At 46.9% G+C, this 72,089-nt stretch overlaps 1 protein-coding gene across 3 annotated transcripts; it reads left to right on the forward strand.

The window, feature by feature from the left end:
- Positions 1–34,874: 34,874 nt before the first annotated feature.
- On the forward strand, positions 34,875–56,102 carry LOC123190112 (BEACH domain-containing protein C2). Of its 3 annotated transcripts, none has more exons than XM_044602694.1 (31): positions 34,878–37,460; positions 38,731–39,518; positions 39,904–40,614; positions 40,732–40,866; positions 41,645–41,749; positions 41,878–41,991; positions 42,143–42,219; positions 42,300–42,381; positions 43,701–44,033; positions 44,898–45,505; positions 45,940–46,024; positions 46,321–46,515; positions 47,088–47,639; positions 47,878–48,021; positions 48,238–48,729; positions 49,645–49,793; positions 50,000–50,069; positions 50,174–50,257; positions 50,342–50,398; positions 50,478–50,546; positions 50,632–50,718; positions 50,796–50,912; positions 51,373–51,522; positions 51,630–51,714; positions 51,795–51,915; positions 52,658–52,754; positions 52,839–52,952; positions 53,697–54,063; positions 54,475–55,265; positions 55,354–55,476; positions 55,636–56,102. In XM_044602694.1, the coding sequence occupies exons 1-31, from the start codon at positions 35,195–35,197 to the stop codon at positions 55,702–55,704; spliced, it is 9,237 nt and encodes a 3,078-aa protein (XP_044458629.1). In that variant the 5' UTR covers positions 34,878–35,194; the 3' UTR covers positions 55,705–56,102. The 3 variants fall into 3 exon arrangements, 2 of the variants coding, with proteins under 2 accessions (XP_044458629.1, XP_044458630.1); XM_044602695.1 differs by having other exon boundaries at positions 44,901–45,505; XR_006496193.1 differs by lacking the exons at positions 53,697–54,063; positions 54,475–55,265; positions 55,354–55,476; positions 55,636–56,102 and having other exon boundaries at positions 34,875–37,460; positions 51,787–51,915; positions 52,839–52,930.
- Positions 56,103–72,089: the final 15,987 nt, after the last annotated feature.

Consider the following 72,089-nt stretch of genomic DNA (forward strand, 5'->3'; position numbering starts at 1 on the left):
CTCTCAATGAAAGCACCAATGTCGGTGTCAAAACTGGCGGATCTCGGGTAGGGGGTCCCGAACTGTGCGTCTAAGGTCGATGGTAACAGGATACAAGGGACACAGTGTTTACCCAGGTTCGAGCCCTCTCTATGGAGATAATACCCTACGTCCTGATTGATTGATATTGATGAATATGAGTATTACAAGAGTTGATCTACCTCGAGATCGTAATGGCTAAACCCTAGAGGTCTAGCTTGTATGGCTATGATAATGAATCTCTCCTATCTGAACTAAGTCCTCCGGTTTATATAGACACTGGGAGGATCTAGGGTTACACAAGGTTGGTTACAAAGAAAGGAATCTACATATCCGGTCGCTAAGCTTGCCTTCCACGCCAAGGAGAGTCCAATTCGGAGACGGGTATAGTCTTCGTTCTTCATATCTTCATAGCCCATCAGTCCGGCCCATGGCTAACACACCGGACGCTCGAGGACCCCTTAGGCTAGGACTCCCTCAATGGTCCAGATGAAGCTACTGGGCTTAATTTCGATAGGCCATAACAGGTCGGGAGTTAGCGGGTCGTAAATGTGCGATATACGAATAGGCCGTTAACATGCTTTCCCTAGGCCGGCCCGTTACCTTTTGACCAAGTCAAACGGGCCGGCCTTTTCACCAGAATGGGCCTCTATTGCGTCGTGCCACGTGTCGACGTATCATAGGCGCCTCTTGTCCAATGAGTGGATGACATCTGTCCCGACGGTGAGCCAACATGTGTTTCCTCTGGCCAATGAGAATTTTACACGTGGAAAATCCCCATTGGTCCGGGCTGTTAACGGGTTATCGGATCCAAAACCGAACCCGATAGCTTAACGTTGACCTGTTACGGTGGATGCCACGTGTCGGTCACCCTTGACGAAAACACTTCTATGACGCGCGATTTATCATCATGGAAGTGGACACTTTCGTGATGATAATTTTGGTAATGCCATGGAACACTTCTATGACAGCACATGTATGACTATCTTGATCCTGTCATAAAATTGTCTTGGATGTATTGTGACTAACACGTATCATCACGGAAGTGTCTTTTTTTATAGTGCTCTTTCCTGACCGTTTACTACAAAGCCATCTGGCTGTTGCATGTAAATTTCCTCGTCTAGCTCTCCATTAAGGAAAGTCGTCTTAACGTCCATCTGATGAATGATAAGACCATGCGAGGCAGCCAAAGCGAGTAACACTCGAATGGTTGTCAGCCTAGCCACATATGAGTAAGTGTCGAAGAAATCATCTCCTTCCTTTTGGGTATAACCCTTGTCCATAAGCCTAGCCTTGTACTTCTCAATAGTACCATTGGGCCTAAGCTTCCTCTTAAACACCCACTTACATCCCAATGGTTGGCAACCATAAGGACGATCAGTGATCTCCCATGTCCCGTAGCCATGATGGAATCCATCTCGCTACGGACCGCATCCTTCCAGTAGTCAACATCCGGAGATGCATAAGCTTCTGAAATGGAAATGGGAGTGTCATCATCCATGAGGTACACGAGGACATCATCACCAAAAGACTTTGCAGTCCTTTGTCTCTTGCTCCTAACAGGAGCTTTCTCGTCATCCTCTGATGAACTTTCATCACTTTTGTGTTCATAATATTCCATCGGAATGGCAAGTTCAGGAGTCTCATCAGATTCCAGTCTAGAAGTGCTTTGCATATCTCTCATGGGAAAAATATCCTAAAAGAATGTAGGATCCTTAGACTCTATGATTGTACCGACCTTCTGGTCAGGTACCTCAGATTTCACTACTAGAAATCTATAGCCAACGCTATTCTTAGCGTAGCCCAAATTAACACACCCCACATTCTTTGGTCCAATCTTACGCTTTTTGGGATCGGCACATTGACTTTCGCCAAACAGCCCCAAGTGCGCAAGTAAGAGAGTGTAGTTCTTTTCTTTTCCCATTGCTCATAGGGAGTAGTCTCATTATCCTTTGCGGGAACTTTATTCAGGACATGACATGATGTCAACACAACCTCCCCCCACCATGCCTTGGATAAACCCTATGTATCTAACATGGCGTTAGCCAAATCTGTTGGAGTACGTTTTTTCCGTTCGGTAACCCCGTATGACTGGGATGAATAGGGAGGCATCCTCTCATGAATAATACCATGTTCCGCACAGAATAAATCAAACTCACTAGAAAAGTACTCTCCACCATGATCAGACTGGACTCGTTTTATTTTCTTCTCAAGTTGGTTCTCAACTTCAGCCTTATAGATTTTAAAGTAGTGTAGAGCCTCATCCTTTGTATTTAACAAATACACATAACAAAATCTAGCAGAATCATCAATCAAAGTCATGAAGTATTTCTTTCCACCTTTAGTCAACACATCATTCATCTCACAGAGATTTGAATGTATGAGCTCTAGTGGTGCCAGGTGTCTCTCCCTCATAGGCTTGTGAGGCTTACGAGGTTGCTTTGCTTGCACACACACATGGCACTTAGAGCCTTTGGCTAAAGTGAAACTCGGAATTAAATTCATTTAGCCAGCCGCGTCATACAACCGAAATTTATGTGACAAAGACGTGAATGCCAAACCTCACATTCGTTCACATTAAAATGAATTTGGTTCACAACTTTATTACAGAAATCCTTGAGGGAAAGGCGGAACGAACCACCATGATCATATCCTTTCCAACAAATAGTCCACACCGAGATACGACTACTTTGTTAGACTCAAATACTAACTTAAACCCTTTGAGGGAGTCCGGGATTAGGGGGTCTCCGGACAGCCGGACTGTTGGACTATGAAGATACAAGATTGAAGACTTTGTCTCGTGTCCGGATGGGACTCTACTTGGTGTGGAAGGCAAGCTAGGCAGTACGGATATGGATATCTCCTCCTTTGTAACCGATCTTGTATAACCCTAACCCCCTCCGGTGTCTATATAAACCAGAGGGTTTTAGTCCGTAGGACAACATACAATCATACCATAGGCTAGCTTTTAGGGTTTAGCCTCTCTGATCTCGTGGTAGATCAACTCTTGTAATACTCATATCATCAAGAATAAATCAAGCAGGACGTGGGGTTTGACCTCCATCAAGAGGGCCCGAACCTGGGTAAAACATCGCGTCCCCTGCCTCGTGTTACCATCCGCCTTAGACACACAGTTCGGGACCCCCTACCCGAGATCCGCCGGTTTTGACACTGACATTGGTGCTTTCATTGAGAGTTCCTCTGTGTTGTCGCCGTTAGGCTTGATGGCTCCTACGATTATCAATAGCGATGCAGTCCAGGGTGAGACTTTTCTCCCCGGACAGATCTTTGTGTTCGACGGCTTCGCACTGCAGGCCAACTCGCTTGGCCATCTGGAGCAGATTGAAAGTTACGCCCCTAGCCACCAGGTCAGGTTTGGAAGCTTAAACTACACGGCCGATATCCGCGAAGACTTCATCTTCGACGGATTTGAGACTCTACCTTGTGCGTCACACGGTCACGATGAGTACGATTTAGCTCTACCATCGGACAATGTTCAGGAGATCGCACCGGCAGCCGCTCCGACCCTCAATTCGGAGCCAGTTGCGCCGTCCATGGACGGGTGGATGGACCCCACCACGGAGGCCTTATCCTCAGCGGCGATCGAGCCAAACATCGACCTTACCCTGCACGAGAGCTGTGTTGTCAAACTGCCGGACCCTTCTCCGGCCACGGACTCTGAACAGCCTGCTCCCGTTCCTAGCGAATCCGATTGGGCGCCGATCATGGAGTTTACCTCCACAGATATTTTTCAACACTCGCCCTTTGGCGACATACTGAACTCATTAAGGTCTCTCTCCTTGTCAAAAGGATCCTGGCCGAACTATGTCCGACAGGATTGGGGTGCGGATGACAAAGAAATTCGCTGGCACCCACCACCCACTTAGTAGCCACTGTCGACGACTTAACCGACATGCTCGACTTCGACTCTGAAGACATCGATGGTATGGACGACGATGCGGGGGACGAAGAGGAACCACTGCCCACAGGGCACCAGATGCCCACGTCATCACATGACGTATACATGGTGGACACACCAAAAGAAAACAACGATGAGGAATGGAAGGACGCAACAAAGGGTTGTCCCCTCGAGAAGCAGTCAAAGAGGCGGCGTAAGCGCTGCCCCAAATCCCGCCTCGGCAGAAACAACGATCATATAGACCCAGCGCTAGAGCAAGGTGAACAATCGCCGGACCACGGCAACACGGAGAATCAAACGAAACAACCCGACTCTGTCAAAGATAATTATCCGGACGACATCACACCGAACAGACACCCGGAGCAATAGAACGCCCATCAAAGGCTTGTTGCCACTGCGAGGAGTCTAAAAAAGCAGAAGCAAAGGCTCAAGGTTGCGCAAGACACACTCAGAATCAGATGGAGTAAAGCACTCAACATAGCGGCGAAGTACGGCGGTAACCGCCACACCAAGAGCTACCCGAAGCGGAAGTTGCTACCTGAATTCGATGAGGAGGCCTTAGATCCCCTGCAACCAAAAATTAAAATGGCCATCCGGCCGGATAGACGGCCTCATGGCCAACATAGAGCGGCGAACAACGCCGCACAAGAGCCAATACGCGATCCACGCGAGGGCTCACATCAAAAGGACGGCGCAACCAGATCCATTTATGGACCACGCAAGTGTGCTCCGGCATATGATGCAACACAACAAACATCCGAACACCACGGTACACCCAGATACAGGGGTGCCGCACACCCCCTATGTTTCACCGATGAGGTGCTGGACCATGAATTTCCAGAGGGATTCAAACCCGTAAACATAGAGGCATACTATAAAACAACAGACCCTGGGGTCTGGATTGAGGACTATATCCTCCATATCCATATGGCTCGAGGAGATGATCTCCATGCCATCAAGTACTTACCCCTCAAGCTCAAAGGGCCAGCTCGGCACTGGCTTAAAAGCCTCCCCGAAAGCTCCATTGGAAGCTGGGAAGAGCTTGAAGACGCTTTTCGGGCGAATTTTCAAGTGACTTATGTCCGACCTCCGGATGCGGATGATTGAGTCATATAACTCAACAGCCCGGAGAGTCAGCCCGAAAGCTTTGGAATAGGTTTCTTGCTAAAAAGAACCAAATAGTCGACTGTCCGGACGCCGAAGCCTTGGCAGCCTTTAAGCACAGCGTCCGCGACAAATGGCTTGCCAGACACCTTGGCCAAGAAAAGCCGAGAACAATGGCAGCATTAACAAGCCTCATGACCCGCTTTTGCGCGGGCGAGGACAGCTGGCTAGCCCGATGCAGCACCAGCGACCCAAGTACATCCGAAGTTAGGGACGGAAACGGGAAATCACGACGCAACAAAAATAATAAGCGCCGGAATAAATAAGACAGCCCGAAGAGCACGACGGTAAACGCCGGATTCAGAAGCTCTCGGCCAGGTCAGCAAAAGCCACCCTCTAAAGGCGCCAGAGATGAACTGTCCAGCTTAAACAAAATTCTGGACCAAATATGTCAGATCCATAGCACCCCTGATAAACCTGCAAACCATACCCACAGAGAATGTTGGGTCTTCAAGCAGTCCGGCAAGCTCAACGCCGAACATAAGGGGCAGGATACACCAAGCGAAGACGAGGATGAGCCTCGAAAGCAAAACACTGGGGAACAGAAGAAATTTCCACCAGAAGTCAAAACAGTAAACGTGTTACACGTGATAAAGGGGAGAAGCAAAGTGGCACTCCTAGATAAACATGCCCAAGGGCCTATCACCACGGAGTTCTGCCACTGGCCGTCTCAACCGATCACCTTCGATCATCAGGATTACTCAGCAAGTATCCGGAGCGCAGGACGGGCTGCCTTGGTATTAGATCCAATAATTGATGGATACCACTTCACACGAGTCCTGATGGACGGCGGCAGCAGCTTAAACCTGATATATCAGGACACAATCCGCAAAATGGGGATAGACCCAACAAAAATTTGCCACAACAATACTACCTTTAGAGGAGTAACGCCAGTCCCAGGGGCTCATTGCACGGGCTCCCTTCTACTAGAGGTTGTATTCAGCTTCCCCGACAACTTCCGTAGCGAAAATTTAACCTTTCACATTGCTCCATTCCAAAGTGGCTATCAAGCACTACTTGGACGCGAAGCTTTCGCTCGCTTTAACGCAATACCGCATCACACTTCCCTCACGCTTAAGATGCCTATTCCACGTGGCATCATTACAGTAAATGGAAATATTGAGCGATCCCTGCGCGCCAAAGAGAGTGCGGCTGCCTTGGCAGCCGCACACTAAAACGGCCTCACCAACTAAAGCATTCGATAGGTCGTCAAGACCACGGACACGGTTAGACGAGTCTGGCGCAGCTATATGTAATTCATACAGGTTTGATGACCACACCCCTATTACAAATACAAGGGGCTCAACACGTGCATACAAGTGGCAATTTTTACTCATCTTGAACTATACATGGTTTCTTTAAACCTACCTTTTTGCACAACAACTTTTCACCTAAGTTCCTCTCTTTTAAAGATGACCATCGTGCTACACCCGTCCAGGATATGGCACAACGGAGATAGAGGCGCAGACGTGCAGCAGGGACCCGTCCAAAGGATTCTTTTTAGATTAAGACCCTGCGTCAACCTTTTTTACTGTCTCTTGTTGATACACATCCCTCGAATTCTCAGTACAATTGAGAAGGATGCTGACGTCTTGGCATGTGGCCACGTCAGAACAGCGCACGTACCTGGACACCAGGAGCTTCTTACAAAGGGCACTGTTTAGGCCCGATTTACACCATAAAGACCAAACACCTTAGGGAGTGTTCGGCGTCGCGAGTTTGGCCTTATATGCATCAGCTCCGAATCATGTCTTTGGTCAAATGTTGGATTTGCCCGGCTCCTGTGTTTTGCTGCCTTACGTTCTGCCCTATCGGCTAAGGCGGCACAAGGAGAACTACTGCGATTGTGCCCTGGTTCATCCAGACGAGCACCTCAGTAGAGAAAGCCGAAAACTGACTGTCATAATATAGCGCGAGACTAGTCAACCACTCGATGACCTATCGGAATCTTAGAATTCCTCCACCTTAACGAAGGGTCGTTTCCCGGTCGGGCATGTACGCACCCCGAATTCGGGTGAGTGCGGAGCCACCAGGGGCTATATAGTAGCCCCACTGTCAAACTCCTATGGCTAAGTGAAAGTGTTAAAGCATTATAGTTCGGTTGCCTAGTTCGCTGCACTATCACCTCCTTATTAGGACCAAGACGTTGGATTAAGTGTGAATACACGTCTTCTGCGAACACCCCCGCATTATATGCGTGGGGGCTGAAGCCGACGACTGCAATCTTTTGGGTTATATACATGTATACATGAACGGCCGCACAGTAGGCATCACAATACTTTCGGGCACAAGTATAAATACAGCTGTCAGAACCGGTTTTTCGGGATATTAATTTCCCAAAAGCGGCCCTTGTGCTCACCAGCCCCAGGATTACTGTTAGCTAATGAGACACCAACTTGTTACAGAAACTCCAAGCAAAATACAAAATATGTAGTACAAGACCATTCTAGCCTATAAGTACAACAAATGGTTTTCTAGTGGCTGAAGGCGGAAGCGGTTTGTGGGTCACCAGCGTCTATGGGACTCCATTTCCCATAGGAATAGCTGACCAGGATAACTCCTATCTTCGCGAGGCTGCTATCTCCATTGCGTAGGTTCTGGGGCTGTCATCGCAACGTTCCTTTCCACGCAAGAAATCTGGCCAAGACAATAGCCAGGGACAAGCCAGTGAGTACTTTGAATGTACTCGCAAACATTAAGAACACAGGTATAATATAACCACTGATAATCATGCTTTGAAATACTCTATGATCATTTCGTCAGTTATGTAATAAGGTTCATGATGCATGCAAGCAGATCATTCAAATAAAACATGAGCAAACAATCAGGGAGTAGAGATGAAAAGCACCGATCGGGTGTCTGAAGCGACGCCTCGAAAGGATAATAATATGAAGCGTGCCTCAGTCGGGCGTCTGTGCGACACCACATAAAGGGCTTATAAGTAAATGAAATAACAAGCATGCCACAGTCGGGCGTCTGTGCGACACCACATAAAGGGCTTATATAAGAATAATCACGGTGAATATCCAGGAGGTAGAACCGTCCCAGGGATACTCAATAATTCAAATAACATAAATGGTTAGTCCATATGAATAATCATCATAATCATCATACGTGATCGGTCATAATCAATGTTCTGGTTTAGTAGTTTTTCCTCCAAAGACCGACACTTGACCCATCCCAGGCTGTAGTCCTTAACCATGGACACGGCTATTCTGTCGGCGTTCTGGGAACGGGGGTCCCCAGACTTGCCTGCTTGCGGCCTGCGGCGTGGCTCAAAAGGGGGCCCAGCACGGCCCATCTTCATCAACACAAGACTCAAGACCCTCGCGAGGGGCCAAGCCTCGCGGGGCAGATGACACGGAGCTGGCTCACGAGGAGGCGGAGAGATCAAGGCGGGGTACCTCGCGAGGTGCCCGTGATGCAAGCCATGACGATCAAAGGCGTTAGGCGGGTGCCAGCCCACGTAGCATCCTCCTTTCCTCTTTGGTGCAAAGGGACCAAGCGCAGCCGCGGAGTACCGAGGCATCAGGCAAAGGTTGCCATTTCGGTGCAACGAGACCAAGACCAGGAGGACTACGAGACGGAGGTCACCGTGGAGCCCAAGACGGTGTCATCACCAGAGCTTTGCGCAGGCGAAGACTAATTTTGTCAGGATAGCTGATACTTGTTGTCCCCCTTCAAATTAGCCCGCCATTGTTGGCTCCCTTCCCGCTCGATATTTGGGAAGAGGACCAGGGCCTCTATAAATAGGACCAGCCGCTCACATAGCAGGGGAGATGAACAATCGGGGAAAAAGGGAATCAACAATAGAGAAAGGAGGCAGTAGGCAGTGAGTGAGAGAGAGAGAGAGAGAGAAAGGTGGCTGAACTCCTCCCAGCAGTTCATCGCCCCAGCCAAGAACAGACCCTCGCGAAGTTGTTCCTCCTTGTACTGTTCATCATCATCAGCCCCAAGAGGCAATCCACCCACCACACACTGGAGTAGGGTATTACACCACAACGGTGGCCCGAACTAGTATAAACCTTGTGTCTCTTGTGCAGTTCTTTCAGTAGTCTAGATCTTTGCGAGACGGAGCGGTAGAAGGCGTAATCTCTGCGCGCACCCTAGTGTTTGAACCTTAAGGGTCTGCCGGAACCCGAAATCCGACATTTGGCGTGCCAGGTAGGGGTGCGCCGAAATTCGTCTTCCACCACCCCGTTCTCCTCCGACCGTCGCATCCATGTCCGACGCTCGTCAGGCCCGCGTCGAGCGCCAGGCCGCCATCGCCTCCCGCGTCGCCCAGACGGCGCCCGTCGGCGGACGTCCTCGTCGTTCCCCGTCACCCGCCATCAACACCGCCACCGGCCCGGCGGGGGGCGAGCAGCAAGCGTCGTCTCAGCATCCCTCCGTGCGGCAAGACGGCTGCACCGCTACTCCATCACTCGCACCAGCTGGTTCTTCGTCCCGCGCGCCCCGTGCACCCTTGGAGGCTCGAGCTGCACTCATCGTGGCAAACGAGCTCCTGCACTACCGTCCCGTCGACGACGTCTATGAAGAGTGGCTCGACCGCGTCGCCGAGCTCGTCCACGCCGCAGGGGGCTCTCCCGCGTCATCCGTTCCGCTGCGCCACAACCCGCCTCGCGCGAGCGACGAAGCTCCGGGGGCGTACCAGCCGCCTCCTCTCCAAGAAGACGCCATGGCTCCAAGGTGTGGGGCCCCTGGGCGGAACCCGCTCCGTCAGGTGCCAGCGCAGCAAGAACGGAGCTGCCAAGAAGTCCCTCGCCCGCAAGGGGCTGCCCGGGCGCTCCCTGCTCTGGCACGCCGCGACCCTGCTCCAGCCCCAGCACGCCAAGACCTCGCGCTGCTCCTAGCTGCAGCGCGTGGGGACCCTCAAGACCAAGCTCTCCACCAGCCGAAGCCTTTCGTGGCCACCGCAGGCTGCCGTGCCTACACCACCGAGCTGCGTAGCGTCGCGTGGCCTGGCAAGTTCAAGCCAGACCTGCCTCCTCGTTACGACGGCATGACTGACCCTGCCGAGTTCCTCCAGCTCTATGAGCTGGATATCGAAGCTGCCAGCGGGGACAAGAAGGTCATGGCGAACTGGTTTCCCATGGCGCTCAAGGAAGGAGCTCGCACCTGGCTCCTGAATCTGGCTCCAGGCACGATCTCTTCCCGGGACCAGATGCGCACCCGCTTCATCGCCAACTTCCAAGGTACTCGCGACCGGCCACCCCCCGTGAGCGACATGCGCCGCATCAAGCAACAACCCGGAGAGACCCTACAAAAGTACATCCAGCGCTTCAACAGCGCACGCCTCAAGATCCCCAAGGTGTCCGAGGAGGCCATCATCTCAGCCTTCTCCGATGCTGTGCGCGACGTCAAGGTGAAGGAGGAGCTGGCGATGCATGAAGACCTGTGCACCTCCTTGGAGCTGTTCAACTTGGCGACCAAGTGCGCCAGGGCTAAAGAGGGACGCCTCTCCCTCTTCGAGCTGCCTGCCGCAGACCCAGAAGAGAAGAAGCCCAAGGCCAAGGACGTGAAGCGCAAGGGGGCTGCCGTGCTCGCGGTAGAACCAGACACCAAGCGGGGCAAAGATCTGCCTGAGCCCTCCAGGGACAGCCGGTAATGTGTGTACCACGACCTCCACACCCACAACACCAACGAGTGCCAAGAACTCCGCGTCGTGCGAGAAGGAAGGATCGACCATCGTCCTGACTGCGCCGATCGGGGCTACGGCCGAGGAGGAGGAAGAAACACAGGACACTGGGAAGACCGTGGCCCGCGCCCAAGGTGGCGCGATCAACCACGCGAGGATCGCTGGCGAGATCTGCCTCGCGAGGGGGACTGGAGGGATCAGCCTCATGAGGATCGCCCACAAGGCAATGCAGGCCTCCCTCCATTGCCGCCTCAGCCAAGGAGGAACGAGGACCGCCATCAAGACAAAGGGGCTGGGGGCTTCCAGGAGCCGCGCACAATCGCCTGCATCCTGGGCGGAGCTCAAGCCCCAGCCTCCCAACGCATCTTCAAGCAGTTTGCCCGCAAAGTGAATGCAGTCCTCCCCAGGCTTGAAGCAACGCGCCCACTCAGGTGGTCGGCATGTGCCATCACATTCAGCTCAGCAGATCAACTCAAGTGTGCGGCCACAGCCGGAGTCCTCCCGATGCTTTGCTCCCCAGTCATCAGCAATGTACTGGTCACCAGGACCCTCATTGATGGTGGGGCAGGGCTCAACGTCCTATCCGTGGAAACGTTCAACAATCTCCAAGTGCCCTACGACCAGCTTCAGCTAACCAAGCCCTTCTCCGGAGTCACCGACGGCTCCACGATCCCGATTGGGCAGGTCCGCCTCCCTGTCACCTTCGGGGCACACAACAACTACCGCACCGAGCTCATCGACTTCGACGTCGCCCACATCTGCCTGTCGTACAACGCCATCCTCGGGTACCCAGCGCTGGCCAAGTTCATGGCCATGACTCACCATGGCTACAACGTCCTCAAGATGCCAGGAAGTGGCGGAGTCATCACGGTGCCCTGTGAAGAAAAGGATGCAGTGTGTTCCCTGGAGCGAGCCTTTCAGGCTGCGTCACTGGAAGACCCGGATCACGGAAGCAGGAGGCTTCCCGAGACCACCCCCAAGAAGAAGAAGACATCATCCGGACCGGCCCCTCGGGAGGCGGGCCCCTCAGGGCCCGCATCTGCCCAGGGGGAACCTCCTTCCATCGCATAGGAAAGCGCGCCCGGTGCCCTCCTCAGGCAGGGCTCGGGGGCTCTCCCTTGGAGGGCCACCGACCTGGCCAGGGTCACGAGGGAGGCGCTTGGGCACCACATGGAGGTGTGTTTCGAAGCATGTTTCCCTCAAGAAGGAGCAAGGCAAGGAAGGTCAAACCCGCAGGAGTTCGTCGACAAGGCCATTCAAGAACTACAGGAATCAAGAATCATGAGAGGTTGCCGCCGTCTACCGGCTGTGGATCCCCATCCAGGCGAGGATGGTGGGCTGCGCGTCTGCATTGACATACCAGGGCTCAACCAAGTCGCTACGATGGAGCGCCTCTGGCCCTCGCGAGTGGGGCGCTGCGGGGGTCCACCCCACAGCTAAGTTCGCATGCCTTACGGCTTGCCGAGCGCGGTTGCTACGCGCCAGCGCCTCATGAGGGGCATCATGGAGGCTCAAGAAGACAGGCGTTCCGCAGCCTTGGCGGAGATGGAGATGATTCACGAAGAGCTACCAGTGCCTCCGGAGCCTCCCGAGGCCCCTAGGCCTAGGGGCTCGTGAGGATCGGCTTCTGCAACCCACCGAGTCTGCCGCACCAACACCCCTTCACCCTCGACACCCTCAGTTGACATCTTACAAGTTTCATTTCCAGCTGGGAGCGCCCTCCCAGGGCTGCATCGTTCCCAGGCCGCGTGGGTCCGTCCCTGTGGTATGTATCCCTTTTATTTCATGTCGTTAGCTTGCTTTGATGGGGGCGCCCCTCAGGCTGCATCATCCCCAAGTCGCTTGGGCCCGATCCAGCGATGTTTACCTTCCCAGCATCTGTTTGAATGAACCCCCTCCTTCGCGGCTAACGTGTTTGATCTAGTTGCCTGCTCAACTGACGCCAACTGACGGAATTGCTCCCATAATGGCACGACGCTTGCGCATGGGTCCGTCCCTGCAACGCCGACAAACCTGAATGGCTGAGCTCTGGCCGCGGCAGCCCCACATGATGCCACCTCGTCAAGCCTCCAGTGCCTCACCTCCCCTCGGAAGCAACTAACGGCAGACTGATAATTGTCATGGCAACCTCTTCTTCCTTCTATGATGAGTTTACACGATCCCCTAAGGGAGTTGCACCAGGCAAGGCACTCGCGGCGTTCCTTTCACTCTCGTCCGCGCGAACCTCTTGCACGTTAAAGGGGGGTGCCTGAGCATCGCGACTCAGGGCTCCTACTGGCTCTCCAGCCCTCACCCTCTGGCCTTGACCACGGCATCGCGACTTGGCATACCAGCAATGGCTGAGACTAGCTCGAGGGCCGGGACCCGAGGACGTAGAGCAGAAAGGGGAGCAAAGGCGGGGGAGAAGGGGCACGCGAGGACCTCGCCGAGTGATTCCGCTCCTGCCGACGCGTGGACTCGACGACACACCAGGGATAATCCCCGACTCTCGAGATAAGTCACCGCCCGAAAGCACCGGCTATCGTAGCACTACCCCCGCACCTAATGCAGTTCCGTGTCAGCGACGCCACTCTCCTTTCTCACCGAGTGACGGCTGCTTGGGCGCCAAAGGGGACCTCCTGAGCATCGCGACTCAGGGGCTCTTACCGGACCCCGGGTCGCTCACCTCCTGGCCTTGACCACGGCATCGCGACCTGGCATACCAGCAACGGCTGACGCCGCCTTGGGACTGGGACCTGTCAACGCAGAGCACCAAGCCCTCGCGAGGTTCGAAAGGGAGAACCGAGCTAAGACGGAATCAGCAACTCGCACAGCTCTACAGCAAGAGTTATGTATTAACAAACAGGATTACAAGCATCTTACAAGCCCCCATGGGGCGCATCTTGATTCCTTGCAGGGAACGGATCCTAAGGGATACTAACTACACGCGCTCCTGCAAAAGATGCCATCATCAACAGTCGGCCGTCAAGTGCCGGCGCCAACCCCATCCAGATCAGAGGTGGCGACAGCCAGACGAGCCCACCCTGCTCCAGGAGCGGCGCCGGCTTGGGGGCTCGTAGCTGTCGTCACTCGTCTCCGGAGTCACGAAGATCTCGCCGGAGTCGCTGGATCCTCCAGCGCCCCCGTCGCCTGCAGAGCCGCCAAGGGAGCGGTCGACGGGCATAGCCCTCACCATGGCGAGGTCCTGGCCACCTCTCTCGGGGAAACACTCTAGCCGGCGCCCGTTCGCGTCGAAGACCTTGAAGAACATCACCGAAGCGCCATCATACTCGAAATGGACCGCAAAGACGCCCCTTACCCTGCAAACCCAGGCGATCTCTCTCCAGCCACGAGTCATGTAGACCTCGCCCGGGGCAACGACCGCGACCTCTGCCTCGGACGCAAGGGTGCTGCAGCCGGCGTGCTACAGCCAGAGCTCCAGGGGCTCCCCCGGCGGGATGATGGAGGCGAAGAAGGGAGGCAGGCGGATCCAAGACTAGAGAGGAATGGCAACATGGAGCACGAACTCTTGGGAGGAGCCCTCGGCATGGATCCCAGGAGGAACAACCCACACCTTCGGGACCCGTCGGCGCCAACGACGGTGCTGACCACGGGGATCAGCATCGGCCCCTTCGAGGCCCTCGACATGGGCATACAAGGGAAGCGGGAACCCCGGCGGAGGCCGCTCGCATCGAGGCCTCAACACCACCTGACGATCCTCCTCGTCCCGGCCGCGAGGGGCGAGCCGTTTCTTTGGCGGGAGCGGGTCTGGTCCCTCTCGAGGGGCCTTCCCCTTCTCCGATGCAGAGAACCGGCGAATCAGAGCCATCGCGGCAAGACGGAGCAAGGATCGGGAAGAAGGAGAAGCAAGGAGGGATGGACTGGAAGGGCACGCGCAGTTCCGTACTTATAGCCGGCGGAGGCCAACCGCCGGCCTCCATGATCGCAGGTAATATGACACGATTTGCATGCAGGGACTTGTCCAACTCGCGCGATCACCAAGGCGTCATGGGGAAGTGGAGACGCCCACGTCCAATCAACCGCCACGCGGCGCCCAAGGCCGCAGGCTGTTAGGGCCCGCAGCGCTTCGCCCTTGCCCTTTCGCCTCTCGGCACGGCCAAGTCCGGGCGCGCCTTGGGCCCGGGGGCTACTGTCGGCGTTTTGGGAACAGGGGTCCCCAGACTTGCCTGCCTGCGGCCTGCGGCGTGGCTCAAAAGGGGGCCCAGCACGGCCCATCTTCATCAACACAAGACTCAAGACCCTCGCGAGGGTCCAAGCCTCACGGGACGGACGACACGGAGCTTCCTCAGGCGCGGCCTCGTCAGGCTGGCTCACGAGGAGGTGGAGAGATCAAGGTGGGGTACCTTGCGAGGTGCCCGTGATGCAAGCCATGACGATCAAAGGCGCCAGGCGGGTGCCAGCCCGCGCAGCGTCCTCCTTTCCTCTTTGGTGCAAAGGGAGCAAGCGCAGCCGCGGAGTACCGAGGCATTAGGAAAAGGTTGCCATTTCGGTGCAACGAGACCAAGACAAGGAGGACTACGAGATGGAGGTCACGGTGGAGCCCAAGACGGCATCATCACCAGAGCTTTGCGCAGGCGAAGACTAATTTTGTCAGGATAGCTGATACTTGATGTCCCCCTTCAAATTAGCCCGCCATTGTTGGCTCCCTTCCCGCTCGATATTTGGGAAGAGGACCAGGGCCTCTATAAATAGGACCGGCCGCTCACATAGTAGGGGAGATGAACAATCGGGGAAAAAGGGGGATCAACAATAGAGAAAGGAGGCAGTAGGCAGTGAGTGAGAGAGAGAGAGAGAGAGAAAGGTGGCTGAACTCCTCCCAGCAGTTCATCGCCCCAGCCAAGAACAGACCCTCGCGAGGCTGTTCCTCCTTGTACTGTTCATCATCATCAGCCCCAAGAGGCAATCCACCCACCACACACTGGAGTAGGGTATTACACCACAACGGTGGCCTGAACCAGTATAAACCTTGTGTCTCTTGTGCAGTTCTTTCAGTAGTCTAGATCTTTGCGAGACGGAGCGGTAGAAGGCGTAATCTCCGTGCGCACCCCGGTGTTCGAACCTTAAGGGTCTGTCGGAACCCGAAATCCGACATATTCGAATAGGTATAATATCTCTGCAGAGGGTGTACTCTTTACCCATGAGTAATGGATTCCTTTAGTCCATCGGAACTAATTCCATCTACGGTCTTTTAGTCGAAAACACGCCTGACTTGCACACACCAGCTTAACTTTACTCGTGTCTGGAATCACCCACGACACCTATTAAGCAAAACTCTAAGTGGGGAGGCTACAACCTCGCGTAGCATGGGATCAAATTTCTATCGCGCGCTCTAAGGGGTGCCCCCCTCTCGGTCCCAACCGAAAACACCCATGCCCTCGGACCAGGTGGCATGCTTACCGGATGCAGCCGGTATCTTCCACCATGGCCTCTCTGTATGGTGTGTGCTAGACAGGGGTTGACAACTTACTGAACTGTACCCTACCTACGGCAGGGACAAGTGGCAGCACGAAACAAGTATGGGGGTTACTGGAACAAGACTCGATCTACGACCGACTTAGGAGGCTTAAGTATTTCCTGCATGATTAGTATAACAAATATGTTTCAATCCAACAGACAGTATCACTACTCATCATACCTCATCTTGCCATACCGGACACAACCGTCCCGACAGGGAACCAGAGATAAACTCATGTCTACCCAAGACAGAGACTTTCTCGGCTTCCTTCCGGTAGGCAAAAAAGGCATGTGAGTATGATTACTATCGCAAACATATCAAGCTCCAATAATATGAGATCACCAATATGCACCCATGAGTATGATCATATCCTCACAAAGAAAATAACGGATACTCCGCGTCACAGCGGTGTTGTAACTGTATCAAACACCACACGATAATATTATGCCAGGGTTCAAAATGCTTGCCTTCAATGTGTGGAGAGGTGAGGTGCTCTCCAAAACTTTTGAAAGTTTTCTTCTCTGTCCAACAAATCCTATTTTAAATAAATTTGAATTAACACATACTATAAAAACAGTACAAAAAAGTTGTTTGAATTTTTTGAAATAAATATGAAAATAAACTAGGCAATATTTGGGAAACAACAAAAAAAGAATCAAGTCATTTGGATTTATATTTAAAAATTTATAGCCAATCAAAGTTTAGTCAAATTCTGCTTTTAAAATAAAACAGAAAAAGGAAAATGCTTCGATGCATAATACGTTTTCGGGGTAGGGGATACGTACTCGATACTTTACGCTTTCACTATCCAGCGTGGACGGGCGCGTGGGTCACTGACAGTGGGTCCACAGGGCCCACCGGTCAGGTTTGACGAGTCGTCTCTCCCTCCTCTTCCTTTGCCCGAGCGGAGGTGGGACTCCAGCGATCGACGCCGGCGAACGACGGCTCCTCGAGGGCATCCGAGGGCAGGGATGGACCCGCCAGACCGGGGCGGTCCTCCCGGTGGTCGTTGGGTTGTCGGGGGTGGAAGGAGTCGCCGGCGGCGAGCTCCGTGGCGGAGGAGGCTTCGGGTGGTTTGGGGTTTTGCTCTACGGTGGTTCTGGGTCGCGTTTGAGGGGCTGGGCAGCTTCGCAAGACCAAGAGAGTCGGGTGGTGGCGCTGGATGGGCGGGGAGGGCTCTCGTTGTGGTGAATGGGGTCGGACGGTGGCGGCGGCCGAATCGGTCGGAGACGAGGGAGAAGGCTTCCCGTCGTCGATGGCTGGCCATGGGGGGGCCTAGAGGAGTGGCCTGAGGTTGCCTGAGGGCTCGGTTGAGCTCGGGGGTCCTTTTATAGGCGGCCAGGGTCGGCTCCGCGGCTGCCGTGGATAAGCTTGGCGGCGAACCGCTGTTCTGTTGCTGCAGGGGACGTGGCGGCAACGAGCGCTTGCAGACGAGCTTGTGGATAAGCTCGAACTGCTCCAGAGGGCAGCTGGCGCACGCGTGTGGCTCGGGCGGCGCCGTCCGGGGCAGGAGCCCACTGTGGCCAGTCGCTAGCCGCCGTGGCCGACCTAACAGCGGCGTTGTAGGGCGCCAGGGGCGGCTCTGCGGCGAGGGAGGGGGCGGGCATGCTGGCTGCGAGTTGGGAGAGGCCAGAGCGGGCGCGGGGAGGCGACCGTGCGACACGGCGGCTCGGGCGCCCGCACGTGCAAAACGCGCGCTCTAGGCGCGCCTAGAGCACGCACGAGACGTGCTCGACAGAATGCCAGGGCTTGCTAGAGGATTAGGGCGAGGCTGGGGATTAGCAGGCCTGGGTTAGGGTTAGCTAGGAGCTTGGTGGACATGTTAGTTTGTCCAGAGGTGCAAGGTCACAGTGCAAAGACAAAAATCATGTCAAAGTTGTCCATGCACTCAAGGTGTTTGCCAGAATGCCAATGGCATCTAGGCAACTCTTGGGGTGGCCCAAATTTCCAGACTGGGGTCTCTTTAGATGATACAGAGGGTGGTGAGGTTAGTTTGCCAAAAGCTCAAACTTGTTAGTCTAAGTTTTGCAAAACTCCAGTTCTGGACAGAAGGAAAAGGGCATAATTTCATGAACCAAAAGTGCTCTAATGAGTCTGACCTCCTGGACTTAAGGGTTTGGTATGGTGTACTACAAGCAGGAGAAAGCTCATGGTCACTAGAGCAAAATTTAATAGGGATGCAGTACGAATCACCAAGCTGGACCAGAATGAAAAAGAGGTTGATTCACTCAAATTTGTCAAAGAACATCAATGGGTTTTTTCATAAAGTTGAATAATATACTCCTATGAACATCCAAAAATTTTGGTGGAAGTTTTAAAGAAATATTTAATTAGGTTGTAGTGCAAAATTGCCCACTGGACCAGATTTGAAAACTTGGTGTAGAGCTCAAAATCTCCAATGAACAGAAGATATTTTTGCATAAAAGTGATTTAAAAACATCACATGACACCTCCAAATTTTGGTTGGAATTTTAAATAAATTTATCAAATGGTTGTAGTTCAAATAGAGCTCCAAAATTAATGAAAATTCACCTTAGGGAATAAAGCTCAGAGAAAAAATAATTATGCAAATAAATTCCACTGATAATAGAAATGTTTTTCTTGAAAGGGCAAACAAGTCCAATAATATATTTGGAAAGTTTTTCCACTTGAGGTAAAAACTCCATAATAATAAGGTAAAAAAAGGACCTGAAACCAAAAGAACATCCAGAAAATAAAAGTTTAAATTTCCTGTCAAAATTTTAATTAATGAAACAAGGTTAAAATTTTGGGGTGTCACAACACTACCCCCCTTAAGAAAAAATCTCGTCCTCGAGATTTGCTAAAAGTTGTTTTGAAAATACTACTCTTACCATTTAAAATATAACCATTTTACTTATGCAATAAAAGTGCGGTTACCGAGAGAGGGCAATAAGTGGTGTAAAACCACAGTGGGGAACACTGGTGCTGCATGAAAAAATCCATGGTTAGGTGAAGACGAGGGATTTCTACGTTGGGATACCGTAAATTTGGAATAAATTCTAAATTTTAAATATACGCTGGTCGTACCCGAGGGCACAGTGCTCTCACTGGCTGACGGGTGGACCCGGGGTCCACTGTTAGTCTCTTCTTCTTCCTCCGGTTCTCTCTTGTTCCTCTCTCCCGCGCGCTTTCCCGCGCTTTCTCCACCGGCGACATTTAGCGTGTAGGGCATCTAAGCCATACCTGCGGTAGTGCGCGGTGTGCTAGCTGCCGGTGCAGCATGCACTCACCTCGCGGGCCAGTGTGCTGTCGGCACTGCTTGCGGATTCGCCTCCGAACACCGGCGATCGGGCGACGAGCGGCACTGGTGGACTTCGCCCACCGTACACCGATCTCGGGCTATAAAATGGCCGAGGTGCTTCTCTCTTCTTCCTCACACCTGGCCTCACTTCTCCTTCTCCATTTCCGTTTACAGAAGCTCGAGACGAGGCTCTAATGGCGGGGGCGGTGCCGGACTGGTACGTGATCCTGGTGTGCGGAGGGATGGAGGCATTGATGGGGCTCTCCGTGCTCCTGTGTGTGATGATCCTCGATGATCGTCGTGATGCGGCCGCTCGAGTGTTGGCTCTCTGCGGTGGCGGTGATCACGAGGAGTAGGTGTGGTGTCGGGTGCTAACTGTTGTCGGTATGCTGGGTAACTTGCACCCGGATGATTACCCACTAATCTCTCCTTCAGAGACTGTGGTGTTTTAGGGAGATGGTTAGCCAGATGCAACGCGGTTACGTGGTGTTGTGAGAAGTGTATGTGTTCGAGTGGTTGTGGTTGTGAGCCTGCTGCCGTGGTGCTGCGTGAATAAAAATCCATGTTGTGAGGAGATATATGTTGTAGCAACTTAGGGAAAAGAAATCTCACTCCAAGATTTTTCGCGAGAGAAAATTAGTTAATCAAAATTTACAGTAGCCAAAAACTACTCACCACAATTGCAACAAAATTTTATCTCATCGCACAAGATTTAGAATAACACGCATGAGTTACAACACTTAGCTAAATGCGAGAATAAAAGAACATAGCAGTGACGTCTAGAATGAAAACGGCAACTGGACGGGGTCCTAAGAAAACGTCTCTGGTACTGGGGCGCACTCTTCTTCTATCGGGGGAAGCGGATTGATCAGTCGATGAACGCGTCTCTCCTGGTCGGGCCTCAGTGGCCTGCCGATGCGATCTGAGGATTTAAATTAGCGAGGCTTTGGAGATAACCCATCACTCGCTGGGTCAAACACTCTTGAGCGATGACAGACTGGACAAGGTTGGCCAGCATTGGGTCTCTCTCAATTCATCCACCGGGAAAAGATGTCACTTCCCCAGGTGCTGCACGGCTCGGAAAATAGTAATACCCTCGTTCGCTGGCATAGGGTACCGCGAATCGAAGGCGAACAAGCGCTTCGTGTGCAGCCGCTTCTATGGCCATCTGCGGAGTCGGCATAGATTTCCCCAGGAAGGAGACTTCTGTTGGATCTTGGTATGAGTTTACGGGAGGGATGTGCACTACTGCCCAATATTTCGAGGTGGGTGAGGTGATCCTTGACTTGAGCAGCTCGTACTGGGGTGGCTGGGTAGAACCCATGGTACTGCAGGTAAAGTCCCACAATATTTTAACAAAGCTACTCGGGGTTGCATCTAGGGTTCTCAGATAAATGCTAGGGCTCGGCATGGCAAGAAATGGTTGTGAGGGTTGCGCACAAGATGAGGGGTACTCGGCAAGGTCACAAGGTGGCCTTTTATATAGTGACTGGGCTGGGTTATTCACCGCGGTGAGGGGCACTAGCTTACTAGTTCTACTCTCATGGGGGTCGGGGTCAAAGCCATAGATACACACATCTCACAAAAGTGACGTGTTACTGTGGGTGCCGTCGGGGTTGGTTTTGGTAGCTACGCCCGGAATTAAAAATGTAACCATACATCAATATAGCTACTATTTAAATTAGGGGCGCACATGCAGATAACATTGCGGTAATACAAGATCACACAACTACAGGTTGTGGACATACTGAGACTCGGTACTACTCGAGTGACTCAGTCCACCTCGTTTATATCTAAGCGGCGTGCCTTGTGGCTGTCGAGGCTTCTCCATTGGCCTCACCGTCGGGGTTAGCTGGAGGGGGTTGAGGAACTGCAGGGTTAGGGTAGTGATGATGACCATCGTGGGGATTGTTGGCCACAATCCCGTTGGAGTGTGTTCCTAAAAGGCGACGAAGCACTTCTGGGGTCATCAAAGCACCTTGGTTGATGGCTAGGGCTGACCTCAAGGTCTCGATCGGTTGTCCGAACAGCACGACTGGATTATCGACGTCGGGTTCATCTTCTCTTCTTGCTGGGGGTCGGCGGATCAGTTCTCCACAAGTTGCGATCAGATCTAGGGTGATTTGATCAAACAGTCCCTCTAGTGCACTTACATAGCGCACCAGATGCAATAATGCAGGATCCATCTCGTGATCTCCATTGGCAACTTGGGGTGGTCTACCATACCCATCATGGCTGGGGTAGTAGTAGAAGGAGCGACAGTTAACTCTGGGCGACAAGTGCCGGAGTTGAACTATAGCCTCTCGAGCAGCTAGTTGGATGGCTTGTGGCTCAAAGGAAGTTGTCCTTCCGGTGAACCTGTAGGGGCGTTCTGGCGATAGACCCCTACCATAGACGTGCACAGTGGCCCAAAATTGACGGCTCTCGCCGCTCATGGACCCTTGGTACATAACATATTCTGGGGGCTCTTCTAATGCAAAGGCACGGCGGGTGAGGTTTGGAGGCTAGCGTGCCCTTTTTATAGAAAAAGGGGACGGAGTCTTCCTTCGCACGCTTGCGAAAAAGACTATTTAGGAGCCGGTCACTGGCGCATGATCGACAGGCTAGGCTGATAGGTTGGCCACTGACTGCCAAAAGGTGTCAGGTCACTGTGTGGATATCTTACATGAGAAGCTTGGCCGGGGTTTGGTTAAGGTCTGGTGGGTTGGTTTACCTAGGTTTTCGACCTGGCCAAGATAGGATTAGCCAATGGTCAGCCTGGCTCTGATACCAAGTTTGTCAGGACCGGTTTTTTGGGATATTAATTTCCCAAAAGCGGCCCTTGTGCTCACCAGCCCTAGGATTACTGTTAGCTGATGAGACACCAACTTGTTACAGAAACTCCAAGCAAAATATAAAATATGTAGTACAAGACCATTCTGGCCTATAAGTACAACAAATGGTTTTCTAGTGGCTGAAGGCGGAAGCGGTTTGCTGGTCACCAGCGTCTATGGGACTCCATTTCCCACAGGAACAGCTGACCAGGATAACTCCTATCTTCGCGAGGCTGCTATCTCCATTGCGTAGGTTCCGGGGGTGTCATCGCAACGTTCCTTTCCACGCAAGAAATCTGGCCAAGACAATAGCTAGGGACAAGCCAGTGAGTACTTTGAATGTACTCGCAAACATTAAGAACACATGTATAATATAACCACTGATAATCATGCTTTGAAATACTCTATGATCATTTCTTCAGTTATGTAATAAGGTTCATGATGCACGCAAGCAGATCATTCAAATAAAACATGAGTAAACAATCAGGGAGTAGAGATGAAAAGCACCGATCGGGTGTCTGAAGCGACGCCTCGAAAGGATAATAATATGAAGCATGCCTCAGTCGGGCGTCTGTGCGACACCACATAAAGGGCTTATAAGTAAATGAAATAACAAGCATACCACAGTCGAGCGTCTGTGCGACACCACATAAAGGGCTTATATAAGAATAATCACGGTGAATATCCAGGAGGTAGAACCGTCCCAGGGATACTCAATAATTCAAATAACATAAATGGTTAGTCCATAATAATAATAATCATAATCATCATACGTCACCGGTCATAATCAATGTTCTGGTTTAGTAGTTTTTCCTCCGAAGACCGACACTAAGACCGACACTTGACCCATCCCAGGCTGTAGTCCTTAACCATGGACACGGCTATTCGAATAGGTATAATATCTCTGCAGAGGGTGTACTCTTTACCCACGAGTAACGGATTCCTTTAGTCCATCGGAACTAATTCCGTCTACGGTCTTTTAGTCGAAAACACGCCTGACTTGCACACACCAGCTTAACTTTACTCGTGTCTGGAATCACCCACGACACCTGTTAAGCAAAACTCTAAGTGGGAGGCTACAACCTCGCGTAGCATGGGATCAAATTTCTATCGCGCGCTCTAAGGGGTGCCCCCCTCTCGGTCCCAATCGGAAACACCCATGCCCGCGGACCGGGTGGCATGCCTACCGGATGCAGCCGGTATCTTCCACCATGGCCTCTCTGTACGGTGTGTGCTAGACAGGGGTTGACAACTTACTGAACTATACCCTACCTACGGCAGGGACAAGTGGCATCACGAAACAAGTATGGGGGTTACTGGAACAAGACTCAATCTACGGCCGACTCATGAGGCTTAAGTATTTCCTGCATGATTAGTATAACAAATATGTTTCAATCCAACAGACAATATCACTACTCATCATACCTCATCTTGCCATACCGGACACAACCGTCCCGACGGGGAACCAGAGATAAGCTCGTGTCTACCCAAGACAGAGACTTTCTCGGCTTCCTTTCGGTAGGCAAAAAAGGCATGTGAGTATGATTACTATCGCAAACATATCAAGCTCCAATAATATGAGATCACCAATATGCACCCATGAGTATTCATATCCTCACAAAGAAAATAACGGATACTCCGTGTCACAGCGGTGTTGTAACTGTATCAAACACCACAGGATAATATTATGCCAGGGTTCAAAAATGCTTGCCTTCAAGGTGTGGAGAGGTGAGGTGCTCTCCAAAACTTTTGAAAGTTTTCTTCTCTCTCCAAAAAATCCTATTTTAAATAAATTTGAATTAACACATACTATGAAAACAGTACAAAAAAGTTGTTTGGAAAATTTTGAAATAAATATGAAAATAAACTAGACAATCTTTGGGAAACAACGAAAAAAGAATCAAGTCATTTGGATTTATATTTAAAAAGTTATAGCCAGTCAAAGTTTAGTCAAATTCTATTTTTTAAAATAAAACAGAAAAAGGAAAACGCTTCGATGCAGAATACATTTTCGGGGTAGGGGATACGTACTCGAGACTTTACGCTTTCACTATCCAGCGTGGACGGGCGCGTGGGTCACTAACAGTGGGTCCACGGGGCCCACCGGTCAGGTTTGATGAGTCGTCTCTCCCTCCTCTTCCTTTGCCCGAGCGGAGGTGGGACTCCGGCGATCGACGACGGTGAACGACGGCTCCTCGAGGGCATCCGAGGGCAGGGATGGACCCGCCAGACCGGGGCGGTCCTCCCGGTGGTCGTTGGGTCGTCAGGGGTGGAAGGAGTCGCCGGCGGCGAGCTCCGTGGCGGAGGAGGCTTCGGGTGGTTTGGGGTTTTGCTCTACGGTGGTTCTGGGTCGCGTTTGAGGGGCTGGGTAGCTTCGCGTTTGAGGAGTCGGGTGGTGGCGCTGGATGGGCGGGGAGGGCTCTGGTTGCGGTGAATGGGGCCAGAAGGTGGCGGCGGCCGAATCGGCCGGAGATGAGGGAGAATGCTTCCCGTCGTCGATGGCTGGCCATGGGGGGCCCTGGAGGAGTGGCCTGAGGTTTCCTGAGGGCTCGCTTGAGCTCGGGGGTCCTTTTATAGGCGGCCAGGGTCGGCTCCGCGGCTGCCGTGGATAAGCTCGGCGGCGAACCGCCGTTCTGTTGCTGCAGGGGACGTGGCGGCGACGAGCGCTTGCAGACGAGCTTGTGGATAAGCTCGGACTGCTCCAGAGGGCAGCTGGCACACACGTGTGGCTCGGGCGCCGCTGTCCGGGGCGGGAGCCCACTGTGGCCGGTCGCTAGCCACCGTGGCTGACCTGACGGCGGCGCTGTAGGGCGCCGGGGGCGGCTCTGCAGCGAGGGAGGGGGCGGGCGTGCTGGCTGCGAGTGGGGAGAGGCCAGAGCTGGCGCGGGGAGGCGGTCGTGCGACGCGGCGGCTCGGGCGCCCGCACGTGCAAAACGCACGCTCTGGGCGCGCGCAGAGCACACACGAGACGTGCTCGACAGAATGCCAGGGCTTGCTAGAGGATTAGGGCGAGGCTGGGGATTAGCAGGCCTGGGTTAGGGTTAGCTAGGAGCTTAGTGGACATGTTAGCTTGTCCAGAGGTGCAAGGTCACAGTGCAAAGACAAAAATCATGTCAAAGATGTCCATGCACTCAAGGTGTTTGCCAGAATGCCAATGGCATCTAGGCAACTCTTGGGGTGGCCCAAATTTCCAGATTGGGGTCTCTTTAGATGATACAGAGGGTGGTGAGGTTAGTTTGCCAAAAGCTCAAACTTGTTAGTGTAAGTTTTGCAAAACTCCAGTTCTGGACAGAAGGAAAAGGGCATAATTTCATGAACCAAAGTGCTCCAATGAGTCCAACCTCCTGGACTTAAGGGTTGGTATGGTGTACTACAAGCAGGAGAAAGCTCATGGTCACTAGAGCAAAATTTAATAGGGATGCAGTACAAATCACCAAGCTGGACCAGAATGAAAAAGAGGTTGATTCACTCAAATCTTTCAAAGAACATCAATGGGTTTTTGCATAAAGTTGAATAATATACTCCTATGAACATCCCAAAATTTTGGTGGAAGTTTTAAAGAAATATTTAATTAGGTCATAGTGCAAAATTGCCCACTGGACCAGATTTGAAAACTTGGTGTAGAGCTCAAAATCTCCAATGAACAAAAGATATTTTTGCATAAAAGTGATTTAAAAACATCACATGACACCTCCAAATTTTGGTTGGAATTTTAAATAAATTTATCAAATGGTTGTAGTTCAAATAGAGCTCCAAAATTAATGAAAATTCACCTTAGGGAATAAAGCTCAAAGAAAAAATAATTATGCAAATAAATTCCACTGATAATAGAAATGTTTTTCTTGAAAGGGTAAACAAGTCCAATAATATATTTGGAAAGTTTTTCCACTTGAGGTAAAAACTCCATAATAATAAGGTAAAAAAGGACCTAAAACCAAAAGAACATCCAGAAAATAAAAATTTAAATTTCCTGGCAAAATTTTAATTAATAAAACAAGGTTAAAATTTTGGGGTGTCACAACAGCCTTGATAAATTCAATAAAACATTGTTTTTACAATGGGAATACATGTCACTCAAACATAATATTCTTCGAGCATTGTGCCTCTATCAAACGAGCACCCTCAAGAACTTCTTCAAAATAGTGCTCGGCAGCCACTCGGCCTATGGCCGAACCCTGCGCCGCAACAGTGGTAGCATCCATCTCCGCCCAGTATGCTTTGACATGGGCAAGGGCCATCCGTGAGCATTCTATGCACGCCGACCTCTTCATCGCATTGATGCGCGACACCGCACCAAGGAACTGCTGCACTAAGCTGAAATAGCTGTTCGGCTTCGGCTTCTCCGACCACAGATGATCTACGACGGACCTCATGGCAAGTTCGGACAATCTATTGAGTTCGGCCCATTCGGTAAGCTGATCAGTTAGTGGAAGCGGACGCTCTGGAACATTAAACTGCGACCAGAATAGCTTGTCCACTTCACGATATGTTTAATCTCGGGAGTATTCGGCCGCATCGACAGCACTCGCCGTCAAATCCAGATATGCGTCAGCCGAACTCCACAGCCGATCCAGAGGGGCATACCGCGGATCTCTAAACTTCCTCCGCAGCAAAAAGGGCTTCCCAGCCACAATATCACCGGCTTCACGCAGCTCCTCCTTCTTCGCTCTCATGGCAGAGCGGGTGTCTTTGGTCGCCGTCGTGGCCTTTTCGAGGTTTGTCGCCTTCGCTCGGTTTTCTTCTTCAAGGAACTGGCAACGGTCGGTAGTGTATTTTAATTTTACGGCCATCTTGGCCATCTTCTCTTTGCTCTCGCAATGCGCGGCCTTCTTGGCTCTTAACTCTTCGGCCGCCTTCAAAGCAGCCGCATTACTACTCCTTGCTTGTTCTTTGGCCCGGGCAAGTTCCGCCCGAAGGGTTTCCATGGCGGTAGCTCCATCTGCAGTCACAAAATATTAAAGATACTGGCATCACGCTGCTCTTACTATGTGACATTCACCAGAAACTATCACTTACCCTGTACCTCGTCAAGCCTCTTGTTAACAAGCACGATGTCGGCATCCACCACATCTAGTTGCCGCTTTAGTTCGGCAAACTCATGAGTCCGGCTAGACACCGGAGCTTCCACTACCTGCACATTAAAGCAGTATGGTTATTACCTAGGACTACGATCCTCTGCTTGTCGCCATTCTCGGCGACAACCAGAGTCTCAGGGGCTACTATCTACACAGGGCACACCTAAAAATGTGTGGTACTATTACATGGGTATATCATTTCATGTACCTCAAAGCCCGTTAGTAGACTCATAAAGGCATCATGCAACCCACTTTCGGCGGACGAAATCCTTTCCATCATCGTACTCATCAACGTACGGTGTTCTTCCGAGATGGTCGCTCGCTTCAGCAGATCCCTCAGTGCGTCCGATCGCATACCAGACGGCGCCGGACTCTTTTGTTTGCCCTCTTCAAGAGCCGGATGATGGGGACTTCGGGCGACTATAGGATTATCTTCTGGCCTCACCGGATCCGGAGAGGCCCTCCGCGACGACACTTCAAGGTCGCCCGCTTCTTGAGCGGGAGAGTCCGGGGGAGGCGTTTCGCTCTCCATCATCTCCGAAAGAAGGTCCCCTGAAGACGAGCTCAGTTGAGAAGGGCTAAGATCCGAACTGCAAGATAAATGCTTCGGTTATTTTCCTCAGAAATAAGGTATAATATCTTTACTATTAAGTATTTTTTGATCACTTACGGCTCGTTAGAGGGTTGATCCCCGCGCGGACTTTGTGCGGCAAGAGCACCCCCCCAAGGCCGGACCCTCTGTTGGAGACTTCTTCTCCCGTTTGGAAGCCTTGGTTTCCGGATCCTCAGAGGCAGTCCTCTTCCTTCCCCAGAGCGAGGGAAGGTCAGAATCTTCCCCTTGGTTATCCTCCTTCACGGGGGCGCTCATTCCCTTGGTTGGAATTGGTAGCGATGGGGGCCCGCTTTCGCCCTCATTATTCCCCCCTTTATCTTCCTTTGAGGGCTCCGGGCAAGGTGCTAGCTCGAGCATCTTTTCCGGCACCGGATTGTCCAAACCCTCAGGAAGGGGGGCCGAACACCGAATCATCTTTGCCTTTGTTAGCCAGTCCTGGTCAAAGAGCGATTTCTCAGAATGACGTCATGATAAATGAAAGACGGTGTGTTCGGCTAGAGGATTACTTACTTGGTCGACGGTGCGGTTGCTGCTCAGGCCCACGTCCTCGGTAGTGTTCGGACACTATTTGAGGTCCGAAGAATGATTTATACATCTCCTCGTGCGTCAGGCCGAGGAAATTCCGAATAGCGCGCGGTCCTTCTGGGTTGAATTCCCACAAGCGGAGGGGCCGGCGTTTGCATGGCTGGACTCGACGAACCAACATGACTTGCACTACCATAACCAAACTAAAATCTCCCTCGAAGAGATCTCGGATGCGGCTCCGCTATATGGGCACATCCTTGGCTGGACCCCAGCTCAGCCCTCTGCTGATCCATGACATCAGTTATGGTGGAGGGCCCGAGCGAAAGGCGGGGGAAGCTACCCACTTGGCACCTCGGGGAGCGGTTATGTAGAACCACTCCCGTTGCCATAATTCGGACACCTCTGGAAAGGACCCTTTTGGCCACAGAGCTCCTGCAATCTTGCTTATTAATGCGCCTCCGCACGCTGCATACTGCCCTTCGACCATCTTCGGCTTCACATCAAAGGTCTTGAGCCACAGGCCGAAGTGAGGGGTAATGCGGAGGAAGGCCTCACATACGACAATAAATGCCGATATGTGGAGAAAGGAATCCGGGGTTAGATCGTGGAAACTAAGCCTGTAATAGAACATCAAACCCCTTATGAAGGGATCTAGAGTGATGCCTAGTCCTCGGAGGAAGTGGGAGATGAACATGACGTCTTCGTTGGGTTCAGGAGTAGGGACGACCTGCCCTCGGGTGGGCAGCCGATGTGAGATTTCGGCGGTCAGGTATCTTGCCTCCCTCAACTTCTTGATATCCTCTTCCGTGACGGAGGAGGGCATCCACCGACCCTGGAGGCTAGATCCAGACATGATTGAAGATCCAAAGCACCTGACCTAGGCTTTGGGTGTTAGAACTCGAGGTGGGGGAAGGATTTGATTGAGCACGGGAGGAAAAAAGTAAAAGCCTTGTCCCTTTATAAAGAGGGTGAATATCAAGAGTCCTCCCCGTAGCCGTTTGGGACTTGCCTAAAATCTAGGAGTCCTAGGCACGGTTGGGTTACCCACGCCTGTATTGATGAGAATCCCGTAATAAGGGGAGCACGATCTCTGCTTTGACAAGACGTGTCAAGAAACTGCCTCACTCCATGTGCGGGGCTAGTTGAAGAAAAACGGTTCGAATAATCGCCGAGCCATGGCATGATGTCATGTTGCCTAAACGTGTCAGCAGATTAGATTTGTGGAAATATTATTCTCTCTACGGTGGTATGTGAAACTTATTTTGCAGGGTCGGACACTATCCTTTTATTTGAACTCTTTTGTGGTATATCCGGAGGAGGAACCCGCCTTGCAATGCCGAAGACACCACTGCACGCCGGACTCGTCGTCATTGAAGCCTGGTTCAGGGGCTACTGAGGGAGTCCGGGATTAGGGGGTCTCCGGACAGCCGGACTCTATCCTTTGGACGGACTGTTGGACTATGAAGATACAAGATTGAAGACTTCGTCTCGTGTTCGGATGTGACTCTACTTGGTGTGGAAGGCAAGCTAGGAAGTACGGATATGGATATCTCCTCCTTTGTAACCGACCTTGTATAACCCTAACCCCCTCCGGTGTCTATATAAACCGGAGGGTTTTAGTCCGTAGGACAACATACAATCATACTATAGGCTAGCTTTTAGGGTTTAGCCTCTCCGATCTCGTGGTAGATCAACTCTTGTAATACTCATATCATCAAGAATAAATCAAGCAGGACGTAGGGTTTTACCTCCATCAAGAGGGCCCGAACCTGGGTAAAACATCGTGTCCCCTGCCTCTTGTTACCATCCGCCTTAGACGCACAGTTCGGGACCCCCTACCCAAGATCCGCCGGTTTTGGCACCGACACCCTTCTTTACATAGAAGGGAGCCTCTAACGAGATTCTTCTTGATAGCGGGGACATGTTGCACATTCTTCAGTTGCACGATCTTTCCCCAAGTAAACTTCAGATCTACCATGCCAACACCATGAACAGAAGCATGCGAGCCGTTCCTCATCAGGACGGAACAATCTCGTGTGACCTGGTAAGAAGAAAACAAAGACACATCGGCACACACATGAATATTGGCCCAGTGTCAACCCACCAATCTGTGGACTGACAAACTGAAAGTACGGTAAACATATTACCATACCATGATGCCGCATCATTGTTGCTCAGAATCACATTGACAGACTTTGCGTCCTATCCTGGCTTCTTATACTTGTTTGGGCACTTGTTTGCCCAATGTTCCTTTGAACCACAAGTGAAGCATCCATCTCTCTTCTTATCTTTCTTCTTACCTTTCTTTTTGAAGGTAGTATTCTACTGGACAGAGTTCTTTCCCTTGAACTTGTGGAAATTCTTCTGCACCACATTGGCGCTAGAAGAACCCTCTTCCCCTTTCACGTGTGAGTCCTTTGCTCTCGAGTTCTGCTCAACACTTAGATGACCGATGACATCCTCAACAGAGAATTCACGTCTCAAGTGATTGAGAGAAGTAGCAAAGTTCCTCCATCCAGGAGGGAGTTTTGCAATAATGCAACCCGCGACAAACTTTACCGATAACTCACACTTCAGGAGCTCCAACTCCTTAGCGATGCATTGTATCTCATGGGCCTGGTCCAATACAGAACGATTATCAACCATTTTGTAATCATGGAACTGCTCCATAGCATATAACTCGCTTCCAGCATCGGTTGCGCCGAACTTAGCTTCGAGCGCATCTCACAGATTCTTGGCAACACGCATATGGAGATATGCGTCGACTAGTTTGTCTCCGATAACAGTAAGAACGGCTCCCACAAAGATGGTGGTTGCCTCCCTAAACGCATTCTCCTGATCAGGAGCAATCGTTACCGTGGGAGACACACCACCAATCCAGAACACGTTCATTGTTGTGAGCCACAAGGCAGTCCTTGTCTGCAAACGCTTAAAATGCGTTTCAGTAAACTTTTCTGATTTCAGAGTAGCGGCGAAGCCATGAGTCAAAAAGTGCCTAAAATAAGGTTTTTGAATTGTTGAAAATATTAACACTTTCTCGATTAACCTAATCCACGAGTAGACAGTAAACATGACAAATACGGTATGCATCTCATAGCGATACCTAAGCATGTGAGCATGTAAATTACATAGAATCGAACCATCTATGAACAACATATATACGGCTAGCACATGAACAAGCAAATAAGGGATGAACGAGTCATACCATTCGATTGGCCAGGCCAATAGCAGCGGCGGCAGCAGCAGCCTCGGCATCAGCCAAGGCCTTCTTATTGGCGACTTCGTCATCAGCCATGGAGTCAACGTAACACTCCCCAAAAACCTTATTGCCAGCGCCTTCTTATATCGTTAATTCACAATTAATTAACCATTCGTAAGCGGCAAAAAAGATTCGGCTCGGCTCATTCCCGCAACCCGCGACACGCGCGCTGACGAGGCGAGACAAGGTGAGCCGGGCGGTGGAGGAGGAGGAGCGCGTGTGTACAGCTCCTATTTCCAAGCTCCCAATAACAAGTGGTAGAGCAATCCTTATAAAAAGGTCTCACTCTTTTTACTGTAGCAGTATGGGACTAAACTTTTCACACTTTCCACCACTTGCCGTACACATGCATGGGCCTGAAAGATTAATTAGCGAATATTGTCTTATATGCGCCTAAGTCCATGCATAATCCATCAATGTACCCCTCTTCTCACGGTCTGGATGGTGGAAGCCCGCAGTTGCGGTTTGATAGAAGGATTAGCATGCTTGGCGTTTGGCGAAAGCAACTAATTACTTTGTTTCACAATTTTTTCCCTTCATTTTCTCTTTCAAATGCTCATTTGACGGAAGCAAGCAGGCTGGGTACTAGTAGTTCATTTGTGCTGGTGGAAGCTAGTTCAAATGCTTAAGCAAACTACTAGTTCGTGCTTCAGTTGACTCAAGCTAGTTCAAATGTTGAGCTAGTGCACATACCAAGAGCATCCGGATTAAACAACTGATCGCCAGCCGTCTGCTGTGCCCGGTTCCCCTTTGCGACTTGAATGCTCATCTGGACAACAGTTGACTGAGAATTAAAACGGGAGGTTCCCCAAGGTCGCAACCCTGCTCCTCTGTGCTCACGTAATTGCTCCGTATTTCTCAAACATCATTCAGTTCACCTACCCTTTACTTTTGTAAACCGGCATCATCTCGTGTCGCGACTTTGCCGATAATTTCCCGTTGGCACCATTCACACACGAGACTCCACCCACAGATGCGAATCATGTGGCCGCTCGCTTTCAGTGGCACAGTACTCCCTCCGGTCCTTTTTACTCTGCACATTGGATTTGCCAAAAGTCAAACTTAACTAAGTTTGACCAAATTTATATTAGAAATTATTAGCATCTATAATATCTAATAAATATAATATGGAAATATATTTCGAGATGAATCTAGTGATGTTGGTGTTGTTATGTAAATGTCAATAATTTTTTATATAAACTTGGTCAAAGTTGGATGAGATTGATTTCAGACAAACCTAATATGCAGAGTAAAAAGGACCGGAGGGAGTACGTATTTGGATGAGAGAAGACCGGCGACACGCTCCCAGTTTACTTAACACCGGAGTATGCGAAAACTGCTGGACTAAAAGGATAGCAGCCAACACGTTTCGTCGAGGGCCTAGTTAATTAAAGGAAAGGAAAAAAATTCAGGCGAAGAACAGTAGAATAAACTGGAAGGACCTGGCCAGAGTAGACCTGGAGCCCTGCGGATGGACGACGCGATCGACACGGCAGACGAACGCACCACCGAAACAGCCACCGCCGGAACCGACCCACGGCGCGTAACTCACGTGCGATCCGCTCGCAGATCACAGTCGTGGGAGCGGGCGTCGGATGTGCTGTCGTACCTTTTCTTCGTGTACAAGTCACTGCTGGGCCCGTTCCAGCGGCTGCGCGCTGCTGCGCGCTCGTGCAATCATGCTGGATCTGCTCTTGTACTCTCCTTGATGTGTTGTGTTGGTCCGATTTTTCGCATTTTTTAGAAAAGACTTCCAATCTATTCATCTTTAATCACGGCAGTACAACGAACATCAAAATAAAAATTACATCTAGATACGTAGACCACCTAGCGACGATTACAAGCACTGAAGCAAGCCGAAAGTGCGCCGCCGTCATCACCCCTCCATCGCCGGAGTCGGGTACAATTTGTTGTAGTAGACAGTCGGGAAATCGTCGTGCTAAGGCCCCATAGGACCAGCACACCAGAACAATAACCGCCGCCGATGAAGAATAACATAGGTTGGAAGGATTCAACCCGAAGACACACGAACGTAGACGAACAACGACGAGATCCGAGCAAATCCACCAAAAATAGATCCGCCGGAGACACACCTCCACACGCCCACCAACGATGCTAGATGCACCGCCGAAACGGGGGCTAGGCGGGAAGACTTTTATTCCATCTTCAGGGAGCCGCCGCCGTCTCGCCTTCCTGAATAGGACACAAACCCTAACAAGACAGGAAAAAAAGATTGAAAACGAAGCCCTCCCGCCGGCCCTTGACGGGATCCACTGCGCCCCCATGACCCTAGAGCCACCGAAGACGAGGCGAACATGCGGCGATGCTGGAGAGAGGCAGAAACCCTAGCTTTCTTTCTTGAAGGAGGAGGAGCTTTTGATTTTTTGTATTTTTCGCACTTTTTGTCAAGGCGAAGCTAGAGTAACTTTCGGCGGCCTTGTACTTGGACCGAATACACATGCCAGTACCATGGTTTGTTTGGATTCATAGGTTAGAGTTAGTTTGGGTTAGATTGGACTCAACCAACCCAAAATATATCCAAACAGACTAACCCATCCAAAAAATCTAACCCACCCAAAAGGTGCTTATTTGAGTTAGTTCTTCTAGGGACCATTAAAAAACATTTTTTTCTCTTGCTCTCGCCGCAACAGATCCCTCCCCACTTCCTCTTCCTTCCTCCCTCTCGCACCGTCTGTGAAGGCACCTCGCCATATCCGTGCTCCATCTAACTTTGCAATCCAAACACCTCTTTGGTTAGAGTTAGTTCAGGGTTAGAATCTAACTCTAATCTCTAACTGAGTTAGAGTATCCAAAACAGGGCCTATGTAGTACCTTCAATTATTGTCTACATTTCCTTAATACTAGTATATATAATCCAGATGCATCGTCTGGATTATTTTTCTTTTGGCATGGCATCAATTGGTGTTTTTTAGCTTAACCGGTGTTTTCTTAATTGCGCATCAAATGGTGTTTATGATCAAGTGATTAGTCACTGGCTTGTTCCAACTGGCGCTCTCTTCAGTCGCCGCCAACATGGGCCCAGCTGGTAACCTCGCTTCCCTTCCTTGACGGGCCGAAGCCCAAACCCGGAGCTGAAAAGTAAGCTGGACGTCTAGCTGCTACTCTCCCCCAGCCGCAACCCGTGAAGCGGCCGCGTCTCCTTCTCCCATCCCCTTTCTCTTCGTCAGTTCATCCATCCCACCCCACCCCGGATCTCGTCACGCATCGCCGCTGATCCCACCTCCCTCCTCGCAGCCACTCCCCCGGCCGCCTCTCAGTTAGATCTACGCGCGTCCCCGCCCACATTGCGCGCCGCCGTTTACTCCGATCTCCTCCCCACCACCACCGCCACCAGTCTCCGCTTCGCTGTCCCACTATCGTTGACCGATTCCGCTCGCATTTTTATTCGGAAGGCTTTCCTCGGATGCGGTGTTGATGAAGTGAGCCCTCGCAATGGCCGAGGACGCCCACGAGATGCGCGATTCCTCGCAGCCGCCTCCGGAGCAGGGCCCGTCCGTTCCGCTCGCCGGCGAGGCGGGTGCCGAGGCGGCGCCGTCGAGCCCGGGGACGAGCGCGGCCACGCCAGCGTCGCCGCCGGCGCCTCGGGAGCAGGGCTCCGTGCAGCAGTTCGCCGCGGTTTCGCTCAGCGAGGAGGTGGGCGTCGAGGAGGTGGTGTCGAGTCAGGAGACGAGCACGGGCACGTCGGCGCCGCTCCCGACGCCCCGACAGCAGGGCTCTGAGGCGGAGCAGTTCGCGGCGGTTCCGCTCACGGAGGAGGTGGTTGCGGAGGAGGGGGTGTCGAGTCAGGAGACCACCACTGAAACGCCGGCGCCTCCCTCGGTGCCTCAGGAGCAAGGCTCAGTGCAGACGTTCGCCGCGGTTTCGCTCACCGATGAGGTGGGTGTTGAGAAGGGGACGTCAACTCCGAAGTTGAGCACGGGCACGCCGGAGCCTTTGCCGGTGCCTCAGGAGCAGGGCTCTGTGCAGCAGTTCGCCGCGGTTTCGCTCAGCGAGGAGGTGGGTGTTGAGAAGGGGACGTCAACTCCGAAGATGAGCACGGGCACGCCGGAGCCTTCGCCGGTGCCTCAGGAGCAGGGCTCCGTGCAGCAGTTCGCCGCGGTTTCGCTCAGCGAGGAGGTGGGTGTTGAGAAGGGGACGTCAACTCCGAAGATGAGCACGGGCACGCCCACGATGCCGCCGGATCCTTCGCCACCGCTGAGGAGTAGGCATCGGCCTCCGGGAGTGCCAGCTGACGCGCCGCAGGAGGTGGTGCGGGCTGTGGATGCGGCGGTCATGGGCAATCGTGGGGGCAGGGTGGACTGCCTCCTCGAGATGGTCTCTGAGGGGCAGGGCGAGTTACCGCACTCTGTCGTCGATGTTCTGCTCGGAACCATGGGCGGCGTGGATGGTCTCGATGAGGTTAGGGACACCACTGGCACTGGCACTTCCCCGAGCATCATGTCCAACTCGGGCGCCGCCATCACTGCAGCGGAGCTCCTGCCTCACCTCCCCTGCAGCGAGGAGCCTTCACCACGCACTCGTATGGCCGTGGGCCTGCACGCCGCGCTAAGGGCCTGCACCCGCAACCGTGCCATGTGCTCTTCGTCAGGCCTCCTAGCTGTACTCCTTGAGTCTGCAGAGAAGCTGTTCGTTGGAACAGGCGGGGGTAGTACTAGTAGCTGGGACGGGACACCACTGCTTCAGTGCATTCAGCTCTTGGGTGGCCACTCGCTTAGTGTTAAGGACCTCCATTCCTGGCTTGGCTTGGTTAAGAAGGTGCTCGGAACAAGCTGGGCCACGCGACTGATGCTGGCACTTGAGAAAGCTATGGGTAGCGAGGAAGCAAGAGGTCCTGCTGCAACGTTTGAGTTTGATGGGGAGAGCTCTGGTCTGCTTGGTCCTGGAGATAGCAGGTGGCCCTTCTCGAGTGGCTATGGATTTGCTACTTGGATTTATATAGAATCATTCTCGGACACACTTAGCACAGCAACAGCTGCTGCTGCCATTGCTGCTGCTGCAGCGGCAACATCTGGAAAATCATCAGCAATGTCAGCAGCTGCAGCGGCCAGTGCCCTTGCAGGAGAAGGTACAACACACATGCCACGGCTTTTCAGCTTTCTCTCTTCGGATAACCAGGGTGTGGAGGCTTACTTCCATGGCCAATTCTTGGTGGTGGAGAGTGGGGGCGGGAAGGGTAAGAAGGCTTCTCTGCACTTCACTTATGCGTTCAAGCCTCGGCGCTGGTACTTTGTTGGGCTAGAGCACACAAACAAGCATGGTTTGCTTGGGAAGGGAGACAGTGAATTGAGGTTGTATGTGGATGGTAGTCTGCATGAGAGCCGTGCTTTTGATTTCCCGCGCATATCGAAACCACTGGCATTTTGCTGCATTGGGACAAATCCACCACCAACTATTGCAGGCCTGCAGAGGCGTCGACGGCAATGCCCATTGTTTGCCGAAATGGGCCCCATCTACATCTTCCGGGAGCCAATAGGGCCAGACAGAATGAGTCGGCTGGCACTCCGGGGAGGAGATATACTTCCCACTTTTGGAAATGGTGCAGGTTTTCCATGGAAGGCAACGAACGACCATATTAAGAACATGGCAGAAGAGAGCTTTGCACTGAACCATGAGATTGGGGGCTGCTTGCACCTTCTTTATCACCCTAGTCTTCTCAGTGGCCGTTTTTGTCCAGATGCTTCCCCTTCTGGTTCAGCAGGTTCTTTCTATTTCTTCTTTTTACATTAATGTTACTACGATCGTTTTCTTTTATAAGCAGTACATTCTATGTTTATGGAGAATTAAATTTTGATTTAATTTACCCAAGTTGAATAGCTATGCAGTCTTGCAGGTAGAGAAACACTTTGTAACTTAGAAATTGATGCCTGAATTTTTGCTAAATCTCAGTTACATTTTTAGGCCTTCGGATCAAGATCCAACTATTGTCATTTCGCTTCACCCCATTTACAACGTAAAGACTGAAATTGCAGTTAAGTTTGATTAAAATTGCACATTTTCAACACTGCATTTTTTGGTTAAATGATGTGCAATTTTAGATGACTGAGATTTACAGAAGTTAGTCAACTGAGAATCAGCTAAACCATTTTTTTTCTTGGGCAAAACATAGTACTATTACGTTTTTAAGCCATATAAAGAGGTGGCGTCAATCATCCGCACAAGGGATAGTTACTATTTTAACCCTTCAATTTTGGATGGGTCTTTCTCTGGACCTTTTTAAAGGAAAAAACTACAGGGGAGGCCCTTTTGAATGTCCTATCGTGGTCCAGCAACTTTCTCATTCTGGCCCTATAATAAAATTCTTTTGAAAGTTTTGTACGATCACAAATTGTAGCCTAGAAATTGTAGGATCCAAAATAGGCCTTTCCAAGAAGACAACAGAAGATGCATCATACTGGAAAAAACAAGGGAAAAGATTAGAGAATTGCCATCAGCAAGGCATTCACTCTTACACAGAAATCAATATTTTAGTCACGAGTCAGTTCTTTAATCTATTTTTTTATATGATCCAAAAAAACAGATTGGGTTCCACTATCAACTGATAATGGAACAAAAACAAGAGAAAACATCCATGTGCAAACTTCAAAGCTATTCAAATAGGTTCAAAGAGGCCTAAACAACTGTGGCCACTGCCACATGCAGTAAAAGGGACGCAAAAGTATAAAGTGACAAGCTACAAAAGGACACATCGACATCACATTATCTTCAGTCATCTAAATTTTTGCTACCAGTAATTGACAAATCACTGAGTCAGGATCACATTGTCTTGAGTCATCTATACCATTTTCAGTGTGCAGAGCTATTTGATAATCCTTCTCCACTATATTGTATTTGTCATTGAAATTTGAATGTTGAATTTTTCAGTTACTTCTGAATTTGATAATCCTTCTCCACTATGTGTGTGTGTGTGTGTGTGTGTGTGTGTGTGTGTGTGTGTGATTTTATTGATACTTTCTTCTGTTAAATTGCAGGAACTCATCGAAGGCCTGCAGAGGTTCTTGGGTTGGTTCATGTTTCACCTCGTGTGCGGCCTGCGGAATCTTTGTGGGCCTTAGCTTATGGTGGTCCAATGGCTTTACTTCCATTAACTGTGAGCAGTGTGCAGATGGATACTCTTGAGCCTGCACTTGGTGAATTGTCGTTGTCACTTGCCACTGCGTCCCTTTCTGCTCCAATCTTCAGGATTATTTCCCTGGCCATTCAACATCCTGGCAATAATGAAGAATTATGCCGTACATGTGCACCTGAGCTTTTGTCACGCGTTTTACATTATCTGTTGCAAGCATCTTCAAAGCTGGGAAGTGGAGAAGAAGAGGGAGTGACTAATGAGGAGCTAGTCGCTGCAATTGTATCTTTGTGCCAATCTCAAAGAAACAATCATGAGCTTAAAGTGCAGCTTTTCAGGACTTTGCTGTTGGACTTGAAGATGTGGAGTTCATGTAACTACGGTTTACAGAAGAAGCTTCTGTCCTCACTTGCAGACATGGTATTTACTGAGTCTATTTGCATGCGAGATGCAAATGCGTTGCAAATGCTTCTTGATGGCTGCAGAAGGTGTTACTGGGCGATTCGGGAACCAGATTCAATCGATAACTTACCACTTACTGGAACAAAGAGATCCTTGGGTGAAGTGAATGCTCTGATTGATGAGCTTTTGGTTGTTATTGAACTTCTACTAGGAGCAGTATCTTCCACGGCTGCTTCGGATGATGTTTGCTCTTTGATTGGATTTATTGTTGACTGCCCACAACCTAATCAGGTGAATGGCACCTACCATTGCAAGTACATTGACTGTATGCTCTTAAAGATTGTATGTGGTTGCACAATATTGTTCTTTTGTGATATGTTATATACTACCTCCTTCCTAATATGTAGGTCCTTTCAGCATTTTTTCCATCCAAATATTTTTAAGTTTGATCATCTATAAGAGAAAAAGTACTAGCATCCAAAACGTCAAGTTGATATTACTGAATCTATAATGAATTATAATTTCATGATGTATATTGATTTATTTTGGATAGGAGGACGTATTCTCTTATGAAAGTGTAAAAAAGTATGTGTACGATCGCCTAATGTGGCTCGCTTAATCGACAATCTAGTATGAAGCTGTTTCTTATGATCTTATGAAATGTACTCGTTGGCAGGTAGCAAGGTTGCTTCACCTCATCTATAGGCTAATTGTGCAGCCTAACATTTCTAGAGCCAACATGTTTGCTCAGTCATTTATATCTAGTGGTGGTGTGGAAGCACTTCTCGTTCTTCTACAGCGAGAAGCTAAAGCTGGCAATAACCATATTTTGGACAATAGTGCAAATTTAAGTGAATGTTATGTAGTGAGTAATGAGGGTTCTGACGCAAAAGCTACGACCGGTGAAGGATATTACCAGGATGATGAAAGTCAGTTAGCTGAACAGCATGAATCCATTGTTCATGAAGACACTGAACAGGAAGCTGCAAAAACAAATGGTGCTTCTTTTAAGATGTTGGGAGCAAAAATAGGAAGAAAGATTTCTAACTCTGAGAATCAGCTTGTAAAGAATTTGGGTGGCATTAACTTCTCAATTACTGCTGATAATGTCCGGAATAATGTATACAATGTTGACAAAGGTGATGGAATCGTTGTTGGAATCATTCGCATTCTGGGTGCTCTAGTTGCATCAGGACACCTAAAATTTGCCTCGAGTCCTTCAAATCCAAATTTACCCGATGGTCTTCTGACGACAGTTCATGACGAAGGAAATACTATGTCAGAAGACAGAGTATCACTGTTACTTTTTGCGTTACAGAAAGCATTCCAAGCAGCCCCAAGGAGGCTTATGACTGCAAATGTCTATATGGCTTTAATTTCTGCTGCGGTACGTTGATTACAATTTCAGTTGCCCTTATTTACGCAAATGCCCCCCCCCCCCCCCCCCCCCCCGGCACCTACAGTCAAAAGTTTCTGCCCTTTGATGTTGTTGTCTTGAATGCAGATTAATGTTTCTTCAGCTGATGAAAATCTGAACCTATATGATTGTGGCCACCGTTTCGAACACATTCAACTTTTGCTAGTGCTGCTCCGCGCGCTTCCGTATGCACCAAGGTCGTTCCAAGCTCGTGCTATACAGGTGCGTTTTATTATTGTGCATGGTTCCATTTGTCGTGTCAAACCTACTTTGTCTGCTTTGTGCTAGTTTTGAACTGCCATTGATTTCCCTCATCTTAACAGAACCCAGCTGCCCATACAGGCAAGGGAAAACTTGCCCACTGAGGAGAGTCGATTGATTCTATCATGTGGGCAAGGCCGTTGCTAAGGCTAAAATTATATCATGTTGTGTCCACAAAATAGTTTGAAATAAATGCTGCATACTCTTACAACAATTTTACCTTTGTGTTAAATAGACCCTCATAATTCTGAATTCATCTTATGCTTTCAATTTTTCAAGACAAAATAACCAAACACCTAGCTTTGCTAACCTTTCTTTCCTGAGCTATTGCTTATGTGAGCTAGTTTTTCCTCGCCTTGGAAAGCAAGGTGGCATGGGATCCAATCATGCCCTCAGGTTTTGGAGTTGTAACTTTGGTATTTTTCAGCTTCATTTATGCAAACCATTCTCAGTCAAACCACATGCATACTTAGCAGTGGTCAAGGTCATCAGTAAAAGTCAGCGGAGAACTCAAAAGAGCAATCTACAGATATCTGTGTTATTTGTGTAGTGTAGGTGCGCATTGATGATGTCATGTCGCCAAATACTTGCACGTCTGCAACTCCGCCTGCTTATATTTCATGATCTCTGTTAATTTTGTTTGCTCTATTCCATTGTTGATTTTTTTTTTGTAACCTTGTTTGCCAGCTTACCTGCTTATTTTCTTAGGGTCTCAAAATTTCCTTCTGTATCATTTCAGGATATTCTGTTTTTGGCTTGCAGTCATCCTGAGAATAGAACCACAATGACCACAATTGCAGAATGGCCAGAATGGATTTTAGAGGTTTTGATTTATATTCATGAGGTAAGTATCACAAGCTTTTGACATTATTTCATGTTCTAATTAAAATCATATAGAATGCACTAGTTTCATCGACTACATTTTGTACTGTTTTCTACCCATAGCTCTAATTCAGATGTTTACAATTATAGAAGGGTAGTAAAAAATATGTCGATGGTGTAAGCATTGGTGAGATTGAAGACCTTGTACATAATTTCCTGATTATCATGCTGGAGCATTCAATGCGACAAAAAGATGGGTGGAGGGTAAGATAACTTCTTTTCCAGATCAATTTACTCAGAAACGCTTTTGCTTTTGGGTCGTGCAACCTTCTTTCTGGGTTTCGTCGGGTTGATTGTATCACTACCGGCTCCGCCTTGTAACTTGAAAGATTTTGCTATTGCTGTGACAACATAGGATGTGGAGGCTACAATTCATTGCGCAGAGTGGCTTTCAATGGTTGGAGGATCTAGCACTGGAGACCAACGGTTGAGGTACTCTCTCTCTCTCTCTCTGCATGTATATGTGTACGTCTGTAAAGCTGAACTACAATCTCGGTACCTGTTCTTCTTAGGCGCGAACAGTCATTACCAATTTTCAGAAGGAGATTATTAGGTGACCTGCTTGATTTCTCTGCCAGGGAGCTTCAAGTTCAGGTAAATGCTCTTTTCTCGACAAGATTTTCTTGCATTCTTATGCATGTCCAAGCTGTTGTTTCTTACATTCTTTGCTGTTACTACTTGCTTTAGTTGATTTCTCTTTGTCATGTGATGTAGCTTGTTTGGTCCTGGCCCATTTTAAGCCCTCTTTGTATCACCCAAAAGAATAGAAAAAACACAGTAAAGGCAGGAACAGAAAAAGTGCATTGATACCACATAAATAGAAATTTCGTACTTCCTCTGATCCATATTAATTGACGCTGCTTTAGTACAACTTCAGCGTCAATTACTATGGATCGGAGGAGTAGCATTTTCTTCTGGTTTAAAGGGTTTTTATAGGAAACGATTCTGGGTAGAACACCACAATTGATACCTTGGCATTTCCACAACCCCATTTGAACACGCAAGCGACACTTTGCACCTAGATGTAGCACTACTAGGCCTGGGCGTTCGGTAGAAACCGAAAATTCGGTTAGTAAAACAGGAAACCGAAAATAGCAAGCAAAAACAGCTAACCGACATCTCGGTTAACCGAAAATTCGGTACGGTATTCGGTTTTATACCGAAATCCATGCTTTTAGTATTCGTGCTGTGCGTGCAGCCGCGGCACCCTCTTATAGGCGAAAATACCTGCCACATCTCCTCAAGCGGGCGAGGTGGGACTAAAGGAGCCAAATACCTGTTGTTCTCCTGCCGCACGCGCAGGCACACCCGCCCACGTGAGCTGGGGTTGGGCCTTGCATCCTTGTAGCCTTGTAGGCCATGCATCCTTGCATGCACTTTGTCAGGGAGGCCCACGTTTTTCCTTTGTTTATTCATGCACGATGCGGTTGCTCGCTTAAAGCTTAAGCGATCGTGGGCGCAGCCTAATAAAAAAAGAAACGATCGTGGCGCGTGACTCTCTGTGTCGTTGGCTGCGCCTGCTTTTACATTTGTTCGGTCTTTCTTTGGTTAACCAGATTGAAAACCAAACCCACCGAAGTCTATTCGGTTAGTAGACAAGAAAACCGAATATTTCTGTGACAGTAGAAAAAACTGTAAATCCGGTTTATTCGGTTTCGGCTTCGGTTCGGTCTTCGGTTCATCGGTTTTTATGCCCACCCCTAAGCACTACAACGCCAAGAACATTGCACTGTTATTTATGATGTTACTGGGACTGCATATATCCAACTCTATTTGTTTTTTCTTTTGAACTTGAACAATAACTACCATGCTACTAATGTTACCTTGGACTTGAGCAATATCCAACTCCACTTTTTACTTTATACTTTTATCTCTATTCGTAATGTGCCTTCCTTTTGCGTGCCCTACAACAGACTGAAGTAATTGCAGCAGCTGCTGCTGGTGTTGCTGCCGAGGGCTTGTCTCCTGAAGAAGCAAAAGTGCAAGCAGAAAATGCTGCTCACCTCTCAGTAGCACTAGCAGAAAATGCAATAGTTATCCTCATGCTTGTAGAAGATCATCTGAGGACACAAGGCCAGCATTTTTGTGTGTCCCGTGTACTCAATAGTGTTTTTTCTTCTGCCTCCATTGCTTCGTCTGCTCCCAGTCGGATAAATTCATTGAGCAGAGCTGGTAGTGAGCATATGGATACTGGACTCTCAAGGCGGTCATCTTTGTCCAGTGATGCTGGTGGCCTTCCACTAGATGTAAGAAGTGCAGACTGCAGACATTTATATTCAAGTCAGTTATTGGCATTATTCTGATCAAATGGATATTTATTTCTAAAGGGATTAAAATTTGAGTACTTTTACATTTACCTTTATATGCAATATGAATAGATATGTTTCCTTCAAGATGATGTGTCATGTTGTTGGAAAATCATGATATTAACCTGGATTTAGACTTTTAGATTGATTTCATACTTTACCCATGTTCCTGGAACCCTAGCATATCATTTACTAGACTTATATAGTACTCCCTCTGTAACTTAATATAAGACGTTTTCTGATACTGTCATAGACTCCAAAACATCTTATAAAAAGTTAGTGGTAGTAGCTATTGAACTCCTCATGGCTAGGATATGTAGCAAACGTTTTTTTTTCAACCTAGTCAGCTTGCCCACCTTGTCCTGCATTGGCATTTAATTGCATGGGGAATGCTAGGATATTTCTCATTACAGGTACCGATCATGTTTGATCTACTGCAAATTGCATGTAGAATAGAGTGTAAGTTTTTTGTTAACAGATTATAGATAGGAAGGCACATTCCACTTTAATAGAGGTGTTCTACAAGAAAGTTTCTTGTAGTCTGTCTATTATTGTGCACAAGCACTCACACGTGGCAGCATGGAATACCTGTGAAGTTGATAAGCACTACTGGAAATTAGGTTCCCTTTTTAAGATTTACCATCAATTTTGGTATTTTTTCTGGTTACCTAATGAACCTGCATGTAATTCAGTGTTCCTTTATGGCTTATGTATAATTTTAGATATTGCAGACAGATTGGCAGATAGTTTTTAAAATTTATTCATATGAATGCTGCATTTATTCTTGATTCTGTGTGACCAAAGCAGGTGCTTACTTCTATGGCTGATGCAAACGGACAAATTTCTGCTGCCGTGATGGAACGCCTTACAGCAGCAGCAGCAGCTGAGCCATATGAATCTGTCAAGCATGCCTTTGTGTCTTATGGGAGCTGCATTGCAGATCTTGCAGAAAGCTGGAAATACAGAAGCCGCTTATGGTATGGTGTAGGCATTCCATCCAAATCTGATTTATTTGGTGGTGGTGGAAGTGATTTAGAATCTTGGAGATCTGTTTTAGAGAAGGACTCAAATGGGAATTGGGTTGAGCTTCCACTTGTGAAGAAATCACTCGAAGTGCTGCAGGCACTCTTGTTAGATGATTCTGGACTTGGCGGCGGTCTTGGTATTGGAGGGGGGTCTGGCCCTGGTATGGGGGTTATGGCTGCACTTTATCAATTGCTAGATAGTGATCAGCCATTTCTTTGCATGCTCAGAATGACTCTTGTTTCGATGAGGGAGGATGACAATGGTGAAGGTGATGCTCTTTTGAAGAACACTAGTATAAAGGACGTCATATCAGAAGGAAGCCTGGTGCCATTTGATGGCAACAGTCACTCATCTACAAGGAAACCCCGGCCTGCACTTCTTTGGAGGTACATACTATGCACCATCAAGTATCAATTATCAAAATGGAATATGTACTTTTTCAACTGCAGGAAAAAAAGATATACAAACTATACTTTCCCATTGAACTACCAGAATCCATTTCGAGAGGAAAAACGTTAACAAAACTCAAAGTTCACTTGATACCTTTTAACTGAAAACTTTAGGAGAAAATCCATTTAGCATAGCAGAGTCCTGTGCTAAGAATCTCTGATAGGAGCTGAACATTTGTATATAAAATGCGTTGGAATAGTCTTTCATGTTGAAAGAAATCTTCTTCATACTGTTTTGCCATTATGTAATAATATCCAGAACTTTGATGGAAGGACAGTTGCCTTAATATATATTACATAGGTGGTCAGCCTGTCTATTCTGGGCTACTGTTATGTCAATTTTGATTTTACTAACTCTTATAACTGTACAGTGTGCTTGGCCCAATCTTGAATATGCCTATTACTGAGTCGAAGAGGCAGAGGGTGTTGGTTGCTTCTTCTATTCTCTATTCAGAGGTGAGTTTGTTACTTTGCCTTGCATACAAGCATGCCACGCCCTAATAGTCAATTTCATTCCACGCCCTAATAGTCAATTTCATTCCACGCTCTATTCTTTGCCTACGATTCTAATGCCAAAGAATAATCTGTCTGTGCGAATTTGTAAAGCTACTGTGATTTATTAATCATTGTGCGATAACTTAGTACATAAATGTTCATCACGTTACACTTTCTGTAACTTCTTATTTATTAGAGATAGTAATCTGGACAGTAAAAATATCATATATGTTCATGCTATCTTGCTCGTGATGCAGGTATGGCATGCTATTGGCAGGGACAGAAGCCCCCTAAGGAAACAGTACATTGAGCTGATTTTACCACCATTTATAGCCATCCTGAGAAGGTGGCGGCCACTTTTGGCTGGTGTTCATGAGCTAACTTCTTATGATGGTCGGAATCCACTCATTGCTGATGATCGTGCTCTGGCAGCAGATGCACTACCCATCGAGGTACTAACTGGTTATTTGTATCCCGTCAATGAAGTTACATAGTGTTAATGCTGAATTCTGCATCAGTGGTATATTGCACTAGCAAAATATGGTGATATGTGTTATGCTTGTTTTACTCGTACCCTCTCTCTTTAAACTGGGAAACAGCAAGTCCACGGAATATCTTGTTATTTTGCTTACCTTAGTCCATAAATGGAAGGTTGGATGGGTCCAATCACCCATAGACTCACCATAAGCTGATAATCTTAAAATAGTCTAACATGATTTATCTAGCTTCTCCTAATCTGGTAATATGATTCACACCTGTTGACACTCGCCCTACTTTCTGATCCATCTTATATTAGTCTCTCAGTGTAGCTATTATCTGCTTGACTTTTTCCCCTTACGTATTTGGCAATTGGTTAGCATTTTTGTTGTGGACACTTTGATATCTAACTAACCTGAGCTCATGCGACTAAATATTCAAATGTGCTTCGTGCCATTTATCATATGCTCATAATTTGTCACAAACTTTGATGAAAAAATGCTGTTGTGTCTTGGCTAGTTTAAAGCTAACTATCAGATGTCGCCAGGCTGCTCTTTCAATGATATCGCCTGGCTGGGCTGCTGCTTTTGCCTCACCCCCAGTTGCAATGGCATTAGCCATGATGGCTGCTGGTGCCTCCGGAACCGAAACAGTAACACCTCGAAGGAATACCTTGAGTAGGCATGACACTTCTTTGCCAGAGCGTAAAGCAGCAGCAAGATTACAGACCTTCTCAAGTTTCCAGAAGCCTGTTGAAACAATGCACAACAAGCCTGGGTCCATCCCAAAGGACAAAGCAGGAGCTAAAGCTGCGGCATTAGCTGCTACACGTGACCTCGAGCGGACTGCTAAGATTGGTTCAGGAAGGGGTCTTAGTGCTGTAGCAATGGCAACATCAGGACAGAGGAGAAGTGCAAGTGATATCGACCGTGCAAAGAGGTGGAATACATCTGAAGCTATGAGTGCTGCTTGGATGGAGTGCCTGCAATCAGCTGATTCTAAACCTGTTTCAGGAAGAGAATTTTCAACCCTTTCATACAAATATGTTGCAATTCTTGTTTCTGGTTTTGCCTTTGCACGGAACTTACAGCGAGTTGAGGTAAATCCACTTGGAATATTTTCATTTCCGATGCTTAGAATTTACTCCCTCCGTTCCTAAATATAAGTCTTTGGAGAGATTCCACTATGGACCACATATGGAGCAAAATGAGTGAATCTATACTCTAAAATGCATCTAGATACATCCGTATGTGGTCCATAGTGAAATCTCTACAAAAACTTATATTTAGGAACGGAGGGAGTATCATACATCCTATAAATTTTTGTTCATGATGCAGATGGAGAGGCAAACACAAGTTGATGTGCTGAATCGGCATCATGCATCAACTGGAGTTCGAGCATGGCGGCATCTTCTTCACTGCCTGACAGAGATGGGAAGACTATATGGACCTTTTGAAGAACCCCTGTGCACTCCTGATCGGGTATGTACAATATAGCTAGTTTATTTATTTTATCTCTGTTTTCGTGCCCAGCTTCTTTATCAAGACACACACTTTGTTGACCGGTACATCTGGGAGTAGTTGAGTTCTTCTCATGTAAGATTCTTCACATCTGCATGAAAAGAAGCACCGTGTCAAAAGAGAGAAAAAAGCTCTAGGACAAATCCTGATATATCTTTTCACTCCTGCATTTTGCAGATTTTCTGGAAATTAGATTTTACTGAAGGTTCTTCAAGAATGAGAAGATTTATGAAAAGGAACTATAAGGGATCTGATCATTTGGGTGCAGCTGCTGACTATGATGATCGGAAGCTTCTTAGTGCTGATGTGCAATCAAATGAATGCAACCCCAAGGGTGCAGATTCTTCATTAACAGACACCATTCCATCAACTGCGTCGGTAGTAATTGCTGAGGCCATGTCAGTGGATGACAGAAATGAGGACATTGAGCAGTTAGAATCCGACACTACTCACAACAGTGCTGATCAACTTCAGTCCTCATCAGCAGATCAACAATCGATGAAAAAATCAGTAGATTCAAGAAGTTCTGGTATTTCTGCCGATCGCAATTTGGTTCGATCCACAGTTGTTGCACCTGGATATGTGCCAACTGAAGCTGATGAGAGAATTATAGTTGAACTTCCATCATTGATGGTGCGACCATTGAAAGTTGTGCGTGGAATCTTCCAAGTAAGCACTGAGAAAAGTTAATGCTTGCCCGTTACGAAGTTCTAGTGCCATGAACAGTCCTGAAAATGTGAAGCTGAGCTTCGATGGTGTTAGAGTTTAATTTATCTTGTAGGCATCTTTAATCTAATGTGTTCTTATCTAGAATTCTGAATTTCAAAATTTAGGGTCCGTTCTCTTAAGATTGGCTAATTAACAATTTAGCTACAGTATATCACATACGTTGCAGTTATTACCAATAAAGGTCGCACTAATTTAACACAATATTTTGCCAGTGTTTTATTCTGTAGTTCAACGGTTTCTCAAAATTACTGTACCATTTCATTTGAAGTAGTGCAATAATATGGCGAGTTTCTTCTTTCCTTGATCCCTCCCCAGACTAGGTTCCTATAATCCCTCCCCAGACCCCACCTTGTGTGGGAGCTTCTATGCACTGGGTCTGTCCTTTTTCTTCTTTCCTTGATGTAGCATGGAGTTCCGTAGCAGGCTACAAACTGTTGGCACTTCTGTATGGATGGATGAGAAAGCTTCATGCTACCTCATTATTAATAATGACTAAAATTGCTTCCTATTTCTGATTTATGTATTCTCTAGTGTAATCATCTATAATCTATCCCTTGTAATGATATATGTTGTGTTAATATTCCATTGTCATGCACTCCTTGTGTGTTCTAGTAAATGTGTACATGAAAACAAATCTGTATTTTTTTTATGGTATCCAAACATATGCACAAAAATATGATGTCAATATGCGTATGGGTGCACCCAATCTGCTTTGTGCTTAACCACATAACCTTTTCATATGAAACTATGACTACGGAATCACAAGGATCTATATGATGGAATTATTCTCCTTTTTCTTCAGTTCCCACTTAAGCTGTTAGCTGGTATCATTCACTCCTGTAATTTTGTTCCCAGGTAACATCAAAGAGGATTAACTTTATAATTGACGAGCATGCAAGTGACAGTAATGTGGATGATCATGCATCCACTAGTGGCCAATGTTATCAGCAAGATAAAGATCGGAGCTGGTTGATCTCTTCTCTACATCAGATATATAGCAGGCGGTAAATTTTATATTCTGATCTGGTTCTAATGTTAGAAGTTGATTCTTCCATACTCCTATGATGCATATATCCTGTTCTGTTGGAACAGAAGGTGTCTATGCTTTTGGACTGAATAACTGTGCAGCATCATCTGTGAATCACCACACCATGTAGTTTAGAGTTTATTTTCCATTTACTCATTTGGTGATTTTGTTGACTTGTTGCAGGTACTTGTTACGACGAAGTGCTTTGGAATTATTTATGGTAGATAGGTCAAATTTCTTTTTTGATTTCGGGGTATGATCTTTATGATACTCTACTATAGTGGTTTAGGTCCATGCCTGACACCGATTAATAACTTCCTTACACTTTTGTGTCTGAATTTCTTATACTTTATCTAGGATATGGAAGCACGCAAAAATGCTTATCGGGCGATTATTCACACCAAACCACCTAATTTGAATGACATTTTTCTAGCTACCCAGGTTAGTGCAATGTTTTTTTCTCCTAATCTCCAGTGTTGTCAATATGCAATGATGATCAGCAGTAATCTATAATATTTTGTTCAGAGAGCTGAGCAAATCCTTAAAAGAACTCAGTTGATGGAGCGCTGGGCTAACTGGGAGGTACGCAAACATTAAATATGTTTCATTTTTTTTCATTTTTGTTGTTGTTTCAAGATCTAAATATGTCCAATTTCTTCAGATTAGCAATTTTGAGTACTTGATGGAACTGAACACTCTTTCTGGGCGCAGTTATAACGACATAACTCAGGTCAGTTTGATGCACATAAAGTTTGTCTAGCCTAAATGTCTAATAAAGTAACCTATCATTCAACTAATCTTATATGCTTGTGCAGTATCCTGTTTTCCCCTGGATAATTGCTGATTACCAGTCCAAAGTTTTGAATCTGGATGATCCTTCTGCATACCGTGATCTTTCAAAGGTTGATCTCCTGCTATTGTTGCTTCTATCTTTTCCCTAATTGTTTAAACTGCTAACCGTAGTGGATATTTGATGCAGCCAGTTGGAGCACTAAACCCAAAACGACTAAAGAAGTTCCAAGAACGGTACTCGACGTTTGAGGATCCAATCATCCCTAAGTTTCATTATGGTTCACATTACTCCAGTGCTGGCACGGTATAATCTTCTTTGTATAGCTGAACCAAATGTTTATCTATAATGTCAGCTAGGTACTATCTCCCGCTGAAGGATTTCCAATCGTATTCTACTCTCTGGGTCTCTGTAGTTCTCAATAACTTTTAGCTCAATCAATTTGTAATTGTGCAGACTAAAAGATGATATTGTAATTACTGTAGAAGAGCCTACATGTTATGCTTGCACATGGCTTTTCCTACATCAGTGAAAACTCTGCATGTGCATCGTATTAATATTAAGATACGACTGTTGATAGGTTCACCCTTCTGAATAATTTTGGTTGGCTACCGGTCTGCTTTTGCTGATGCTGTTCATTTGGTTAGGAGACATGACATCCAATATTTAATTACCGTTGGCCTAAAATTCTATTCTGTACCCCAAGTGCTTTTTTTGATGCAAAACCATTTGAATTTTTTGTACTGATAACTTATATTCATTGCAGGTCTTGTATTACCTTTTCAGGATGGAGCCCTTTACCACATTATCTATACAATTGCAAGGTGGCAAATTTGACCATGCTGATCGCATGTTTTCTGACCTTTCTGGTACATGGGATAGTGTTCTGGAAGACATGAGTGACGTAAAAGAGCTAGTAAGTTGTTGGTGTCTCTCCAGTATGTTTTCCTGGATGTTGATTGGGTGGTACAGACATCCATTCAAGGTTTGCTCCAATTTTATTATATGGTGATATTTATGTAGGTCCCAGAGATGTTTTACCTCCCGGAGGTATTTACCAACATAAATTCTATTGACTTCGGGACAACTCAACTTGGAGGAAAGCTAGGTAAATGCATTTTCCCCTGTGTAGAAGTACGTATCATAATACATGATTGCAGAGTAATGTAATACTGAACAGCATTGCAGATTCTGTAGAGTTGCCTCCTTGGGCCAAGAACCCTGTTGATTTTGTCCACAAACACCGGAAGGCTCTTGAGAGTGAGCATGTTTCGACTCATTTGCATCACTGGATTGATCTAATATTCGGGTACACTATTCTATTCTATTTTACTACTTTTGCAACCTATTTCTTCATGGAATGTTGTGTGCTTGAGCGCACGCTCGAATATACCCACCATAATTTGGTGGAGACTGTTAACTAGTATAATATATTGTATGTAGGATGACCATGCTTATATGGCCAATCTAGTAGGTTTAATCCATGTGACCCATAACTCTTCTGTATCTTTCTTTCTAATGTACTCCCTCCGTTCAGAATTACTTGTCGCAGAAATGGATGTATCTAGACATATTTTAGTTCTAGATACACCCATTTCCGAGACAAGTAATTGCGAACGGAGGGAGTACTAAGATGCAAAGCTTCCATATGATGATTGTACCTATGATGGTTTGAACTTTCTTTCAAGCATTACCTTTTTGTCACCATTAGGATGTTATCTCTTTTCCCATCAGTATAACCTAACCTCATAAACTCAACCCCCTTTTTGGATCGAAATCGAGCACTTTTGATGCTTAAAAAAGCATAAAATCCTTTGGATGGAGCATCCTATTTTTAGTTTGGAAAAAGATTGATGTAATGTAGCAAGATGAAGGATCTGGATTTTCAGTATTGGCAAATTCAACCTTTGTGTTTTTGTGCTTATATTTTGTGTATGACATCCATGAATAAGGTAGGACACCTGGTTACTTGCTTTATGAATATCCTACTTATGTTTTGCCTGCACAATGTCTATGCACTGCCGTTTAATCATCGATACTTCCTTTTGCAGATATAAACAGAGGGGTAAAGATGCGGTAATGGCCAACAATGTGTTCTTCTACATCACATATGAGGGAACTGTTGATATTGACAAAATTGCAGATCCAGTAAGTATTATTTATTTGATTTGGTGTTACATGGTTTTGAACCAGTTCCATTTGGCTGCTGATATTTTACTGAAAATGCTTAAGGTGCAACGGCGAGCCATGCAAGATCAAATAGCCTACTTTGGACAAACACCGTCTCAATTGCTGACTGTCCCTCACATGAAGAGAAAGTCATTGAGAGATGTCTTACAACTGCAGGTACTTTATATTGGCCGATGTATGAGTTCAAGTATTTTTTTTAATTAACCACAATTAGTTATATTGGGTTTGTGTAGCTAATTGAGTTTTGCCTTTTCCCATGCTAGAAATGGGAATGCATTGCCATGCGAAGAAGTGATATAAAAAAAAACTCTGATCCATAATAAGTGTCGTGGAACTAAAACCACGACACTCATTATGGATCCGAGGGAGTAATAATCTAGCTATAGTTCTTCATTACAGAATTTTAGGGTATGGTTGTTCTTTGAATTTAGTGTATCTCCATTTTGTTTATCGTGCTTCTTGATAGACGAGCACTACATCCCTGCAAAATAAATATGAAAAAAAATACTCCCTCTGATCCATAATAAGTGTCGTGGAACTAAAACCACGACACTCATTATGGATCCGAGGGAGTAATAATCTAGCTATAGTTCTTCATTACAGAATTTTAGGGTATGGTTGTTCTTTGAATTTAGTGTATCTCCATTTTGTTTATCATGCTTCTTGATAGACGAGCACTACATCCCTGCAAAATAAATACTACCTCCGTCCGGAAAAACTTGTCCCAAGCTTATTCCTCAAATGAATGTATCTAGCACTAACTTGATGCTAGATACATTCATTTGAGAGACAAGCTTTTTCGGACGGAGGGAGTACGTAATAAAATCGACAACCACTCTTAACAGCTCTTACTGCCTTTTTTGTTTTTGCATGACCTGACCCTCATGATTTACTATGCAGACCATATTCCGGAATCCAAGTGAACTTAAATCTTATGTACTGCCTAATCCAGAACGCTGCAATGTCCCTGCAAGTACTATGCTTGTATCGAATGATTCTATTGTAGTTGTAGATATAAATGTGCCCGCGGCGCATGTGGCACTTCACCAGTGGCAACCAAATACTCCAGATGGCCAAGGGACACCTTTCCTTTTTCATCATGGTAGAAATGCTGCAAGTTCAACAGGTGGTGCATTCATGCGTATGTTCAAAGGATCCACTAGTTCTGGAGAAGATTATGAGTTCCCAAGAGCTATAGCGTTTGCTGCTTCTGCAATCCGTAGTTCAGCTATTGTTGCTGTCACTTGTGACAAAGACATCATCACTGGTGATTATTTTTCTCACTGTTTGTCCTTTGGATTTATTATCTGCATACTAACACTACCTTTGAAGAAACCTCAAATTTAGAATCACCCGCAGAAGATACAAAAGAAAAGGCCTTCAGGATTGACACTGGCTTTATTTGTTTTCACACCTTATTATTGACTTTGTATCTTCTGTAGAGTTGGTTTGAAGCTGAATCTTTAGTGTAAATGTAGAATACCGCTTCCTCTATCTAAATAATTTTTAAGATTTTTTGGTAGATTTTTAGACCAAAGTGCACACCCCTAATAATGCCATTCTAGAATTTTGTTTCTTATTATCAATTCTGCTATGATACTTTTAAGCCGCTTCTATTATTTGGTCTTTCGATGCTGCTGCTAATGCCATCTCTAATACCATTTTTTCTTAACAATAGGTGGGCATGCGGACTGTTCGGTGAAGTTGATCTCCCCAGATGGAGCAAGGACAATTGAAAGTGCTTCTGGGCATCTTGCTCCAGTAACCTGCCTTGCACTTTCCCCTGATAGCAACTACCTTGTGACAGGGTCTCGAGATACTACAGTTATACTCTGGAGGATTCATCAGGCAGGCTTTATACATAAGAAAAATCCTCCTGAACCTCCACCTGCAACACCAAGGACACCACACAGCCCTCTTCCTACTAGTCCTAGTAGCATGAGCATCCTTTTAGAAACCAGGAAGTGTCGAATCGAAGGTCCTATGCATGTGTTAAGAGGACACCTTGGAGAAGTAATTAGCTGTGCAGTTGGTCCAGACTTGGGACTTGTTGTATCCTCGTCAAACATGTCTGGTGTGGTGCTACATTCTTTGCGAACAGGTCGGCTGATAAGGAAGATTCATGTAGCGGAGGCGCATGCTGTATCCTTGTCTTCTCAGGGAATCATATTGGTTTGGAGTGAATCAAAGAAAAGATTATCTAGCTTCACAGTCAATGGAGTCCCTATTGCTACCTCAGTTCTATCACCTTTTTCTGGGGGAGTTAGTTGCATTGAGATTTCTATGGATGGTTATTTTGCCCTGATTGGAACTTGTTCGTCCAGCAATTACAAGTGTGAGGACAATACTGAGGTAGCAGATCGTGAGCCCAACAAATCAAGTCGCAAGGTTGATATATCTGAGCAAACTGAAATCAGGCAATCTGTTAACGTGCCTTCGATCTGCTTTGTTGATCTGCATAAACTTAAGGTTAATAAACAAACAAATCTAAAACAAGTTTCTGATTTACGTTGTTTGTCATTTGATGGAAGTCTTACCAGAAACGTTTTCCTGCTAGGTGTTTCATACACTGGAGCTTGGAAAGGGCCAGGACATCACAGCAATTGCATTAAACGAAGAGAACACTAATCTTCTAGTTTCTACTGCCGATAAGGGCCTAATGGTTTTCACTGATCCTGCTGTGAGTATACTACATATGTCATTATAAATTTTGCATCAGCAATCCAATTTTACCACCTTATATGCGAGCACTTGACCTAATTAGAATGTTGCTAGTTGCATGGAAGTTTGACTTGTGCAACTTTGAACCTTCTTTCTGATTGAATTGGTAATGTTGCAGTTGAGCCTGAAGGTAGTGGATCAGATGCTCCGCCTTGGCTGGGAAGGTGACGGACTTCTTCAGTCATGAGAAAGCCATCGATGTTATAAGTCATTATTTGCTTATAGATTGGTGACGCCCATTCGTTAGCATAGGTAGGAGCAGGGTACTGAAGCAAATGGGTGGAATATGTCATATGTACAAACGAAAAAAGCAATAGGCGTTGCGAGTTAGGCTAGGTCGTATACTGTATCCAACTGGTCGTATAGTCAGAGATAAAGAGGGAACGCGTAGACTTGCTGAGCAACAGTATGATCCTTCTGTTGCGTCAGTTTTGCCTTGTAAATTCTCGGCCGTTCTGTAGAGTGCGTGAATAGATACTTAGCATCTTTGCCAATGTAATTTTGGCTGGTCGCTGCATACCATTTTGATGTGAGTTTTGACTGTTGGCAGCAATAATTAAAGAGTGTTGAAAGGTGTTGGACTAAGTTTTTTATCAGTTGTGATCTGCATGGGCGGCTGCAGCCCCTATTCATCATGGTTACCTTGCCTTATTTCCCTATTGAAGTCTTGTATTGTTACATTCTTTTGACTGCGTTCTGTCATTGCTTTGTTAGGGCTATCTTGTCGCACATTGACCTTTGAAATCTCTGCATTATTTTCCAACCGTTTTTTTTTTTGCAAAAGGGCCAAAAGAATGGTAGTAATATATTTTACTCAAATTAGTGCACAAAATTGTCCCATTAACTTACCATGTGCCAACCTCCCCACTCACTATCATTATGAGCAGTGGAGCATGGCACTGGCCACGGTTCCATTTTCTAGAATCCTCCATCTTTTCCATTCTAGCTTGTGAGTTGTTGAAAGTTTGCCACATTTGTTTTCATATATATTTTTAGCAAAATAAAAACAAATATAAAAATCCCAGAAACGAATATGAAAGCAAATTCTGCTGGAAACGAGTACAATGCAAACATAGTACCCCCATCAATGCCACACCCTGACCATCGAAGAGTGAAGTCTGATTTGAACCCTGAGGTTGTAAAAACAAACCCTCACGTCTAAATTTCTGAAATTGGTACCCTGTACTCTTTCATCCTGGTGGAAATAAATCTTCAGCCATTTTAGGGGTGGATTTGATGATGTGGCATTGAGAGGCTGGGATTGTTGACTTTGACCGGTATAGAGAAAAAGGAAATTTAATGGCGTGCCGTAATATTCGAACACGAAACCCGCATGGCACATAGACGCGGAGCTGACCACCGCACGATACAGCTCAATCTATAGGTATTTATCTTTATAAAGTACTCCCTTCGTTCTATAATATAGAACATTTTTTGATAATACACTAATGTCAAAAAACATCTTACATTATGATGAAACGGAGGGTGTATTTTACTATTAACCATAGTGTGGGCAACAGGTAACAACCCAAGGGCCACGGCGATGCCCATACTCGTCCTAGGCTTTTGCCATTCTCACCTGCGCCCGTACGAGCTCCACTGCCTCATATTTGTGCTCGAGCGCCTCGTTCACCTTTGATGCCTCAATTGTCTAGAGCCGCGCCGCCCCCTCATATATAAACGAAATAGCGTGCTAATAGCCGAAAATGCATAGGAGCTCTCGCGTGCTACGCCCCCCTATATTCAAAAATAATTTAGTAATTCAAAAAAGTCAAAAAATCCCGAAACTTTTTGTGGAATCAAACATGACCAAGTATTGCACTTGTACAAAAAGATCAAACAAGGAATGACTTTTATTGTATCCGGGGTTAAATATTTTCCCAAAAATGCTAGATACAAGTACTATTCATGCTATATTGCCGTCATAAATTTGTCTTTTTTGCCCCGAAGTTAACGAGAATCATTCCTTGGCCAAATTTTTTATATGAATACAATACCTAGTCATATTTGGTTCAAAAATATATCCAAGATTTTTTTGATGTTTTTTTGAATTATTAAATTATTTTTGAATATAGGGGGGTGGAGCACCTGAGTGCTCCTAATCCGCTTCCGCTAATAGCGCGCTATTTTGCAAAATAGCGTTTCACAAAACATTATTCAGATTTCAGCATATAGCATACAAATGACAGATATATCAACACAAATGACAAATTTCAGCAGCTAAAACCAAGGCTAAAACATTGTTCAGATAACAAAGCATGGTCCAGATATAGGCATATAGCACTGTTCAGAGTTCATACATTCAGATTTTAGACAAACAAAGTAGACAGATAAATTAAACAGCCAACAAGCAAGGTCCAGAATAGCAGAAATAAGGACTTAGGACTTTAGGAGCCAGCCAACAATGATGCAGAAGCTCAATCAGAATCAGATGAACTTGCTGCCATGGCATCATCATCCGAATCAGAAGAAGAACCCACAGATTGCAGCTCATCATCACGAAAAACTGGGAGCAACTTCTTCCTAGGTTGACGAGCTTTATTTCTTTTTGATGCAGCAGCTCTTGCTCTCGGTTGTGGTATTGGTTCTCCTTCAGGTTCATCTGCAGTATCCACAACTGGAACCGGCACAATTCCTATGATCCACTCGTTATCTTCATCTTCTACAACATCTGCATGTGTTCTGTCCACAAGTGGATCCCTGTCTTTGTCCATTCTCTTTTGTTCAAGTTGGGAGTTGGCCTTGATGAAGACAAGATCTCTCATTTTGTCATGAAGTAGCCTGCTGCGCTTTTTGCTGCCTTGAACCTGATTGTACATTGCAAGTAAATAAACATCAGTAAGAAAAAGAAACATATGTGCATATAAAGGATATGTTGACAATTTGTACTTTGTACTACATTCTTACCTGCTGAAAAACACTGAAGTTTCTCTCACAAGCTGATGAGCTGCATGTCAAGCTCAAAATCCGCATAGCCAGTACCCTGAGATTTGGTGCACTTGATCCATGATTGGACCACCATTCAGCTGCATCAACAAGTAACAAATAACAGTTAACAAAGCTGCAACATCTAATTCGCATTGCAACCTACACATCTTATTTCAACAATGTAAATATTTAGTTCTTTACCTGGATCAAAGTTCTTGTTTCTCCACTGCCTTTTAGCACTGTCCCTTCCAAACGACCCCTCTTCATTTCGATATGCCTGACACTCAGCTGTCATTATATCTTCCTTCTTACCATCTCTAACCATCTTCTCCATGCAAGCAACAAGGCCATCTTTAAATGTTCCATCCAACTCAATCTCCAGCGTGTTTTCATAGTATTAGTATGGGTTTAAGAAGTATCCAGCCCTATGTAGGGGCCCCTTCAATTTGTTGTCCCATCTCTTATCAATAATGTGTAGCACTTCCTGGATACTAGCCTCCTCATTGTCAAATCTAGCTGCAATCTCCTTCTTTGCATCCAAAAAAGCGCCATATATGAAACCCATAGCTGGTACATCACTGTCCATTCGCCGCAACAAATTAGCCAAAGGCTCAAAGAAGTTGACAACACGTTCTACTCCCGTCCAAAAATTTTCAGAGCCGCACACTTCGGTTTGAATCACGTCCTTTCACCTTTTTTAAGTAACCCATTTCATCCATCTGATATGATCTGAATAGCTTTTGCAGTTCTTTCTTGTTGTCCAACATGCTTTTCAAGTTCAAGTAAGCTGTAGCAAACCTTGTAATGCCAGACCTCACCAGATTTTTCCCAAGGAATTCCCTCATTAGAGACAAAACTCTAGTGTGTGCATAAAGGAAAACAGTGACAACTCTAGCTTGTGTAATAGTAGAGTCCACTGTTTTAAGCTTGCCAATATCATCTAACATCAGATCAATAGAATGGGCAGCACAACCATTCCAAAATATGTTGGGGCGCTTTGCTTTCAACAAGGTTGATGCTGCTTGATTAACACTTGCATTATCAGTCACAACTTGAACTACATGCTTCTCACCAACCTCTTCTATGCATCTATCAACAAGCTCAAAGATGTACTTCCCATCTTTCTTCACGGCTAAATAGTCCACAAAATTAAGAAACACCACACCATGAGCACTATGAACTACAAGATTCATTACCCCTCTTCCTCTTATGTCAGTCCATGCATCTGTCATGATTGTACATCCAGTAAGCTCCCAAGTCTTCCTGTGTGCATTGAAGGACTCCTGAACTCTTTTCTTCCTCTTATTCAATATTGGGACACCCATTTCATAAGGAGTAGGACCGTCCAAGTCCTCACCATACTGTCCAATTGACTGAAGCATGAGGTCAAAGCTGGGAAGTGTGACTGCGTTGAATGGAATGCAAGCTTCATAGAACCACTGGCAGATGTACTCACAAGCACGAGCCCTTTTTTGTTCTCTCTTCTCAATTGTCAGCTTCCCCTGGATCGTGTCAGCACCACGTTTCCTCTTCCTTGCGGCAACTGAAGGAAACATGCCCTAGAGGCAATAATAAAGTTATTATTTATTTCCTTATTTCATGATAAATGTTTATTATTCATGCTAGAATTGTATCAACCGGAAACATAATACATGTGTGAATACATAGACAAACAGAGTGTCACTAGTATGCCTCTATTTGACTAGCTCGTTGAATCAAAGATGGTTAAGTTTCCTAGCCATAGACATGAGTTGTCATTTGATTAACGGGGTCACATCATTAGAGAATGATGTGATTGACTTGACCCATTCCGTTAGCATAGCACTTGATCGTTTAGTTTGTTGCTATTGCTTTCTTCATGACTTATACATGTTCCTATGACTATGAGATTATGCAACTCTCGTTTACCGGAGGAACACTTTGTGTGCTAACAAATGTCACAACGTAACTGGGTGATTATAAAGGTGCTCTACAGGTGTCTCCAAAGGTACTTGTTGGGTTGGCGTATTTCGAGATTAGGATTTGTCACTCCGATTGTCGGAGAGGTATCTCTAGGCCCTCTCGGTAATGCACATCACTTAAAGCCTTGCAAGCATTGCAACTAATGAGTTAGTTGCGGGATGATGTATTACAGAACGAGTAAAGAGACTTGCCGGTAATGAGATTGAACTAGGTATTGAGATACCGACGATCGAATTTCGGGCAAGTAACATACCATTGATAAAGGGAACAACGTATGTTGTTATGCGGTTTGACCGATAAAGATCTTCGTAGAATATGTGGGAGCCAATATGAGCATCCAGGTTCCGCTATTGGTTATTGGCCGGAGACGTGTCTCGGTCATGTCTACATAGTTCTCGAACCCGTAGGGTCCGCACGCTTAAAGTTTCGGTGACGATTGTATTATGAGTTTATGTGATTTGATGTGCTGAAGGTAGTTCGGAGTCCCGGATGAGATCGGGGACATGACGAGGAGTCTCGAAATGGTCAAGACGTAAAGATCGATATATTGGACGACTATATTCGGACATCGGAAAGGTTCCGAGTGATTCGGGTATTTTCGAGGGTACCAGGGAGTTACGGGAATACGAGGAAGAAGTAATGGGCCTCATGGGCCAAGTGGTGGAAGAGAGGAGGCAGGGCGCGCGCCCCCCCTAGCCCAAACCGAATTGGACTAGGGGGCCGGCCCCCCTTTCCTCCTTTTCCTCCCTCTCCTTCCTTTCCTCCTCCTAGTAGGAGTAGGAAAGGGGAGTCCTACTCCTACTAGGAGGACTCCTCCTCCTCCTGGCGCGCCCATAGAGGGCCGGCCGTCCCCCCTTGCTCCTTTATATACGGGGGCAGGGGGGCACCTCTAGACACACAAGTTGATCTGTTGATCTCTCCCAGCTGTGTGCGGTGCCCCCCTCCATCATATTCCATCTCGATCATATCGTAGCGGTGCTTAGGCGAAGCCCTGTGTCGGTAGCAACATCATCACCGTCATCATGCCGTCGTGCTGACGAAACACTCCCGTGAAGCTCTGCTGGATCGGAGTTTGCGGGACGTCATCGAGCTGAACGTGTGCTGGACTCGGAGGTGCCGTGCGTTCGGTACTACATCAACCGCGTTGTGCTAACACTTCCGCTTTCGGTCTACGAGGGTACGTGGACAACACTCTCCCCTCTCGTTGCTATGCATTGTTGGGGAACGTAGTAATTTCAAAAAATTTCCTACGCACACGCAAGATCATGGTGATGTATAGCAACTGAAAGTGCAACTATCCCTAGGTGGTTTTGGTAATTCATAACAACATATAGCTCATTGAGCTAATGCTATTCCAAGATGATTATTTCAGGAAAGCTCAATGATTGGCATGGCATGGATGTGAAAGTGGAACCCTCAAAATGCTAAGGACAAAGGATTGGCTCAAGCTCAAAAGCTCAAGACTCTTCATTTTATATTTTAGTGATCCAAGATCACATTGAGTCTTTAGGAAAAGCCAATACTATTAAGGAGGGATGAGGTGTTGCTTAATGAGCCTCTTGCTTCATGTGCTTAGTGATATGCTCCAAAACCCTCAACTACTTTCCCATATCCACATATGACCTAAACCCTAAGCCAAACTCGGTCCTACCGATTCTTCCTATCCGGCGCCACCGAGTTTCACTTGTCATTAGCCACTGCCAAACCCTAGCAATTCGGTTCTACCGATAAGGATCTCGGTCTCACCGAGATGGGGTTGCAAACTCTCTGTTTCCCTTTCGTAACTTTTCGGTCTTACCGAAAGAGCGAATCGGTCCCACCGAGATTGCAATGTAAACTCAGTGTTTCCCCTTTGTAACTTTTCGGTCTCACCGAGTTCCACTCGGTCTCACCGAAAGAGCAAATCGGTCCCACCGAGTTTGCCTGACCAACTCTCTGGTTAGCTAATTACCAAATTCGGTCTCACCGAGTTTGTGTAATCGGTCTCACCGAGATTACGTTATGCCCAAACCCTAACCGAATCGGTCCTACCGAGTTGCATGTCAGTCCCACCGAAATTCCTAACGGTCACTAGGTTTACTATTTCGGTCAGACCGAGTTTTCTGATTCGGTCCCACCGAGATTGGTAAATTGTATGTAACGGTTGGATTTTGTGTGGAGGCTATATATACCCCTCCACCTCCTCTTCATTTAGAGAGAGAGCCATCAGAACACACACACCATTCCAACTCATATGTTCTGAGAGAGAACCACCTACTCATGTGTTGAGACCAAGACATTCCATTCCTACCATATGAATCTTGATCTCTAGCCTTCCCAAGTTGCTTTCCACTCAAATCTTCTTTCCACCAAATTCAAATCCTATGAGAGATAGTTGAGTGTTGGGGAGACTATCATTTGAAGCACAAGAGCAAGGAGTTCATTACCTACACACCATTTGTTACTTCTTGGAGAGTGGTGTCTCCTAGATTGGCTAGGTGTCACTTGGGAGCCTCCGACAAGATTGTGGAGTTGAACCAAGGAGTTTGTAAGGGCAGGGAGATCGCCTACTTCGCGAAGATCTACCGCTAGTGAGGCAAGTCTTGTGTGGGCGATGGCCATGGTGGGATAGACAAGGTTGCTTCTTCGTGGACCCTTTGTGGGTGGTTGCTTCTTCGTGGACCCTTCGTGGGTGGAGCCCTGTGTGGACTCGCGCAACCGTTGCCCTTGGGTGGAGCCCTGTGTGGACTCGCGCAACCGTTACCCTTCGTGGGTTGAAGTCTCCATCAACGTGGATGTAGGATAGCACCACCTATCCGAACCACGGGAAAAACATCAGTGTCTCCAATAGCGTTTGAATTCTCCAAACCCTTCCCTTTACATTCTCGCAAGTTGCATGCTTTACTTTCCGCTGCCCATAAACTCTTTGCATGCTTGCTTGAGTGATGTGATGATTGCTTGACTTGTCCTAAATTAGCTAAAATCTGCCAAGAACTAAAATTGGGAAAAGGTTAAGTTTTATTTGGTCAAGTAGTCTAATCACCCCCCTCTAGACATACTTTCGATCCTACAAGTGGTATCAGAGCTTTGGTCTCCATTTGCTTGATCTCCATAGCTTTTGGTGGTCATAGCCTTGGTTTCACAACCTAGGAGAGTATGGCGTCTAGCGAGGGAAATTATCACCGTAGAGGTCCTTACCTTGATGGTACTAATTTTGCTAGTTGGAAGCATAAAATGAAAATGCATATTCTTGGACATAACCCCGCTGTTTGGGCTATTGTGTGTGTTGGTTTGCAAGATGACTTCTTTGACGGGAGAGAACCAAACCGTGAAGCTACCGCGGATGAGTTGAAGATGTTGCAATACAATGCTCAAGCTTGTGATATTCTCTTCAACGGATTGTGCCCCGAAGAATTCAACAAAATCAGCCGCCTTGAGAATGCAAAGGAAATTTGGGACACTTTGATTGATATGCACGAAGGTACCGACTCCGTCAAGGAATCCAAGTTGGATGTGCTTCAAAGCCAACTTGACAAGTTCAAGATGAAGGATGGTGAAGGTGTCGCTGAAATGTACTCTAGGCTTGCTCTCATCACAAATGAGATTGCCGGCTTAGGAAGTGAAGAGATGACCGATAGATTCATCATCAAGAAGATCCTAAGAGCCTTGGATGGAAAATATGATACCGTGTGCACATTGATCCAAATGATGCCCAATTACAAAGATCTCAAGCCAACGGAGGTGATTGGAAGAATTGTTGCTCATGAGATGTCACTTAAGGATAAAGAGGAACTTCACAACAAATCAAGTGGTGCCTATAAAGCCTCATGTGAAGCCCCTACATCATCAAGTGAGAAACAAGACTTCAATGAAGAATTGAGCTTAATGGTGAAGAACTTCAACAAGTTCTACAAGAGTAGAAGCAAAGATAGAAGCTCCAAGTCAAGGTCCTACAATGACAAAAGATCTTCTAGTCGAGAGCGAAACTGTTACAATTGTGGAAGACCCGGACACTATTCCAATGAGTGTACGGCTCCCTACAAGAGAAGAGAAGATTCTCCAAAAAGAAGAAGCAAAGGATCACCACCAAGAGAGAGAAGGAGTAGAGATGGTCATTATGAACGAAGATACTCACGGAGAAGCAAGGATTCGGAAAGGAAGGAAAAATCATCAAGGAGCTACACAAGACGAAGACATCAAGCTCATGTTGGTGAATGGGTATCCGGCTCTGACTCCGACAGCCACTCCGAGAGAAGTTATCACTCCGACTCCGAAGATACTCAAGATGAAGGTGTTGCCGGTCTAGCACTTGTGTCAACCAACTCCTACGACATATTTGACTCACCAAATGAAGGAATTGGAAGATGCTTCATGGCCAAAGGTCCTAAGGTAACACACCCCGAGTATGTTGATTTCAATAGTGATGAAGATGACTTGTTAGGTGATGATTTGCTTGGTGACAACTCTAGTGATGAATACTATGATGAAAGACCAATTAATCATGCTAATCAAGACAAAACAAATGACAATGATAAGGAGAAGATTGAGGCTCTAACTAAAGAACTAAAAACTCTTAAGTTAGCTCATGACACTATCTTCGAAGATCATCAAGAACTTTTAAGAGCTCATGAGAAACTACGCTTTGAAAAGCTCAATCTTGAGCAAGGGCATGAGTTCTTAAAGGCAATCAATGATGATCTCCACAAGAAAAGTTCTTCTTACATTGCCAAGCGTTTACTCTTATCCACTTACATGCCTCAAGTCAAGTCTAACAAGAAAGGTTCTTCCTCTAGTAGTAACAATGATCATGCTAAATCCAATATTGTTGCTTCTAGTAGTTCTCTTGATTCCACTAATGATTCTCTTAGCCAAGTTACACTTGAGCAAGAAAATAGCTTATTGAAGGGAATTATAGAGAAAGGAGTGTACAAAAGCCTTGCCGGGAGTAAGCAATTCGAGGAAATTGTGCACAAACAAGGAATCACCGGAAGAATCAAGGTGTTGGTTTTGAACGAAAGTTCAATGCCAATGGAGTTGAATGGGAAGAAGATCAATACCCCAAGACAAAGTTTGTCCCTCAACAAGAGAAGTATACTTCTTTCAAGGGGACACAAGCTCAAGATGATCTTCCACCACAAGACTACGAGCAAAAAGGCAAGGACAAGCTTCAAGAGGAAATTGATGCATTTGAAGAATCTCCTAAGACCTTAGTCAAGTGGATACCCAAGACTACTTCAAGTTCCACTTCATCAAGTACGACTACAACTCCAAGGATTCCCATCAAGATGATGTGGATCCAAAAGAAGAAGAACTAGAGAGTTCTTGAGGGTGACTCCGCCAACATACTTCACTCTTATCATTTTGGCAAGAACAAGTGCAATCAACTTCCACATCTTGCACTAGTTCAAGGTGTCACAAACCCTCTTGTTGGTAAGACAAGGGACAAGGTAACCTAAAAGTTTTCATGGACATCATCTTTTATGTGCATCACTCTATGTCTATGGATATCCTTGTTTGTTCCTTGTGGGACTAACCCATGTAGGTATTGAAAGTGCAATTCACTCATATGGATAGCTCCAAGAGATCTACATCAACATTGAGCATCCACATCTTCAATATCTACATGAAGTCATCATCGACAAAACCAAAGGTTAGTTCATCCCTCTTAGGGGGGATATCACATCTAGGGGGAGCTTTACTCTAAGACTTGAGCTAAAGCAACTCTAAAGATGTGAACACAACAATGCTTTATGTAAAAGTGGTAACCCCACTTGAGCTTAAATGATGAGTATGACCTATGATCAAGTGTTCTCACTTGACTCCTAAGTCAATATACTCATATATAGATGACCTAGTCATCGCAAATTGCTTGATAGATGCTAGAATTGGTTGTGCATGCCTTGCCACATATTTCATTTGCCATCTTATTGTGTGAGCATGCTGATTGCATATTTTACTCATTCGAGGACATCCACTTGTTGTTTTGATTGCTTGGTTTTATCCTCTTTTGCCAAGTGGATGGACAAGAATGCCTAAGAATGTCCTCTAGCTATCTATGCTTTTCTCGTCTCAAACTCTATTCATGCTGCATCATAAGATTTGATCAAGTTAGATTCGAACCACTCTGTGTGAGGAGCGCTCGGAGTCCCCGATTCGTCATAGACTTAAACTTCCAAAAACCTCTTTATGATTCTCGGTCTGACCGATACTCCACTTTCGGCCCTACCGAGATCATTAAGTTGATCTAGGTTTTCGATCTCGATGCAACCGATTTGAACCTTTCGGTCACACCGAGTTTCAGTAACTGCACGCAGTTATGAATCTCGGTGCCACCGAGTTGTTCCACTCGATCACACCGACAGGGTCGGGCTATATATAGTCACGGGCAAAATTTGGAAATTTCTCCGAACCCCTTCGCCCACGCGATAGCCTGCTCTGCCCTCGAGGTCTCCGGATCGTCTTCTCGCCGCCAGCAGCCTCCAGTCGCTAGTCTCCGTCGTTGTCAACGGGAATTCTGCCCCGCCGTTGCCGCCGTAGCAAGTCCCCGCCGAACTAGGGTATGGACTTGATCTTTGTGCTATTCCTCAATCTGATTCCTAGCACATTGTGATCATATTGTTTCTAGCCACGTTTGATAAACTTCTATCCAGTCAAAACGCTCATAGATTAGGTTTGATTCGAAAATTCTAGGTTTAGGTTTCCGCCGAAACTATCTCGGACCCACCGAGTTGAAAAACTCGGTCCCACCGATTTGGCTTATGCCATTGCACAAGTGAGACTCGGTCTGACCGAGAATTACTTATCGGTGTGACCGATTTTTGAACTCAGTGAAACCCTAGCAGTCTCGGTGCCACCGAACTGTGACTCGGTCCTACCGAGTTCACTAGTTTAGGTTCCAAAACTGCTTCGGTATCACCGAGTTTGAAAATCGGTAGATCCGAGATGATTTCAGTGGGAAACTAAAACTAAGTTTTTGGATCATTCTTTTTGCAAAAATCTCTGCATTTTGTGATGCTCATCAACTCTATCTCCTCTATAATCTATTCACAGGGTCAGCAGTCAGTTTGCAGCATGTCAGACCAGAGTGACAGCCAAAACTTGTCAGAGCAGCAAGTGCAGTTGAGTGAGGGCACTAGCCCCTCAAGTTCCTCAGATGATGGCAGCAGGAGCACACCCAGCAACCTGCCTAAAGCTGCCACTAGACAAAGGAAGAAGAGAACCTCAGACTCTGAAGATGAGGACTATGTGGCAGAGGAAGAGGCCACTTCCAAGAGAATTGAACCAGCTCAAGGCACTAAGCCAGGTCTGAAAATCAAAAGGCCAGCAGGCAGGCAACCCATGTCAAAGGCTAGAGCCTCAACTGAGAAGCCCACTTCCCAAGAGCCAGCTGCAGCTAAGGGCAACTATCCCTAGGTGGTTTTGGTAATTCATAACAACATATAGCTCATTCAGCTAATGCTATTCCAAGATGATTATTTCAGGAAAGCTCAATGATTGGCATGGCATGGATGTTGAAAGTGGATCCCTCAAAATGCTAAGGACAAAGGATTGGCTCAAGCTCAAAAGCTCAAGACTCTTCATTTTATATTTTAGTGATCCAAGATCACATTGAGTCTTTAGGAAAAGCCAATACTATCAAGGAGGGATGAGGTGTTGCTTAATGAGCCTCTTGCTTCATGTGCTTAGTGATATGCTCCAAAACCCTCAACTACTTTCCCATATCCACATTTGACCTAAACCCAAAGCCAAACTCGGCCCTACCGATTCTTTCAACCCGGCGCCACCGAGTTTCACTTGTCATAGCCATTGCCAAACCCTAGCAAATCGGTTCTACCGATAGGTATCTCGGTCTCACCGAGATGGGATTGCAAACTCTCTGTTTCCCTTTCATAACTTTTCGGTCTCACCGAAAGAGCAGATCGGTCCCACCGAGATTGCAATGTAAACTCTTTGTTTCCTTTTTGTAACATTTCGGTCTCACCGAAAGAGCAAATCGGTCCCACCGAGTTTACCTGACCAACTCTCTGGTTAGCTTATTACCAAAATCGGTCTCACCGAGTTTGTGTAATCGGTCTCACCGAGATTATGTTATGCCCTAACCCTAACCATATCGGTCCTACCGAGTTGCATGTCAGTCCCACCGAAAATCTCTAACGGTCACTAGGTTTACTATTTCGGTCTGACCGAGTTTGTTGATTCGGTCCCATCGAGATTGGTAAATTGTATATAACGGTTAGATTTTGTGTGGAGGCTATAAATACCTCTCCACCTCCTCTTCACTCGTGGAGAGAGCCATCAGAACACATCTACACTTCCAACTCATATGTTCTGAGAGAGAACCACCTACTCATGTGTTGAGACCAAGATATTCCATTCCTACCATATGAATCTTGATCTCTAGCCTTCCCAAGTTGCTTTCCACTCAAATCTTCTTTCCACCAAATCCAAATCCTGTGAGAGAGAGTTGAGTGTTGGGGAGACTATCATTTGAAGCACAAGAGCAAGGAGTTCATCATCAACACACCATTTTTTACTTCTTGGAGAGTGGTGTCTCCTAGATTGGCTAGGTGTCACTTGGGAGCCTCCGACAAGATTGTGGAGTTGAACCAAGGAGTTTGTAAGGGCAAGGAGATCGCCTACTTCGTGAAGATCTACCGCTAGTGAGGCAAGTCCTTCGTGGGCGATGGCCATGGTGGGATAGACAAGGTTGCTTCTTCGTGGACCCTTCGTGGGTGGAGCCCTCCGTGGACTCGCGCAACTGTTACCCTTCGTGGGTTGAAGTCTCCATCAACGTGGATGTAGGATAGCACCACCTATCCAAACCACGGGAAAAACATCCGTGTCTCCAATAGCGTTTGAATTCTCCAAACCCTTCCCTTTACATTCTCACAAGTTGCACACTTTACTTTCCGCTGCCCATAAACTCTTTGCATGCTTGCTTGAGTGATGTGATGATTGCTTGACTTGTCCTAAATTAGCTAAAATCTGCCAAGAACTAAAATTGGGAAAAGGTTAAGTTTTATTTGGTCAAGTAGTCTAATCACCCCCCTCTAGACATACTTTCGATCCTACAGCAACGAGAGGGGAGAGTGTGATCTACGTACCCTTGTAGATCGATAATGGAAGCGTTAGGTTGATGTAGTCGTACGTCTTCACGGCCCGACCGATCAAGCACCGAAATTACGGCACCTCTGAGTTCTAGCACACGTTCAGCTCGATGACGATCCCCGGACTCCGATCCAGCAAAGTGTCGGGGAAGAGTTCCGTCAGCACGACGGCGTGGTGACGATCTTGATGTACTAATGTCGCAGGGCTTCGCCTAAGCACTGCTACAATATTATCGAGGACTATGGTGGAAGGGGGCACCGCACACGGCTAAGAATATGATCACGTTGATCAACTTGTGTCTCTAGGGGGTGCCCCTGCCTCCGTATATAAAGGCTCAAAGGGGGGGGGGCGCCGGCCAAGAGGAGGCGCGCCAGGAGGAGTCCTACTCCCTCCGGGAGTAGGACTCCCCCCCTTTCCTTGTTGGAATAGGATTCATGGAGGGGGGAAAGAGGATAGAGAGAGAGGAGGAAGGGGGGCCGGCCCCCTCTCCTTGTCCTATTCGGACCAAGGGGGGGGGAGAGGCGCGCGGCCCATCTCTGGTCACCTCTTCTCTCTTCCACTAAGGCCCACTAAGGCCCATATACCTCCCGGAGGGTTCCGGTAACCTCCCGGTACTCCAGTAAAATCCCGATTTCACCCGGAACACTTCCGATATCCAAACATAGGCTTCCAATATATCAATCTTTATGTCTCGGCCATTTCGAGACTCCTCGTCATGTCCGTGATCACATCCGGGACTCTGTACAACCTTCGGTACATCAAAACGCATAAACTCATAATATAACTGTCATCGAAACCTTAAGCTTGCGGACCCTACGGGTTCGAGAACAATGTAGACATGACCGAGACACGTCTCCGGTCAATAACCAATAGCGGGACCTGGATGCCCATATTGGCTCCTACATATCCTATGAAGATCTTTATCGGTCAGACCGCATAAAAACATACGTTGTTCCCTTTGTCATCGGTATGTTACTTGCCTGAGATTCGATCGTCGGTATCCAATACCTAGTTCAATCTCGTTACCGGCAAGTCTCTTTACTCGTTCCGTAATACATCATCCCGCAACTAACTCATTAGTTGCAATGCTTGCAAGGCTTAAGTGATGTGCATTACCGAGAGGGCCCAGAGATACCTCTCCGACGATCGGAGTGACAAATCCTAATCTCGAAATACGCCAACCCAACATGTACCTTTGGAGACACCTGTAGAGCACCTTTATAATCACCTAGTTACGTTGTGACGTTTGGTAGCACACAAAGTGTTCCTCCGGCAAACGGGAGTTGCATAATCTCATAGTCATAGGAACATGTATAAGTCATGAAGAAAGCAATAGCAACATACTAAACGATCGGGTGCTAAGCTAATGGAATGGGTCATGTCAATCAGATCATTCAACTAATGATGTGATCCCGTTAATCAAATAACAACTCTTTGTCCATGGTTAGGAAACATAACCATCTTTGATTAACGAGCTAGTCAAGTAGAGGCATACTAGTGACACTCTGTTTGTCTATGTATTCAAACATGTATTATGTTTCCGGTTAATACAATTCTAGCATGAATAATAAACATTTATCATGATATAAGGAAATAAATAATAACTTTATTATTGCCTCTAGGGCATATTTCCTTCAGTCTCCCACTTGCACTAGAGTCAATAATCTAGATTACACAGTAACGATTCTAACACCCATGGAGCCTTGGTGCTGATCATGTTTTGCTCGTGGAAGAGGCTTAGTCAATGGGTCTGCTACATTCAGATCTGTATGTATTTTGCAAATTTCTATGTCAACAATGCTCTGCATGGAGCTACTCTAGCTAATTGCTCCCACTTTCAATATGTATCCAGATTGAGACTTAGAGTCATCTGGATCAGTGTTAAAACTTGCATCGACATAACCCTTTACGATGAACCTTTTGTCACCTCCGTAATCGAGAAACATATCCTTATTCCAGTAAGGATAATTTTGACCGATGTCCATTGATCTACTCCTAGATCACTATTGTACTCCCTCTCTTAACACAGTGTATGGTATACAATAGATCTGGTACACAACATGGCATACTTTATAGAACCTATGACTGAGGCATAGGAAATGACTTTCATTCTCTTTCTATCTTCTGCCGTGGTCGGGCTTTGAGTCTTACTCAACTTCACACCTTGTAACACAGGCAAGAAACTTTTTTCTTTGACTGTTTCATTTTGAACTACATCAAAATCTTGTCAAGGTATGTACTCATTGAAAAAACTTATCAAGCGTCTTGATCTATCTCTCTAGATCTTGATACTCAATATGTAAGCAGCTTCACCGAGGTCTTTCTTTGAAAAACTCCTTTCAAACACTCCTTTATGCTTTGCAGAATAATTCTACATTATCTCCGATCAACAATATGTCATTCACATATACTTATCAGAAATGTTGTAGTGCTCCCACTCACTTTCTTGTAAATACAGGCTTCACCGCAAGTCTGTATAAAACTATATGCTTTGATCAACTTATCAAAGCATATATTCCAACTCCGAGATGCTTGCACCAGTCCATAAATGGATCGCTGGAGCTTGCATATTTTGTTAGCACCTTTAGGATTGAC

This window comes from Triticum aestivum, chromosome 2A (assembly GCF_018294505.1).
Source record: "Triticum aestivum cultivar Chinese Spring chromosome 2A, IWGSC CS RefSeq v2.1, whole genome shotgun sequence".
Classification (NCBI taxonomy): domain Eukaryota; kingdom Viridiplantae; phylum Streptophyta; class Magnoliopsida; order Poales; family Poaceae; genus Triticum; species Triticum aestivum.

What these genes read in the sequence shown, in the direction of transcription:
- LOC123190112 (XM_044602694.1), top strand. Translation starts at nt 35,195, where the DNA reads ATGGCCGAGGACGCCCACGAGATGCGCGATTCCTCGCAGCCGCCTCCG. An exon ending in GACAAAAAGATGGGTGGAGG is followed by an intron (nt 41,992 to 42,142) that starts GTAAGATAACTT and finishes GTGACAACATAG; the next exon opens with GATGTGGAGGCTACAATTCA. An exon ending in TGACAAAGACATCATCACTG is followed by an intron (nt 54,064 to 54,474) that starts GTGATTATTTTT and finishes TCTTAACAATAG; the next exon opens with GTGGGCATGCGGACTGTTCG.